The 72089-nt window shown below is 41.9% G+C and overlaps 2 protein-coding genes across 2 annotated transcripts; one reads left to right on the plus strand and one right to left on the minus strand.

Moving 5' to 3' along the window:
- Positions 1-25544: 25544 nt before the first annotated feature.
- Positions 25545-32879, plus strand: LOC308220906 (nutritionally-regulated adipose and cardiac-enriched protein; the record flags this gene model as incomplete). Its single annotated transcript, XM_080617502.1, has 4 exons — positions 25545-25598; positions 27848-27974; positions 29781-29807; positions 32241-32879. 4 exons carry the CDS (start codon positions 25545-25547, stop codon positions 32441-32443), a joined length of 411 nt encoding a protein of 136 aa, XP_080473628.1. The 3' UTR covers positions 32444-32879.
- Positions 32880-43491: 10612 nt separating this feature from the next.
- TMEM179 (transmembrane protein 179) lies at positions 43492-52521 on the minus strand (the record flags this gene model as incomplete). Its single annotated transcript, XM_080617928.1, has 4 exons — positions 43492-44007; positions 46773-46851; positions 48398-48535; positions 52220-52521. 4 exons carry the CDS (start codon positions 52519-52521, stop codon positions 43828-43830), a joined length of 699 nt encoding a protein of 232 aa, XP_080474054.1. The 3' UTR covers positions 43492-43827.
- Positions 52522-72089: the final 19568 nt, after the last annotated feature.

The following is a 72089-nucleotide window of genomic DNA, read 5'->3' on the forward strand; positions in this document are numbered from 1 at the left end:
TGGAAAACAGGGTTAGCAGGATGCTCCAGTGTGAAGGGGAGGAGAGTGGGTATGGGACTTGCTATACTTTCGGTGACACTCAGGGCTAGAGCAGCATGAATTTTGTCAGTGATTTTAGTTGAAGACTGTCAATCTCTTTTTGCCCAGCTGGCATTCCCACTTGTGTGAAATCTTGGGGTAACAGAGGCAATTTCAGTATTGTCAGCAATCGTCACCATTATGTTAAAAAGGCTCTTCTCGTTCTCCTGGGAGCCATACAGTGCCATGCTGTGCTTGCAGTGTTGTCACCTTGCTGCCTCACTCGTCTGAGACCATTTGGTTTCAGATGTGAAGCAATTATCCAGACTGAGCATCAGGGCACTAGGGCATGAGAGACAGAAAGCAGGTTCAGCAAGTCAGACCTGAAACAGGAGTACAGCTCCTCATTCCTATAAATGAAAGGCAGCAGAGCACCCAGACACCGGAGATGCCTTAACCCCCATCTAAGCACTGTTGTCATGGTTTGCATAAAGTGGCATGGTGGAGTAGCCCAGTGTTCTGGCTCAATTATCTCTATGGCATCCATTGTAATAGTAACTGAGAAGCCTTATGATATTTCATGTATTTTTCCATATAGCAGCCAGGTAAAGAGGTTTTGTTATACCCTCCTTTTATAGAAAGGAGTACTGAGTACAAAGTATGGCCCCAGTAAGAGATTCAATACACATATTTTTTTAATCAGACCCTTATAATAAGGCATGATGTGTTTTACTTAATGAAAACCTATCCTGTTCTCTAGGTGGAAAATACATTAAGATTTATGCTTGGATGTAATGCTAGTAATGTGAGAAGCATGGAAATACCTTAGTTGGATAGATGTTGGAAGAGTCTCCTTTCCAGCTATGCTATTTCCAGGAATGCTATTAGTAGAGTCCATACTAAAACCATCAAAACCAGATTAAATCTATTTACTCAACCCTAATCAACCTCTGGTTGAATGAAGACAGTAGCTTGCCTAGGACAGAAGTAAAATTTTCAATAAATTGGATAATTGTTCAAGAAACATCCAACATACCCAAACTCGTACTGCATCTCAGCAGATCCAGACAACCTCCCATCCATTTGCAGTTGGAGATAAAAAGTCCAAAAGGGTAGCATCAGGCATTTTGAATTCTCCTTGTTGAATGAAGGCAGATTCTTAGTTATGAAATATTTATTAGATATCTAGTCCAGATCACACATCTGGCCTGAACATTTCCCTTAAAGCTGACCTTGAATATTGTAAAAATGCTTAGGTCCTTTGATTGAGCTATATTGTTTAAGGTGATAAAATGTGGGCAAAAGATGTAATTAATGGGCTGGTTGGTTACACGAATATTACTCCCTGAAGTATTATGATGACATTTCTTCTCTTAATGCCTGAGTGCTTTTGTTGAAGTAGTTGACTATTGTCTTACACATTAATTTGAGGCTTGAGGGGTAAAATAAATGTTAAAAAATGAAATCAATTTCTCATTCAGGACCCAAAAGCTTTCTGCAGCAATCTTATCTACTCTCTGAGGACTCTAAAATATGCTGAGAAAAAAACATGTTGTGGGAGTCTCTGGTTTAAATACAGGCAGCACTCCACTGAGTTTTTGAGATCTTACAAAGAACAAAACAGATTATAAATAGGGACAGAAAAGTTCTGGATGATTATTCCAGGACTATCGCTAATCAATTCCACACACATAAGATATAAGCAGCACACCAAGCTGGTTCATGTATATAGTATAACCCTAATTAACTGTATGTGTGAATTTTAGATTACTGAAAAATTATGTGTTGTTAATTTAATAAATCTTCATTAATGTTGCAGGTAGTAGCAACCACCACAGGAACCATTACAAATTGACCCTTTTCAAATCCTCATAATCCTGCACTGGAGACCCTAATTGGGCTCATTAAAAGTAAACATTGATTGACAGGACCACTGGGATTCTTAAAAGGCCACTCACTTTAAAAGTAGCCAGTTGTTTGTTGCTTCTGATGTGGTCCACAAAACCAGCAGGAAAAGCTGACAGCAAGTAGTGCATAAGGTAGCCAGGAAGGGTGTGGAGTTACATTTGTAGGTAAAAGCCCTTAAATATGGAACACATTCAGGTCACATTCACTTCCATGTGGATGGTGGGGAATGTACACTGAAAATAAAGATGGAGATAAGGAAATTAAGGACCTTTGAACAGTGATTTATTCTTATTAAGACTGGAGCTGTTTCTCCACTGTTCTATGTTTTGTAAGTCATTAGCAACTGCAAAATGAGCATAGGGAAACACGGGTCGATCAATAATGTATTACATAGGCATCAGTAATTACATAGCAGTGGGATTTGGGCCTTGGGACTTTACAATTATTTGGTTTAGACATCATTTGGGAAATCATGTTTTGGTCAAACACTACATATTTTGCCCAGTGTGACCCAGTGTTATGGAGGGAATCAAACAATACGGCTCTTTCTGAGCTTAAAAAAAAAAATCTATCAATCTCTAAATCTCCATTTTGACTCCAAGCCAAAAGAATTTTTATTGTTTTATTCCATAGCTTGAACATCATCTGGCTGGAACACTCGTGTCATTGTGAATTCTCAAACGTTGCCCTGGACATCTAATTCTATGCACACTTGTCAGTGTGTAATCTGCCTGCTTTAAAGTCAGTCTCCATTATTTTTTTCCATAGAAAGTGTAAACTTCTTTAATCTTTCTGTCTTCCAGAACTACACAGACATGTGCACTTTAATAACACCTAAAAACCCTACTGCACATCAGGGGAGTTCTGTTATCAGTCTACATAAGTGTTCCTAATATGTGAAAAAATGGACAAAAGTGTGACCTAGTGAAGATCTTTCAGTACAACGTCAGATAAGTTGAATTATCTTGCAGTTGCCATGATCAGTGAGAGCATACATGAATGTTTATGCTAGACCTGCAGTCACTTGCTCAGCTGCCAGTGTTGCATAGCTTGTCTGAGCCCTTTGCTTCATCTATTGCCTTTATTCCTCCTGCTGCAAAAATCTCTTGGTTGTCTAGGAGTCACAGGATGTTGTCACAGTTTGTCCCCTCACTGTCTCCTCTGGTTTCTCACGGATGCATGAAGCCCAGATGCAGAGACATTCCCATGTGGGGATATAGCAGCTCTGCCTTCTCCAGGACAGAGGGCAAACACTTCTGAACAGTCTAGGGTGGAAGCCTCAGAGGCATTTTATGTTTTATTGCAGCTTGACTGTGGTAAAGAAGTGGAAGTGTCAGAAATTATTAGTGTGTCACTGGTTAAAATGATTGTGGCACAAAGGGACTGAGGCTGCCAAAACCAAACTAACAAGAAAGTGTCTCTGAAGGCACTTCTAGTGCATTGCTTTGACAGATGTGCAGCTCCTCATTAACTGTAAGTAGCAGGGAAAAGCAGTCTCCCCTGCAACAACCTCCCTGGCCTGGGACCGTGAGCAGATTTGGGACAGACTGATCACTGTATTCAAAACCAGCTGTCTTGGTCAGATCAGAGATATTTTTGGCAGTCTGGCACTGCACCATTGCAAGCAGAAGGGATGGTGCTGAGCATGCAAATAACACATTTTTTGCAATGTTAGACCTTAGCAGAACCAAGGCAAAGTGGACACCAGTGACCCTGTGGCCCTCAGCATGAGAATCCAGACTATTCTACTGCCAGAAGGTCTGCATCCTCGCTGGAAAATATCTGGACACTCACAGATTGCTAGCTCAGACAGTCTTGCCAGGAGCTAACAGAGACCCACCGCAGGCACCTGTTAGAGGCCAGTATTCCTTGGCTCGCTTTGCTGACAGTGGAGAAGAAGATATTTTTTCTGTAGACAGTTCAATTCACTTTCTGAATTCAACCCTTTCCTCCCATCCTTGCATGGGAAGCACCAGGAGAAGAAATTTCCACCTTGAGCATGCAGAAGTGTTCCTCCATTCCTGCTTTCTCCCAGGGATCACTGCTCTCCCAGGGATCCTGTTCCCAGTCATCATATACTTTGACTTACTTCTTTTTACCACTTAGTCTAAGAGCTTTGGGACTGTGAGCTGTGTTTGACAAGGGCACCTCTGTATTTCTGCTGTCCATCCTTGTGCTGTTTTCCATACCTTTGGTTTCTTTGTTTCTGATGCCCATGTTAAATGGAAAGTACCTTAGATGACTGCTCCAGCAGATTGCAATCCTCCCCACTAGCTGTCAGAGGTCAGTTAGTCATCCTATTCAAGTTCATATTTTAGCTGTGTATTTAAAAGTCGGTTTTCCTCCTAGTCTTTTTGAGATCATATTTATTCTAGTCTGGATTAGAAACAGAAATTTTTCATAAGCCACTTTAAGAATATGTTAGTGTTATCCTCTAACAGACAATGCCTTCTTTAACTACAAAAAGGAAAACTAGCTTTTCCATTAACTTTTTAAGTCGTGCCATTATTCTGCTTTATGATCATGCTCAAGGTAATGTTTAGATAAGTTGGTCTGAATTAGCACCTTTCATTGCATTTGACAGAGAAACTTTCATTTGTAGCTGAGGCCAGATGAGGATCTACTGATTTGCTTCTCAGAAGTCCACCTCTTACTTTAAGCATACGAACTACCCCTCATTTTCCATATAGCTTTTTGTTAGAGGAAAGGCTGCCTTATAAACATAGCCCCTCATTACAGTCTGTGTGGTACAACAGATGGTATTTGCAAAGTTAAGGGGACAATATGAGCACCAAATGCTTAGGACAAGGCACAATCAATACATGAGAAATGCATACAGTTTAGCTCCAAATTTAGTGGTGAGAAGAATCTGTTGCATATCAAAGATAAAAAGAAATCACAAAAATAATGACACAAATTGCATAATACTGGACTTTTAAATATTCTTACAGTATCAGTAACCCGAAGTAAATAATATTAAAAGTTGACTATATGTGTCTTTCTGTAAATGAAAAGCATATGGTTTAAAGGAAACCATAGTCACTTACAGTTATGAAGTTTATGTAAATAAAGAAAACAGATCCAGAGAGTCTTCAGAGCAAATTTCTCCAAGAATAAAGCGGGCCACAAATGGTTCAGTAATTCCCAAGGGACTGGTTGGGGCTGGTTGTGCTATTTAAGCGGTGTGTCTCGTAGGTTACTAATGTGAGCAACAGCCTGCCTGCTGCATTTTAAATTACCAGCCACTGCCAGCCCATTGTTTTATGTGATTCCCCCTATGAATAGATATGTTTATTCATAAATATCTGGCTGTTCAGTGAGTCTCCCTCTGCTTTGTGGAACTAACTAAATAGTATATTTCTTTAGTCAATTGCACCATATGTGTCCCGCACATGCTTCTGTGAGCTTCATTCAGACATGCCAGCAGTGGGTCACTATTGAACCATGAAGTCTGAAAGAGGATCAAAAAACAGTTGCTCACCAGACCTCTGTCAAGTGTAGAAATGCTGCAGGGGTGTTTGAAGAAGGAAGAGGGAGAGCATTCCATCATGAGACATGCTCCTCTCCAGATTGAGGGCTCTGGTTAAAAATTGCTGCAGGGGCATGGCTTGGTTTGCCATAGGCTAGTGTCACAGTGATGGCACCAGTACAGTCTAAAGCCAACTGTATACTGTAAAATGCTGTTATCTGAGGTAATTTCCTGCACCACAGGACTTGCTGACCTCCTTAAAAAAAAAAAAAAAAAAAAGAGAGATCTTCAACAAATGAGCATTCCCAGTGAAGGAACAGATGTGCTGCAGAGATGACCTGGTGGCTCATCACAACCACCACCATAACTGAGCATGTTTAAGCCAGCAACAAGTGACCTGCATGGTGTTAATGCTGTAGGCAGCAGTGGTGTCAATGAAGTAGGGACGCTGTGGTAGGGGATTTAACCATGGTCAATCTCTGTGCAAGGGCAGTGAACACCATATAGAGACCAAGGACCAGGAGCAACGCCAGGGTGTCAAAGAGTGAGAGGCCACCTCTCCATTACATAACCCACCAGGCAAGGGGATAAAGGCAAGAAGGAAAAGCCATCCTTCTTTTAGTGTCAAGTTTTATAACTACTGGGAGGACTGGAAGGTGACAAAGGAGTCATAGTAGTGACAGGGCACTGCCAGCTGATGTTTGCAATGCTGTGACACTGCCACCAAATATGAAAATTTCATCATGCAACACCATCCTCAGCCATGAGATCATAGCAGGAGAAGTTCAGATGAATAACCTCACAGCCTGTGCTGAAAAAAGCCAGGGATATCACAGGGCAAGTAAGATTAAGGATTAATTCTTATTTTTATTCTCTCTCACTTGCATCCTGCATTTGAACAACAGTTGAAGGTTTTGTAAGATGAAGACTTCAGCATACAGTGAATTTCTGAATTCACTTTATGCTGAGCATACTGTGCTGAGCAGAGTTATTACCTCTGGTGCCTGCAGCAAAAGAGCCCCTTGGGATGTTTGACAGGATATAATGTCCGACTTGATGATGAAAACAAAAGAAGTCCTTTCCATGGCAGATTTAGTCTCTTGAATTTACTGATAATGCACTCTCCTCCTATATATCAAAATTCCACTTCACCCACTCGATGTCTGTTCTGTATACTGCTGACATACATGGAAATGCAAACCTCCCATAAAAGCAGAAGAAAATGTAAGTGATGTTCTGATAAACAAATAGAGACTTCAAAAGAGGGGGAAAAGCCTTGGTTTGCATTTAAAATGAAGTCTCTGAGCACGCAGTTACAGAAAGAAAGAGATCTGTACAGATGTGCCAATGCAGGGCACATGCAGCTCACCTGGATAGCTCTGCACCAAGACTTAAATACACGGGTTAGTTTGCACTTTGGTAAATCCTCCTTGCCCTTCGCCTTGAAGCTCAACAAACTTACGGAAGTGAACTTGCATTAAGTGAAAGGTCTCACTGAAGAGAACTTCCATTCCCATGCCTCCCAGCAATACATGTTAAAATGTCATTCTGGACTTCAGGAAAATAATATTTCTCTGCTTGAGTGTAGGGTTAGTGTGATCCAACTGGCTGAGTGAAGGCATCTGCACCAGAACTAGTTCTTCATGCTATGTAGAGAGGAACAGGCATCTACAGAGGTAGGACTCATCTGCTGCTGATGAAGACATTTTAATTAGGGTGGATGAATTGTCCCTCAAAGTACTTGTTTGTCTCCCTTGGTTGTAGTGGGAGCATGGGGTGAGGTATTGAGGTGGGTATCTGCAGGGCAGCAAATATCAGAGAAGCTGAATCCTGACTTTTCAGTTAGTGAGAGAAACTTTTTTTCTGCGGTAGAGGAAATCTTACACAGAGTGAAAGTGACCATGCTTTTACTCCATCTGGATGAGCATGGATTTGCTGTTGATTATTGCCAGGCAGCTGACATAAAGAGGAGATTAAATGAAGCTGAACTTTTTGCAGTTTTACCAGTTTAGGCTGGTGAGCATGGGAAGGAGCAGGAAAGGGAGGAAGGGGATGCTGCATTGGCAGCATGATAGCCCATGTGTGCTAAGGATAGTAGGGAATAAGACTCAAGTCCTGATCCATGCCCAGTTCCCTATGCGGCAGAGCACTTGAGCCCCACAGCCTACAGTTCCCAAGGCAGCTGAATCCGATGTGCACCCAGCACCACAGGCAGCAGCGTCTTACGTCAGCCTAGTCCCACTCAGAAGGGGACCCAGCTGCAGTGTCTTCTCAGCCACACAAAACAGATATCTGAGCTATGGTAGCCACCCTGGCTCCCTGGAGAAAGCCTGTCAGGGAGCTATTAGTTTGTCTGTTTTGTAACTCTCAGGATAGGATTACTGCTCTCTGTGACTGCCTACAGATTTCCTGGCTTATTCACTCCATTTACTAAGGAGGATAAATTCCATTTACTAAGGAGGATAAATTCCTCTAAATGAAATTCAGCAAAACACTGAAAGCACTTTAAGTGTACCTAGCTGTTCAAAGCAGATAGAGGGCAAATTTAGCCCATCAGCCTACAATGTGACAGTTCTTGCTTGTCAGGCTCCTCCATCTCATCCCAGCCCTTACAGGGCCTCAGGGAGCTGACAGGGCTCCACAGTGCTCAGTGAGGGGATTCTGGAGCTGGAAGCCCAGGCAAACAGCATGAATTGAAGGAAACCAGACTGTGTTAATTTATCCAGGTCTTCGGCTCTCCCTAAATCAGCAGTCTGTTACAGTCAGCCACAGCCTGTCTGCTTGTTCATGTATATCAAATCCAAATGAAATGTTGACAGAAGAGCCAAGTTTCATGCACTACACTAATTCAAGACATAGCCTGGATGAAGCAATGTCAAATTAAAGTATCTCTTTTCTGTAGCTCCCCATTTCACCTGGGTCTCCCATTCCAGAGGCAAATGAGAGCACAGCCCGCCTCCTATAACACAGGACAAAAATACGGGGGCCAGAGCGATATGTGGACCCAGGCTGCAGGCCAGGCACAGCAAATACAAACCCACCCATCCTCTCCATGCACTTGTTTTGCGTGGGCAGAGAGCTAACGTGTGTGACAGATGTGAGCTGCAAAGGCAGGGCAGTGCTGTGGTGAGGGTCAGTGCTATTTTGATGACTGCATGATGCTCTAATTATAGTGTTGGGAAGGCTGGAAGCTGCCAGATTTGATATGGGAATAATGTGACATGGGACCTGCAAAATAAAGACACTTGTTTTGTTCTTGGTTGCTTAACTCAAGGACAAATCCTCTGAGGAAGGAAAAGCAACTTTAAGGTTATAATTGACTCCCAGGAATTCTGAACACATATATAATTAGACAGAGAAAAATATCAAGGTATCCTTGTGTTTATTTCACTGGCTCCATCTCCAGCACTTTTGGCACTGTGGCTCTTCAGCTGAGCTTCAGACAGTTGACTGAGCTGTTAAATATTCTTCACCAGGAAAAACAGCTGAGGAAGCCCCACAGCTCATTCAAGAACAGTGCCTCTGGTGGGTGTTGCTCTTTGAGGGTGTTCAGGCAAGTACATGTCTTTATATATATATTGTAATACTCCTCTCTGCTATCTGCTCCATAAACTTGTCTGCCTTGTTGCAAAACTTTTACAGGGTTGTTCTACAGTGTTAAAGGTTTTATATCATATTACAGAATCCTATAGAATGGTTTTGGTTGAAAGGGACCTTGATGATCATCTAGTTCCAACACCCCTGCCATGGACAGGGACATCTTCCACTATACCAGGTTGTTCAAAGCCCCATCCAACCTGGCCTTGAACACTGTCAGGGATGGGAGCATTCACATCCACAGTCACATCTCTCGGGCAACAAAGAACTTCTTCCTAATATCTAATCTGAATCTACCCTCTTTCAGTGTAAAGTCATTCCCTCACTACATGCTCTTGCAAAAGGCCCCTCTCCAAGTTTCTGGTAAGCCCCCTAAAGTACTGGAAGATTGCCATAAGGTCTCTTCAGAGCCTTCTCTTCTCCTGGCTGGACAACCCCGTATCTCTCAGCCTGTCTGCATAGGAGAGGTGCTCCAGTCCTCTGAACATCTTTGTGGTCTCCTCTGGACTTGCTCCAACGATTCATGACCCTCTCTTGTTTAGGGCCCCAGAGCTGGATGCAGTACTGCAGGGAGGGTTCTCATGAGAGCAGAGCAGAGGGGCAGAATTACCTCCTTCACTTGTTGGTCACGCTCCTTTTGATGCAGCTCAGGGCACGGCTGGCTTTCTGGGTTGTGAGTGCACACTTGTGGGTCATATTGAGTCATATTGAACTGCTCATCGACCAGCACCCCCAAGTTCTTCTCAGGGCTGCTCTCAATCCAGTCTCCACCCAGCCTGTGTTTGTGCTTGGGATTGCCCCAGCCCAGGTGCAGGACCTTGCACTTGGCCCTGTTAAGCTTCATGAGGTTCACACAGGCCCAGCTCTCAAGCCTGTCAAGATGCCACTGGCAAACTTGCAGTATTTCCCAGTTTCTGTGGTCTGATTATTCTTTTTGTGTTCTCCCTCAATAGTTGTGAGCTTCACAGCCTGCAGAAGCCTTTGGTTGTAGCAACTCAGAGCAGTCACTTGCCCCTGGTAGAGGGTATTTTGTGGGAGGTCGGATGAGGAATCACTTGACCAAATTAATAAATGGTTAAAAGGATGGTGCCATAGTCAGGGGTTTGGGTGTTCTGAATACGGGACCCAAGTTAGTAGGCCAGGTCTACTGGGGCCTGGTGGAGCTGCTCTGACAAAGAAGAGGAAGAGTGGTTTTGGTAGGAGGCTTGCCAGACTGGTCAAGGTTGCTTTAAACTAGATGTGTTGGGGGAGGGTGGCATCATTCCATCCCAACACACCCAGTCAGTTGCCAGCAACTACAATAAATGCTCGGAGCAATGCAGAGATATTCCAGCTGCTCCAGCCAATGAGCCAGCTTCATTTGGAGCTCGGCTCGGATGCCTCTATACAAACGCCCGTAGCATGGGAAACAAACAAGAGGAATTAGAGATGTGTGCACGACTACAGGAGTATGATATAGCAGGCATCACAGAAACATGGTGGGATGGCTCCTATGACTGGAGTGTTGGAATGGAAGGTTACAGGCTCTTTAGAAAAGACAGGCCTGGCAGGCGGGGAGGGGGAGTTGCTATTTATGTTAGGGATAGGCTGGAGAGTATGGAACTCTGTCTGGGGATGAGTGAGCAGTCAATAGAGGGTTTGTGGGTCAGGATTAAAGGGAGAACAGCGATGGGAGACATTACTGTGGGGATCTGTTACAGACCGCCTGATCAAGAGGAATCTGCAGATGAAGCACTCTACAGACAGACAAGTACAGCCTCACGCTCACAGGCCCTTGTTCTCATGGGAGACTTCAACCACCCTGACATCTGTTGGAGTGAAGGTACGGCCCGGCACAAGGAATCCAGGAGGTTCCTCGATTGTGTGGAAGACAACTTCCTGTCGTGGTTTAAGCCCAGGCCATAAATTAGAACCACGCAGTCTACTTCCCCCCCCACCCCCCCAGAGGGATGGGGAGGAGAATCGAAAGAATGTAACTCCCACGGGTTGAGATAAAAAGAGTCCAGTAACTAAGGTATAACACAAACCACTGCTGCTGCCACCAATAATAATAATGATAAAGGAAATAACAAGGGAAGAGAATACGATACCGCCCGCCGGAAATGAGCCCGACTGAGAACAGAACGTGCCCTTCCAGGTAACTCCCAGTTACATCCCCCAGCATGACATGCTGTGGTATGGAATACCTCTTTGGCTAGTTTGGGTCAGGTGTCCTGTCCCTGCTTCCTCCCGGCTTCTCCTCCTCCCTGGCAGAGCATGAGACTCACAAAGTCCTTGCTCAGGGTAAACATTCTGACCAGCAACTGAAAACATCGGCTTTATCAGTATTATTCCCAGGCTGAAAGTCAAAACCACAGCACTGCCCCAGCTACTAAGAAGGAGAAAAACTGACTGCTGCTGCTGAACCCAGGACACTTCCTTCTGCAAGTAACAGAGGAGCTGACAAGGAGAGGTGCCATGCTTGACCTCGTGCTCACCAACAGGGAAGGGCTGGTTGGAAATGTGATGCTCCAGGGCAGCCTTGGTTGCAGTGACCACGAGATGGTCAAATTCGAGATCCTAGGGATAGTGAGAAAAGCATGCAGCAAGCTCACTGCCCTGGACTTCAAGAGAGCAGACTTTGGCCTCTTCAGGAACCTGCTTAGTAAGGTTCCATGGGATACAGCCCTAGAGGGCAGCGGGGCCCAAGGCTCTTGGTTGTTATTCAAGGATCACCTGCTTCAAGCTCAGGAGTGTTGCATCCCAACTAGAAGGAAGTGCAGCAAGAGGGCCAGGAGACCTCCTTGGATGGATAAGGAGCTGCTGAGGAAAATTCAAAGGGATAAAGAGGCTTATAGAAGGTGGAAGCAGGGACAGGCAGCCCGGGAAGAATACAGGGATGCTGTCTGGGAAGCCATGGACCAGGTTAGGAAAGCTAAGGCCCAGTTAGAATTAAACTTGGCTAGGGATGTGAAGGATAACAGGAAGGGATTCTATAGGTATGTAGAGAGTAAAAGACAGACTAGGGACAACGTAGGCCCCCTTCGGAAGATAGCGGGAGAACTGGCTACCCTGGATTTGGAGAAGGCTGAGGTTCTTAATGACTTCTTTGCCTCGGTCTTCACTGGCAAAGTCTCTGATCGCACCACCCAAGTCTTGGAAGGCGGATAAAGGGACTGTGAGAATGCGGACCCTAGGCCCACTGTAGGAGAGGATCTGGTTCGAGACCATCTTAAAAACATAAACGTACACAAGTCCATGGGACCTGACGAAACCCATCCGTGGGTCCTGAAGGAGCTGGCAAATGAAGTTGCTAAGCCACTGGCCATCATATTTGAAAAATCATGGCAGTCAGGTGAAGTTCCCGATGACTGGAAGAAAAGAAATATAACCCCCATTTTCAAGAAGGGGAAAATGGATGACCCGGGGAATTACAGACCAGTCAGTCTCACCTCTGTGCCTGGCAAACTCTTGGAGCAGATTCTCCTGGAAAGCATGCGAAGGCACATGAAAAACAAGGAGGTGGTTGGTGACAGACAGCATGGCTTCACTAAGGGCAAATCCTGCCTGACCAATTTGGTGGCCTTCTATGATGGGGCTACGAAACCGATGGACAGGGGCAGAGCAGTTGATGTCATCTATCTGGACTTGTGCAAAGCGTTTTGACACTGTCCCACACGACATCCTTGTCTCTAAATTGGAGAGACATCAATTTGATGGATGGACCACTCGGTGGATAAAGAACTGGCTGGATGGCCGCACACAGAGAGTTGTGGTCAATGGCTCGATGTCCAGCAGGAGACCGGTAATGAGTGGTGTCCCTCAGGGATCGGTGTTGGGACCGGTCTTGTTCAACATCTTTGTCGGTGACATGGACAGTGGGATTGAGTGTGCCCTCAGCAAGTTTGCCGCTGACACCAAGCTGTGTGGTTCGGTTGATATGCTGGAGGGAAGGGATGCCATCCAGAGGGACCTCGACACGCTTGTGAGGTGGGCTGATGCCAACCTGATGAAGTTTAACCATGCCAACTGCAAGGTCCTACACCTGGGTCGGAGCAATCCCAGGCACAGCTACAGGTTGGGCAGAGAAGAGATTCAGAGCAGCCCTGCAGAGAAGGACTTGGGGGTGTCGGTCGAAAGAAAAATAAACATGAGCCGGCAGTGTGCGCTCACAGCCCAGAAAGCCAACCGTAGCCTGGGCTGCATCAGGAGGAGCGTGACCAGCAGGTCGAAGGAGGTGATCCTGCCCCTCTACTCTGCTCTGGTGAGACCTCACTTGGAGTATTGTGTGCGGTTCTGGTGTCCTCAACATCAAAAGGACATGGAACTGTTGGAACAAGTCCAGAGGAGGGCCACGAGGATGATCAGGGCACTGGAGCACCTCCTGTATGAAGACAGGCTGAGAAAGTTGGGGCTGTTCAGCGTGGAGAAGAGAGGGATGCGTGGAGACCTCATAGCAGCCTTCCAGTATCTGAAGGGGGCCTACAGGGATGGTGGGGAGGGCCTATTCACCAGGGACTGTAGTGACAGGACAAGGGGTAACGGGCTCAAACTTAAACAGGGGAAGTTTAGATTGGATATAAGGAAGAAATTTTTTACTGTGAGGGTGGTGAGGCACTGGAATGGGTTGCCCAGGGAGGTTGTGAATGCTCCATCCTTGGCGGTGTTGAAGACCAGGTTGGATGAGGCCTTGGGTTGCATGGTTTAGTGTGGGGTGTCCCTGCCCATGGCAGGGGCATTGGAACTAGATGATCTCAAGGTCCTTTCCAACCCTAACTATTCTATGATTCTATGATCTTAGGACTCAGCTCTGCTGCTGGCTTTGGATGAGTCACTTTGCAACCTGATGCCTCAGTTTCCCCTTGTGATAGATGGTAAAAGCAGCACAGAGCTAGTCGGGGGAAACACTCTTAGAGACTTTGATGAACACAGTGATCAGAAATGGGAAATGGATTCCTCAGTATCACTAATGATCCACCTCCTGGAACTGCTGTCCACTCCTTGCTTTCCCCAGCTTTCCCCATGTCTTAATGCTTCAGGGTCTACCTAACTGCTTTAGAGATCCCCCTTCCCTAATGGCACACTTCCACCTCTCCTGTGCTTCAGCAGCCTCTCCTCCATCTTTCTTCAGAAGCTCAGTGGAGAATATTACCTTAATTTTCTATCTTTCCTCCCCTGTAGATTCCTCCCCCTAAATACTCTCTGCTGTCCTCAGTTTAGGCATCCTGGCATGCTCTCCCCTCCTCTTGCCTGTGCCCACCACAGTGATCAAGGCCCTGCCTGCTCCTCCTGGGCAGCTGTAAGCCCAGTGGCACCAAACGGCTGTCTACACCTTTAGTGCATCAAGTGTCAGATCAATCAGCGATTTTCCCCAGCTATTCCCACCTAGGAGGCAGGTTGTTTAATTCTCATTTCTTCTGCAGTTATGCAAAGATAAGACATGCACCATGCACTGTGGTGGTAGGAAAGATTTTGGAAACAGTATCTTGTGTAATGCCAGAGCATTGCAGAAATATTAAAGACACATTTTGATCTATTTACTCTAATACTATTCCTCAATCAAGGATCGATCACCTACAATCAGAGACACTGCAAACAATATGCTGTAAACACAGCTAAAATCAAATGCACTAATACCCTTTAATTTTATCCAAGATTGGATTTAGTCAAATCCAGGCCAAACTTCTCCCAGATGTAACTGCGGGAACAGCAGTAAACATTGCATCAAAGGGTAACTCAGACCATTTTCTCTTTCTTACGGACAAACAATCTATGGAAATTGTGAAACTGCTGATGCAAGCACAAATATGAGAGGTGGTGCAAATGCACAGGAATGCCCTCTCAGTGGTCACAATGGCTATTGTGCTTTGTTCCACTCTTTTTACAAATTATTAAACATATTGACCATAGTTGCATGTTTTGAAATCAAGAAGACAAAGAATCCATTTTTATTACTTTATTAACCTTTTTCACTTAATCTGGTAACAAAACTACTCAACTGTGTGGTGAAATCTCTATTAAAATTTGCCTTAGTTCCTGAAGCCGCACAGGCAAATGCTCTAATAGTTATCTTAAGTTGGTTTCCTAGTGAAAGCTTTACTCTGTTATCAGATTCTGTTATGCATTACATAGATCCCTGCTTTACAGCCGGCATTGTTTCAGGAGGTAGTTTGAAAGCTTTCAGGCTCTTTCAATGATTGCTTCGCTTTTCTTTCACAGCAATTACAGTCCCTTCATTTAATTTCAATGGAAACTTTAGTGTTTTAGGCCTTACCCATGTAGCTTAATGCTCATCTCTGGATCTTATTTCCAGACCTCAGGAGGACCGGTTTTGATGACCTAGTCTGATTACAGCATCTTTGACAGCTTTAAAGGAATTTGCTCAGTGGAAGGAGACAGCTGCTGCTCTGATGAAGGATTTTTCTGAACAAGCCTCCCAAGATAGACATGTCAGTATGAGATGCTGCCAATGTTTTTCATCATGACCAACAGGTACGTCAAAAAAAAGGCTTGTGTTCTTGCCTTCATAGCCCAGTGTTGAGACAGCCTCTATCATAAAGCTGCTTAACCTGCTTCTGTCAAAATGCTATGGCTTCTTGGCTTTTTCTCCTTTATGTTGTATATTCAGCCTCTCTGGAAACTGTGGACCGAATCTTAAGTGTAAACAGGCATTGCTCCTTCAGTTCATATAGACTTCAAGGCAGGAACAGTCTCTTTACCAGTATCTGTAGCTCTTCTACAGCCCTCTTCTTAAACAAGACTTATGAAAATGAGCATGTTATTTATGATCAATAATAACCGTTATTAGAAGCTGCATTAAAATCTATTAGCAGACATTTTAGAATTGTCTAAAAGCAGTATAAAGGTAATACGACAACCTCTTCCTCTACAGCCTGTTTTGCCATCAATGTTGAAAACAAGGTAGGCAACATTTCAAATCCTAAACAACCCATTTTGCCTCCAGAAAGGAGGTCTCACCTGCTTAATGTTGTTGTTTATCAGGAAAACTCTATGTTCCCTTCCCAATGCCGTTCCCAAACCCAGGAATTAACCTCCATTTTGCTCATATAAAGCACCTAGAGTGAATGAGTCCTTATTCAGACAGGAATGTTTTGCAATAAAAGGTTTTGATGTATCTGAATTTGCAAGGTTCTATATGTACATTCTGGAGCAGCTATTTTGCTTTTTTGGGAGCAAATAAAGCCAAGTTTTCAGATAGCAAAGGTTTGGTTGCATGCTGCTATGGTCAGAGCTACTACTGCATGAACTGTTCGGCAGAACCAAGATTTGGGGGAATTCATTTCCAAGACATCTCCAGCCTTAGTTTTGTAAAAAAGACTCCTCTGTAAGCGGATGGTTGGAAGGAATGAGAGCTGCTTGGTACACTGGAGCTCTAGCATCTCCTGTCCAGGGCCAGGCCATATCCACCACTACACACTGCCCCAAAATTCAGCTCTGAACTGACAAGTAAAGGTGACAACTATCAGTGCCACTTCATCCAGATTCTCCAAATTCTCTTTCTTTTTCCCCCTCTGTATTGCTTAATTGTGCTGCACATTCCCAGAAAAAAGGGAAGCAGTGCTATTTTACTGCCTTGCACGTGTTTGATTTCTATCTGGTAAAGGCAAAGGAGCTGAAGGTGTCTTTTCTGAAATAGCGATGGCAAGCACAGAACAGGTAGTGTATCATGGCCATGCAAACCCACAAGCCTTGATTAGCCTGGCACTTCCTTGTCTCCTCCAACACTGATGCTGATTCATATCAAATCCTCCTGAAAAACATGACAGAGTGGTGGCTCCAGAAGCCTATGTGTTAGTTTGAAGAAATCCACTCCTCTTACAGTCTTAGATATGCTTTTTGTATGTGCTTGAACTGACGGATATGCTTTGCATCCAAGGAAAATTAGCAGGCTTCAAGAAAGCATGTCTTTCTCGATATACCCACCTATCTGAAACAGGAGAGGTACCCAACACCTGGATCACCCATCACTCTCTGGTAGCAACATTTGCTGCCACCATGCCAGGTAAAGTCACCCAGCACATTCCAAAGAAATCAAGGCAGGAGGAGCATGTGAGAAGCAGACATGGCTACTGGGCTTAGAAATGGGAATCAGGTGTTGTTGTGGAGAGATGGGTAGATGTGACAAAATTTCATTTAAAAAGGAGTAACAAAGCAGGCAGATACTTTCTTCTCTCATGTGCTGCAAGCAGTGTACATTGTTCAGAAGATTACATTCTGTGTCAGTGTGTAGGGAATGACAAAATCCTGCTAATTCACCAGTTGTAATAAGCTAGTGATAGCAAACCAAGTAGTGGGAATGTGAGAAATGAAATTATTCGGCCTTTTGACAGAAGCCAGTAGAGCTATAACTCAATAGAGCAGTGTGCCAGCCTTACAGTCAGACTGTGACCCTCACAGTAACATTACTTTAACTAGAGGAAAATAGAAATTATTACTCTGGTCAGAAAAGAAATCTGATATCTGTGTTTTGGGATCAACAGTGCCCTGCCCAAGTCTTTGTATTTCATATTATTTTACTTAACTAAAAAGCAAATGCCTTACACATGCACTAACAAATTTCCATTCACTGCAGTATTCTTTCAAGGATATAGGTAGAAAGGCAGCTTGACTCAAATTTCCCCCACAGAGATAAGCTTTGCTTATTTAATGGAAATCTATCAGTCCATAGATGTGAGTCGCAGAGGTGAAATCCTGCCTGGGTTCCACACGCAGAACTCCTCATTGGAGTCGGTAGCATCCCTTGTTATAGAGTGGGTAACAACAGGTGTCCTTTTACTTTCTTTTAGAAATGTTGCACAGAAAAAGATTTAGAACAAAAACATGTCAGTCAAACAGAAGGCAAATTTTCAGTGAAGAAGTCTTATGGTATCTCTTGCCAATAACTTTTCTATTTGGACTATCAAATATGTCCATCAAAGAAGCTGACACTATATCCCAGCTCTGGCACTATATGTGTAGCAAGTGATAAAGCATCCCAAAAGCATGCCGAAAGTCAGGAAAAGGTTTTTCAGTTCTACAGCCTCAGGGGAGTCACAAAAGCAGGAGGTCTTCCTCCAGGAAGGAGGAGTGCTGGTGTCACTTTTCCATCATTTTAGAGCTTTTAGAAGTGGAAAGAGCCTTTTGGCCCAGTATGCTCCAAAAGGGTTCTAATTTTTCCAGTTCTCCAATACACAGGAAGAAATGCTAGCACAAGTTAGAGAGCATAAGATTATGCCAGTCTCAATGCCTCTCTTAGAAATGCCTGTTAGAGCAGGTATAATGCATGAAAGAGAGAATGCAAGATGCTAAACCAGCTCTCTGCACCCAGTTTTGCCTTTCTCAGGGATCAGACACATAGCCAGAATCATATGATAGACCAAGAGCTCAGGTTCAGTTCTCCTTCCATTAGACACTATTAATTCACCATCTCAATAGCTGTTCTGTGAAGCTTATTCTTTCCTTTGCATTTGTCTAGCTTTAAAAGAAAAGGCAATGTAATTTCCGTTGTTTCATTGAGAAGACCGATTGAAAGGCTCATAAATTTGAGATGATGAAAAATATGCTGATGTAAATGCTCCAGATCAGAAAAAGTACATTTGTTCAAGCAGAGATGATTCTGACCAACATATTAAAGTTGAGAGGATTCCAGGTCCAGGACCAAATTTCTAGTAAGAATGAAGGAGAGAGAGATGGTGAGAAATGAGAGGCATGTAACTGTTACAGGGCAGTTAACAAGCTGCATACTAGGGGCACTACATTTTAAGGATCTTATCCAAACCTGCCAGGGGTCAGAGCTGGCTGGACCCCAGTTCCACACTCTCCAATAAAAGCCCCTCCTGCTCTCAGCTACTCCCACTGTAAGATACATTTTCTTGGCATGAGCAGGACTTTCCGACACTCCTGCAGGCATGCCAAAAGATGCTCTGCTTTGGAACAAAACCACAAATCTTCAGCTTGTCTGTGCAAAACATAACTGGCTTTCAACCTGACATTTGTATATCCTGGTGTCCACAAGTGTTCTTTGATGTGCTGCCTGCCTTTTCCCTTGTTTAGTTTCCTTGCCTCAGCTTAAAGGAAGATGCAATTAACTATAAGCTCCAGAAGCACTTGGCCAGTTTTGGAAATTGTACTAACTACTCTTTCTTAAACCTATTTGTTTTACTGTGAAAACACCAGCCTCTAGGGCTTGGAGAGGTGGAAGAGAGAGACTTTAATACTAATTACAGTAAATTAAATCTAGAACAAATATCAGCATTAATAAACTTAACATTATGTAAAGTGGCTGCCAATGACAGACAGATTTGCCACATGCTTTTTATATTCTTCATCGTCCACTATCACCATCCAAATTTTCCAATTCATGCATATTTTACTCACTTGGTCTTTTCTTTTGCTTCAATCTCCTATTTTCTCCATTTTTCTGTTCTTCTTTCATGTCATTAATCTAATCTAGCACACCTCCAAGGTGACACTGCAAATGGAGCTCAAGAGCATTTGCATCAGTGCATTCAAAACATCATATATAGTGATGCCTGCATCTATGTGCTTTACGATTCCCTCGGCTTACTCTCTTCTTATTGCTGTTAGTCCCACTTGCTGCCCTTTCTAGGTCCAGCTTGGCACTGATGCCAACCAGGTTTCTAAAATTCACTAAGGACAGACAGAGTCTCACAGAAGTCAACTGGAGCCTTTTGATATCTGTGATTTAGACAAAACCGCTAACCCCCTTTTTAGGCTATACACTGCAGTCATCCTAGCCTGAATTCTCCTCAGGCTAAAACTCAACTGGGAAAATGGGGAATTGTTACAGAAAGCCCCAGTCAACACAACAGAGAGCACAAAGTGATTACTGCTAAAATGGAACTCCTGAAGAGAATTCTGCTTTCATTCTTTCTAAGGGATTTCCTTTTCATGCCTTTTTTGCCTCCCTTTCTGTTTGATGCCAGCTCAGCTGTCCTCCTGCTGGCAGTGGGTTCGTCCTTTTCATTCATCTCATGGCTGGTGGCAGCCCTGCCATCAACAGCAGCCCAGATGCTTTAAGCAGAGGTACCAGTTTCACTCTTTTTTGTTTCTAAAATATGATGAGCATGTCATAAAAGCTGACTCAGAATGACCTCACTCACTCAAGTCCTGTCCATCTCCCACATTCCACTGGCTGATGTGGAATCAGTGAGCCAACAGCAGATATTAGCATTTGGTTACTTGGTAACTCTTATTCGATCAATACATGCTTTACATTTAAGATCCCAGTGGCAGGATGATCAGAGTGAATTAGAAAACCTCAGTTAGAATAAACCTAATGGATCATGGAACATTTCCAAACTAGAAATGCATGTTGAATCAAAAATAATATTATGGTTGTAGTCTCAGGAGTCTAATTATGAAATAGATGTGGAATCATTCTATAATTATTTAGAAAGTTCACTTCAGCAGCCAGAAATTCCCTCTATGTTTACTATATATCATCACAAGTACTTTGTGGTTATTTGTAACACCTACCTGGAAAGACACATGAATAAGAGAGGCAATTTAAAGAAATGAAGACAGATACACGCCTTTTATAAGTCAAGGATTCATGCCAGGGATGAATTGAGACCAGTTTTCTCAACAGAGTTAAATCATTTCTAGCCAGTCCCAACACAGCAGAAATCTCTGTGCCTTGCCAAGGCTCTGCCTTCAGAAATGAATTCTGTTGTGCTGGATCAGGTGGCTGCATGTGATGTTATCATGCCTAATCTAATTTTTGCGAAAAGTAGCAATCAAGACCTGCAGTTCATGGATGAATGGCCCCAGGTCTGCCTAGAGGGGAGCTTATAGATTTGTGTGATCATGAAAACTTCCAGCACAGGGTAGTAATATCTAAAGGGCAAAGAGAAAGTCTCACTGGGAGGATAACCTTGTGGGTCCTTCATGTAGCATCACAGGGACCTTTGATGTTGCTCTTTGCGCTGACCATGCTGTCCTTCCTTCAGGACAAAAGCATCTGGATACACAGATCTCTGGGTGTCACAGGAATTAACAAAGTCACAGAAAATAAAATTAATTGCTTTCAGCCTAGCTGGCTGCACATATCAAGTGTTATCAGACCATCTTCCTATTCATTAGTCTGTCTCCATTATGCTTTGTTGTAGGCTTTTTTTTTCCCCAACTCCACAAAAATGCCTCATTTTGGGGTGACCATCCAACAAGAGATTAATCATGACCCTTTCAGTCATGGAATACACACTGAAAAGCACGGTTCAAAGGTATGATTTTTGTCTTGAGGTTGGGATTTATGCAGTGCTTTCCTTCATGGAAGGCTTGAAGAGCAGAAACGGTGCTGTATGGCACCTTATGGGTGCCCCACACTTTTCAGTAGTAAATCTGTTCTCCAGAGGCAGAGAAAGGACAAAGGAACACATCTAATTATACTTTGTGTGGCAATTTGCCCTTTTATTTCCTGATGTATTCCCTGACTGATGGAAAATCACTCTTGGCAAACACAAAACTTAACCTTGTTGCCAAAGGTGCATCTATACGTTACTAATCAAGAGCACACAGAACTGCAAAAGGTGGAATATTGAACAAAGGCTCAATTGACACTCTAGAAGTTGAAGCAGATATGGAAGACTCCCTCCTAATTTATTTATTCCTTTTCTGTTCTGTTATCCTGATATGCTGCTTCCAGTTACCACTGCAGCCCACACTGTATGGTATTACATGATTTTGTTTTCAGATTGTTGGAGATAAAGTTACTTCATTATTAATATATATGCACTGTGCATGTCCATAAATATTGAATATATACGTGTGTGTAAACCTACTGGAAATGTTAATAGTTAAGATAAACGAAGTCCATTATTGCAATGAGTGACTATTTCTATGACCCTATTTGCAATAAAACCAGATTCAATGATAGGAGAAAATTGCTAGGTTTCAGAATAATTGGACCAGGCCAGACAAATCCCCACAAAGGCATCATTTACAAAGTACTTTGCTTGTCTAAAATATTTATTCCCACAGAAGGAAATGGAAAAAGAGTTCATATGGTTACACAGCTATTCTCTGAGTGTAAATTTGTTTTATCATGTTATGTTTATTTCCTAGACATCTTCCATTTTGTACTTCAGGAAAATACTGGCTATGCAGTTAGTTTCTTTGTGTAGACTGTTGTCGTGGTTTAAGCCAGTCGGCAAGTCAGCCACGCAGTTTCTACTCCCCTCCCCCCCAGCCCCCCAGAGGGATGGGGAGGGGAATCGAAAGAATGTAACTCCCACGGGTTGAGATAAGAACAGTCCAGTAACTAAGGTATAACACAAATCACTGCTGCTGCCACCAATAATAATAATGATAAAGGAAATAACAAGGGAAGAGAATACGATACCGCCCGCCGGAAATGAGCCCGACTGAGAACAGAACGTGCCCTTCCAGGTAACTCCCAGTTACATCCCCCGGCATGACGTGCTGTGGTATGGAATACCTCTTTGGCTAGTTTGGGTCAGGTGTCCTGTCCCTGCTTCCTCCCGGCTTCTCCTCCTCCCTGGCAGAGCATGAGACTCACAAAGTCCTTGGTCAGGGTAAACATTCTGACCAGCAACTGAAAACATCGGCTTTATCAGTATTATTCCCAGGCTGAAAGTCAAAACCACAGCGCTGCACCAGCTACTAAGAAGGAGAAAAACTGACTGCTGCTGCTGAACCCAGAACAACTGTTTATATATATTTACTGGGAAGTCAATCATGTTTTGTTCAGGTTTATTTTGTTTTTCTGCTGAGCAACCACTTAAGCAACCATTTTCTTGTAAAAATTTATTTGCATATATGATGTACGCTATTTAAAGTCAGCACAATGAAGGCAGGTGAAATGCTGCTTTCCCTCCTATGTACCATTGGAAGCAGTGGACTTCTTCCTGAAAATGCTGGCATTGCTCATTAAGACTGCAGGATACTGTTTGTGTTTAAGAACTCCACCAGTAGTTACAGATATTTTTAGTTTGTCTTATATTGAAAGCCTGGATAGATTTTTACTATTCACAGTGAAATGCTTTCAAGCAATCTACAGGCAAAGAATTACTCCTAGCAATTATCTACTGAATAAAACTGAATAATGAATACATTCACAAAAGTCAATTTGTGAACGATTAACTGAAAGAAATAAAAGTGACGCTCATCAGCTAAATTATTTATTTATTAATTCATTGTCTAGCTTTGATCTTTCACTGCATGCATTAAACTGTGTTTTATTCCTAATGTATATCCAATTTTAGGTTGTTAAACTGCAATCAAAAGCACTTAGTAGGAATGGATCTTTCCCTGTTATGAGGTTTGAACTCCTGACACCCTTATTCACTGGAACTTGACTGCCCAGGTAACTACTAATTACTCAAGCATTTACAACCATTACTATCAACATGATTAACATGTTGTGGGATAAAAGTGAAACTGGCACTGTGAAATGACCATTCCTAGCATTTGGATAGTAATCTTCCATTAAAACTTTTATAAGCTGCCCAATTATTTTTCAATCAAATTAACAGAAAAAAATATTTATATTTAAGGGGAATCTAGAACTGAAAAGAAATGGTTTCTGGCATTGAAAATGATGAATGTTCTCTCCATATGTCCATTTCTTGAAAACAATCAACCCTTTTGACTTTTCTGCAGATTTTTTTTAAAGAAAATACCAAAAAGTTTCTGAGCAATTGTGTAGAAAAGCATAAGACCTTTCTTTCAATAAAACCAGATTCTGTGAAAAAGACAGGAACAAGGTTTTTCATTCAGGTCTGAAGGCTCACGAGCTCGATGCTGCTCTCTGCAAGAATAAGAGCTTGCACAAGACCTTCTTATATGCCTTGCTGGATGTCACTGGTAAAAATAAATGAGATAGTTCACATGGAGGAAGTCAAAGCTAGATGAAGGCTAGAGTCTGACTTTCGTCTTCTTACCTTTATCAGTTTTGCTGGCCAAAGTAGGCAGGTATATTTTCTTATATGAATTAGTAGCAAGTGATTTCCACAACAGGAGGAAGAAAGAGCCAGAGAAGTGAGGGACCACAGTTTGGAAGGCTTTGTCAACCATCTGTCTAGAATCTACTATTAACACTTCCCCCACCAAAAGCTTAGCTTAGATATCCCAAAATAACTGCTGTGAAACACTTGCAGGACGCAGCAGAGAGGGGATTTTGAGAGCATGTTTCACACGCCCTGCAGCTGTGATCCGGTTGCAGCATGAGGAAAAGCCCTCCATCACTTCAATGTACAGGAAAGAGAAGGTAAGGTGACTCTCTCCAGGTGGCTTTTATATATGATACATTCAGTGAAGACCCCCAGCCTAGTGAAATCTGTTCTTCACCATGCTGACACTGCTTTCACAGCTGGAAGGGAAGGGCTTGAGGACAGTAGCCCCTACAAGCACTGCAGATCTGTGCAGAGGCTGATCTGCCAGAGGGCATCAAGTCTCAAGGTAGCTGCTGAGCCTACATCAGCCACATCAAGGGGTCTCCACTGCTGTGCTTGTCCGGTTTTCTCTGAGGCAGGATCCCAGCCCTTCACATCTACTCACCCACTTCCCGAATCTCTGAAAGGAAGATTTAAACAGTGAAGCCCACAGAGCTGTTGTGCTCTGTGGTTCCTACTGCAATGTAAGCATTTTGCAACCCTCGCTGTACTGGGTAGGTGCAAACCAAGGGCCAGTCTGAGCACGCCATGGGAGAATCCATGCAACCACCTGGAAAATAACACAAAACTGAGTACTTTAGGTATGTCACAGCAAATACATAGTTCCAAAAAAAGTTCATGGTTCTGCTTCTAGAGATAGTAAACCACCATATTTCAGCAGTCATGCCACGTATTTCTGGCTGGAAATTGTGTATTTGATGATGAAGAGCCTTCAGCATTTGACAAGGGGCTATTAAAGCCTCTTGAGCAGTAAATCACCTCTTTTCTTATCAATAATCTTATTATAATATCTGTAGAAATGTCTAATGTTAAAATCCCACTTTATTACTATAATAATGGATCCAATTTGTAAAACATATAAAGTGAGGCCATAACTGTAGTGGAGAGAGATATATGTAATCCCACTACATCTGTATCATTTCCTGATGGCTTTACTCACATATTTTGAATGGGAGAAGGATTATAAGCAATCCCACTTGCAAGATTTTTGAGATTGGGAATGGCTTCTGGAAAGGAGATCAACATGATCACAGAAATGCATCAATCATTATAAAAAAAAGGAACAACTTCAACTTCACAATTATGCCCATAAATGTGTAAGTGTTTATCTGTGATTTGCTCCATTGAAGAACTTTGCATTTGCCAGGGAAGCCCTGCTTTATCCAGTATTATCACTATGTGCTATTTTTGGCTACTGAGTACATTTCAAGTAACGTCATCCTTCCCAAGCCAAGATGGGTATGAAGGGCGGAAACTCTTCTTTCCACTCCCTTGTCATTTGCTGCTGCTCCCATCTGCTCAGTCTTCACTGCACAGGGATTTCCAGACGCTTTTCTCTGATCCTTCTCATTTTCTTGAGTGAGTGGTTTTCTAACTGAAGCTTCGTGTGGGAGGCTTCATGTTGGCATCCAGAGTACATGTCCCAAATATGTCCAGCCCCACCTTCTGATCCTAGTGCAGAGGAGCTGCTGGTAAGTAATCTCTTGATGGGCAATAGAGTCCTTATGTCCAATACCCGAGCTTTTCAGAAATGGCTTGTTTTTAAGGGCATGTAATTTACTGACTAGCACTTTGGTTTGTTTTGAGCTCTTGTCACAGTATGTTAACACCAGGTTTCTGTCTGAAGGCAAAATGCATCACTGCTTCTGACAGCTTTGATTTCTGTAAGTTATTAAAGTTTAGTAAATATTGTGAATAGTACTTCCTCTTTAAGGTCTTCCTTTGCTAGGTGCTACCCAACCAGCTAGCTGTTTAATGCTTTTCTCTCCTGATGTGATGTTGCTGCTAAGTGTTTGGAAAAGCTCATATGGACAAAAGCAACACTTGGAGTTTTAAATCTCTTCAAATATAGAGTTCAGTTTCCTTGGCTGTGTGACAGAAGGAGCCCTCCTAGCTAAAGCTATAACCACTGCTAGCCTGAGCTGGACTGTGTCTCCCTAAACCCGTTTCATTTTACACAGAATAATTAAATATTTATTATGCCAGAAAGTGCATGTGCGGCTATAGCAGAGTGATTAGGGTACTTACCTGGTAGATGAGAGACCCTGTTCCCACTGACTGCTCCAATGAATATTTAAGTATTTCATATTAAGTATTCATTGGGGCAAGGATAGTAGCAGACTTCTTCCACCCCCAGGGGAGCACCCAAACACCAGGCTGTAAAGTCATTCTTTCATTCCTTCTTTCTTTAGCTCAATGAATATTTAATTATTCAAGGCCAAACAAGACAGCTTCAGTGGCAGCAACTGAGATTCCCTGCTGCCATATGTGCACCATAGCTCTGATAATGAGGGCATGTATTTAAGAGATGTTGGTTCGTATTCCTTTGGACTTACAAAGCTGAATCCAGTTTTTCCATAACCTGGATGGGTGTTCCAGCTTCTGAGCTCCTGAATAAAAACCACATAGCTCCAACAAACACTGTCCCCAGTCTTGAGACAGAGGTGGTATGTATGCTTATATGACCCCAAGATCAGAAAAAACATCTTTAACAGTGGTAAATTGAGCCAAAATCTGTTTTTCCTCAGTAGAAGGTATCAAAGCTGAAGACTTTCCTTACTCTATGGCAGTTCCTGCTGGTTATGTTATGTCCTTTTCTGAGATTATCCAGTGTTATGCATAGGGAAACCCACTTATCCTCTGTATTGTGAAGTCTGACCCCCCCAGACTGTAGTTAATTGGACTTAATTCTGCTTCTGCAGCACAATGAATAGGTATGAGAAATGGTGAGTGCGGAGAAAACTTCCAAAGAGAAAATGCATAGGGTGAAGGTGTTTGAGTCTAAAAATGGGCAAAAGTCACAGGCATTGAAGAATATAAATATTAAACCAGGAAGAAAAACATGGAGGAAGGAGAATGCAATCACTGAGTGAGGAAATGGGAAAACAAGAAGCAGGGACAGTGACCAGAAGGAGCAAACAAATTGTCTGAAAATAATACACTTTACCTAGCAGAGGAACAGAGGGAAGGGAGGAAAAGGGGTAGAAAAGATTACTTCAATCTTTAAGTAAGTAAAATGTGGAGAATCTCTGGTTTTCTAAGATTCACTTTGGGGAGCTGACTGTGGGAGTATGACTATGCAGAAGAGGGACTTACTACTATTACTGCAGCCCTGTTTCTTGTCATCTGGCAGAATCCACAGCAATCTGATTCTGTTACCAAGGACTGAGTGTGACTTCCAAGCAAAAAGCAGAACAACAACAGAATTGTGATATTGAAGTGCAAACAAATTACATTCTCATACCCACCAGGGTAGTGTCCAAACCTGAGACTGCTGCATAATCTCAGTTGTTGAAATGGCAACACTGCACTAAGAACCAAGATGCTTAGCTCAGAAGAACATTTCAAAGGTGCTATCTATATTATGGCTCATATTTTTGTATCACATATATGTCCTTCTACCTCAGGGCTGTTGAGCAGCCATCTTCAGTAACTGTTCACTCCAAATCAGAGAAATCCTTTCTGAACACTTTGCCGTTACTTTAACCAGCCTTAAAAGGGAGCTTTAGAATAGAGTACTGAAGATCAATGACAGTGAAGGAATATCCATATTATCTTGCTATAAATATTACAATAATCTGACTATAAATGTCCAAACAGATGTGTTTAATATCATGTCCTTTGAGGGACATAGTAACAGCAACAAAAGCTCAAAGCTTCACCCAGATCCATTATTCCATTTGAAATGTCCATGTTCTTTGTGTTTTAATCAACTCTTTAGACAGATGACAGTAGCTATCCTCCTTCAATACTGAGGAAAAGGCCACCTGTGGATCAAGCTGTGGGGGAAAAGCGGAAACCAGAGAGAAGAGTTCGATTTCGTGAGCCAGAAGAAGTCACTGAATATGGTATGCTCATGCTGTTACGCCTTTTGGCATGAACTTTCTAGCTTAGAACATGTCTGTTCACATGAGCTTCCCCTTCTGATAAAGTTATTTGTGATTTTGAGCTCAGCCCAGATCAGAGGACAGACAGAATTGCATTTGGTCCATTTACTTGCCTCCTCTGGGAACACACAGGCTCCTGCAACACATTAGAGAAGCCTCAGGGCTGTTCTCTGGGTGAACTCATGAGTGAACTCATGAGTCATCCACTCCAGGGATCGTTGTAGACGGTGGGTTTGGCTGAGCCTCAGGTCTACCCCAGAACGATGCTTCCAGTCATACAAAAGGATCTCAGACCAAATGTGAATACACTAATGTCATTCTGGGTAACTAAGATGTAATGGTGGGGAGGGAATCAGCCCTTTTGTGTTTCTAAGCAGCATGCATGCCATGGGATACAATAGTAAAGATTTGAGCCTAGCTGGCCCGCTGGGGTTAAAAGCAGCCAAGATATAACAGTTTCTGCCAATGAGAGCACTCAACAAATGATATAGCTAACATAATCTCCGGTCTTTCATTCATGAGCCAAAGTAACAGTCTGCAGGTAGGTCAGCTGGGAGTGACTTCAGGCAGGTCTAGCACAAGGACCCAGTTTATACTTCTACAAGTGATACAATCCATAACCAATTAAGAACTGTTGTTTCATTCTGACTTTCACAAGCTGACCCAACTAAGAAAAATGGTATGTATAGTTAGGGGGCTAAAATTGTATAGTTAGGGGGCTAAAATTGTATAGTTTTGGTACACTGGTCAGGAAAAACACAGGTGAGAGAATGATAAAATTTCTATGTCAGCCCCCTATTTGGACTGCTACCCTGCTTTTGAAAACAAGCCTTTGCGTCTGCTGATGTGTTTGTAAACAAACCTCTCACTGGTTTTGCAATATGTCGTTTGTGGTGCCTCCTAATGCAGGAGGGAAAAGCTGTTACTTGACAAGGTTGTTGACATGACCTGGGCTTTCCCATCAAAACTGAACTCCAGTTCTGAACTCAGTCAGCTATAAATACTTTGAAGCTCATCTGACTGCTCTAGAGCAGGATTTCGATGAGAGCTAGTACGTCCTTCAGCTCCCTGCCAGAGCCTATGCCCCCCCTTAAGCACTGCTGAAGCCAGTCCAACCAGGGGGAACCAGGTGCATCTCCCACTGGCTCTGACTTCAGCACAGCCATGCATCATGCCCAGGGAGCTGCAAGGACGGAGAAGACACTGGCTCTATTCCATAAAGACATTAGAAATGTCCCAGTCCATAATCAGTATTTTGTGTTGCAAACAGCCTGGATTTAGATGATTTGCTGATTGTCCACACAACATTATTAACATATAGGCCAGTAAGATGAAGGTTGCCGGCACGACTGAAATTTTTCCATTCTCGGGACTTTTCATCCTGGATTGTGTCTGGGCCCCAGCTGCCAAGCAGAGGCAGTTCCAGGATACTGTCAGATGAAAGCTGTACCTGACAGTGGGCTTTGCTTTCCTAGCTTTCATTCTTTTCCCAGCCTGCTGGTCTACCTTCTTTCCTTTCTAGAAATGGTGTAAAATGGGAGGTCTTCTTCTATAAGAGCTGACTCCTGACCTCCCTGAAATAGCAGCGAATTGTTTCTGAACCCCCCATACAATAATTCTTTTCACTTTCCTGAAGTGCACCTACATCTGCATGTTTGCATGAAGTGGGTAGATCTTCATTTGACATAAATCTGTAGAGTCAAAAGTGGTGTAAGATTCAGCCCAGCATCTGTAATCATGTAAGAACATTTTCGTTCTGTTTTCTAGTTATTTCCTGCTGTGACTACATAGTGGGTAAGTTGAAGTTTCACATTATGACTGTGAGCCATCCATGGCACTAACCTGAGTTTGCTTTGTGGCTGCTGTGATGCACTGTGCAAATATATCCTCTGTATACAAAGCCTTTCATACTCCCAGTGGTTGTTGCTTTTTCTTCTCAGCATATGAAGCACAAGGTGTTGATGAGGTCGGGTGTAGTATTTTAAACAAGACATCTAATGTCACAAATAGTGGAAACAAAAATTAAATCCCTGAAGCTATTTTTAATTTAAATATAATTAATATATTTTATGGCAATAGAATAGGCACAGGTTTTTCACTAAGATATGCAGAGAAAACTCCCCAAGTGAAACAATAGTTCTCCCTGCTGACTTTCATGCATGGGAAAGAGACAATTCATTTATATGCTGGCAGCAAGGTAGAAATAATAAAAATAATCTGTTTTTTCTTTTTGTTTGCAAGGGCGTTTGAGGCCAGCCAGCCTCACAAACCCTCAAGCAAATGTGTATGGATGTTCTTACGATGGTGACCATTCTAGAGGCCCTGGCCAAAGTCTAGCACCTGCTGTATACGGTGCAGATGACTTGCTTTTTTCTTAAGCTAGGCACATGGCTATTGCTGAGTGTGCTGTTCCAACAAGCAAGTTAACTAACAAACTAAGCATTAATTTTATATTTGTAATCTAGAAAAGAGAAAACTTGCATTTAAGCACATAATTATAGTGATGTGCTGAAGCAGTTCTGAGCATAGCTCATCACTGTTTTGTGGGCGGGATAATTCTTCTGTATTACTGTTTTTCTGTTCTTGGACTGAACATACTCCCTAATTGAGGTGATATAAGGAAAAGGCAAGTTTGCACCTGAGATCACTCAGAAATTTCATACGGAAACAAACTTTCACAAGATTGGAAAAGGTTATATGCTCTTCATAGAACAGAGCTGATATGAAAAAATGTTTAGCTTTCACAAGACAGCTTCCTTGTTACCACGTATGCTCATCAGCCAGGCCCCATGCTTTGAAAAGCAAGAGGTCACCCAGTTGAGAACTGTATTATGTGGTGTGGGAGATCACAAAAAGGAAATGCCGACTTCCAAATCCCAAATCTCTGCAAAGCAGAATGTGGTGAACAATTCACTGGCAAAATACCTTCATATAAATTGTTCAAAAATAATGCCAAATAAACAAATTTATAAAAATTGAAGTCTGCTCATGGATAATTTGCAAACATAAAGAAGGGCTAAATTAAATTGAATAAATTATTTTCTGCAAATAATTCACTCAGATCTATTATGGGACATTGATTTGGTTTCTGGTTAGCTATAAAATGACTGCCTATTAACATTTTACATTTTCCCCATACACTTTTTGATACATTATTTTATGTTACTTGCTTGGTTTTATGACTTTCACCTTCTTCTCTGTACATCTGTATGACAGTTTAATTGACTGGTATGTATTCCAGGGCTCGTGGTAGCAGCTAATTTAAATACGTTACAACTAATGTTGGCCCCTTTACCCATAATAATGCACAACACATTTTTATCTCCTTATTGATTGTGTGCATATGGCAGGAAAATAGCTGCACACTACAAGTCTTTATTCAGGCATGAATTTGGCTTTATACTGCATGTTTAATACTCAATGTGCTTTATAAAATAATACTGATTGTGCAGTGGCCATGCAGTTAAACAGAGCAGCCAGATCTAAATCAAACAAGGCCCATGGATGGATACACTTGTGCAAGGGCTGAGTCATGGATGTTGGTGAGCTAAATGTTGATTTCTACACACATACTGTGACTGACCTATGGCACTTTAAACATACTTGAACTACATTTTAAATGCAAGAAAAATGTTTACAGTGTCCTCCTGCTTAAGAGCAAGTGCAGAGGATGTGTCAGTGTAATTAACACACCTAGCACTTAGAGAGAGGTTAAACCTGCCAGAGTGTTCTAAATATGGCTCTAGGTTAATGGAGCCACATTTCGGTTCTTAGTGTAATTAGTAGGAGCCCCAAACAAGCTGAGTGAAAAAGACAGAAATCTAGATCTTCTCTCTTATGGAACATTTGTAAGCATTAAATAATTAGATGAGGTAGCTTAATATTCTCCTAGTATTTAACTTAACAGTATAAAGATATTAAAAAATTCTGGCTGGAGGGAAACTTGAGATCACACATTAGCTATGGTAATCCTGTTCTTATTGTATATAATTAAACTCTTTAAATGCTCCATTAGATGAGATCTCTTATACTCATCATCCTTTATCAGGAGGTGTGACTCCCTGTCACTTAACTGATGCCTGTTGAATTAGGCATCAACTAGAGGCTTGTGTACCCTGCTGTTCCCAGAGAAGTGGGACAAAAGCATCAGCAGGAGGTCAAATTTGGGAAGTGTTTAAGATGACACTAAAATAATGCTGCTTTCTTTTTCTCTTCATCACTGTTCAGTAGATGACAGGTCATCATCTGGATTGCCTGTGCTCCTGTGGCTCTCATTTTGTGCAGTGTTGATCCTTGCTGTGAGTGTCTACTACACCAGCATGAAGCAAGATGTCAAAGTCCTGGAAGAATTTCAATCCCGACTTGTTATCTTCTTTCTTCAGATAAGACATGTTGTTCAGAAATGCTGTACTTGGTTTATGAGGCAGTAGCAGTGTCCTCCAGTCTGAGAAACATTTCAGAGCACTGCTAAGAAGGATTCAGCTGTGCAAAGCTTCCAGTGTACTCTAGCCACGTGCAAGGAACACCTGAGCATCCACCTTGAAAAGCAAGAAAGCCACCTCTGTTGTACCCTGTCCAGCAGCCACTTGTTCTTTTTTCTTCTTTCTTTTTTTTTTTTTTTTTTTCAAATTAGTGGGTGGTCATACTAGAGCCCTGAGGTTCCACCAAAATCGTGCTCCATCATCCCAAACAGCAAACAAGCATCTGAATTTGTATGTCCCAAAGAGCTTATAACTGCTGATATGAGGAGCAGAAGTAGAGAGAGAACTACATTGATCTGTGCAGGCAGCAACAAGCTGAATAAAAGTCTCCTGAGTCTCAGGTCAAGGCTTTAAATACCAAGCCACCTTTCTCCTCAGGTCTCCTAAGAGCTGTTCTGTGAAAATTAGAATAAAGCTGGGCTATTGCACAAACACTGCTCTGATGGCCAAAGGCTTAGCAAGCTGCTATATTTATACACCTGAAATGATTATTAGCAAAATCCTGGCAAATGGCTTTCTTGTTTCCCTTCTTGTATTTTTTTTCCTCCATGGGTTAAAGCTGTTTCCTAATATTTCATTTGACTCCAGGTGTGAAAAAGAACATTAAAACTCATTTACACCGTAAATAGTTTATTTGCCTAACATAATAAATAGCAGCATTGAATGCCAGGCTAATTATCATATTAGTAGTTTAATCCTCTGGGTTCGATTCAGTCCATAAACCCCATGAGCTTACAAGATTTATGATAGTGTTTCTATTCAGTCAGAGGCTATGCTTTAATGCTTGGGTGTGCAAGGCCTTATATAATAGTAATATGGACCATTTATGAAGGCATGGGAGGCAAAGCCGCTTTATCTCTCTATTGTCCTACCGTAGTACGCACCTCTCTGAAAGGAATCCTTTTAATAGGGTTTATGCAATAAATGTAGAATGATGCTTTGAATATCTGAGGAGAACAAGCAAGTGCAAGCTTTTGAGCTTCAGCTATGCTTTCTTCCTAGACAAAACAAGCACAACCAGATTTTTAGGCCTTAGATTCTTGTCAAGTAAGCCCTAATGTGTTTTTCAGTTTATTTGGCATGATAAGTTTGACATCAGAACCTGTGCTAAGTGAGGAAGACGAAAAAGAAAAAATAGAGAAAGAAAACACTGCAGATAAGATGGAAGAGATGCCTGCAGTACCTTGCCTAGAATTCTCCTGCTCTTGCAACCCACAAAAATGAAAAAATTGTGCTTTATTTTTAATTGATTTTTTTTTTAAGAGGGCCATACCACTCTGCCCCAAAAACTTTCTTCCAAGCAGCCCAAGGACTCTAACCAGGCAGAGGATAAACAGAAGCACAATATGCAGCCTTCTCTCAAGAGGAGAGTGAGCAGCAATTTAATTGAGAATGAGTCAAAAAATTGCAGTCCAAGAAAGAAAAAAGTGACTTCATTGGCTATTTTTATGCTCCTCCTAAGATGTCAAAGGCCACAGCAATTTCATTTGACACAATGCCAGTTTGGGAAGCAGAGGAGTGTTTAGTAAGAGGTTCTTTATGCAAATCACTCAGGTACCCCAGCACAGAGGGTAAGTTTCACAGCTGCTTCCCTTCCCTCTCCCACATCTCAGCCCTGCTGTTTAGGTAATAAAGAACAAAGGTTTTAAACTTGTGTGCTGATGAATCTCTGATGGAAAGGTTTGGATCTGTACCTGCGTGGGTCAAAGGGGTCACTGCAACTTAATTTTTACATTTTTTCATTATGATCTTTTTAATGTTCATGATGAAACTTTCTGGCAAATCAGTGATGCTCCTTTTTTTGGCTCTAGACTGACATGTCCTCCCAGCACACATAGCAATCAGCCCCTTCAAAACAGGTGCCTTTTTTGAAGAGACAATTCCCTCGCTGCAAGTCATGGCATAATGCAACAAGAAAGCAAAGCTTGAGCTGACAAGAACCAAGCAATCTCAAGAGCAAGAGCAGTGGAGTGAACCCTTCCAGTATGTTAGGAACCTGGTTTCAGCAACTTTAAAACAAGCCAAAGAGATAACATAAAATAGGAAGTCCTGTTAGGACTGTAAGGGAAAATGCAGAAGCAGTGTGAAGTCCATACGTGTGCTCACCTCCCTGCACAGGTCCTCAGGAGATGGGTATGGGACCACTTTCCACCAGGTCTGCTTTAAATGGAAAATGACCATGTTCCCCTTCTTGGGGCCCAACTTTATCAGGGAGAGTGAGAATGGCTGTCGCATCTGTGCTGTCAAGGAAACTAAGCAGATGAACAGCTATTCTTGGCTTCTGCTTAGGCTCTGGTTGGAACAGTTTTGGACATGAGTAAAGGCAACACTTGAGTTGTCTGCTGAGGTCTCATCACGGCCTTGCAAGGCCTCTTGGGTCAGGATTGTTTAGTCTGGTCAATCAATCAGATATATGGCAGGCTGCAGAAAGCCAAAATAAATTCATTACAAAGCCAGAATGTTTGAAATAAATAAAAGAAAAACCCCATTCCTAGGAGAGTTGTGGCATTTTGCAGGTGAAGAAATTGAAGCTGAGAAAGCCACTGTATTTGTGTATGTGCATGAAGCAGGTCAATATCAAAGCTGGAAATAGAAGAAAAAATCCCTATGCCTGGGTCTGCATTCATCTGTTTCTACACGGCTTCACTGTGGACTTACCTGTTTCATTTCCTTCTGACACTGAAGCTCTTTCCCCATTAATTCATCCTACTAACACACTCACACACACACACTTTTCACACTCTGCTCCTTCTTTCTGTTCTTTATCCATCCCAGATCTATCCCCACTGCTGTGAGCCATATGGGATTTCTCCTTATTCATGTTCAATGATGTTTTTCTAGGTATGACACCTTTGTGAGTTTGAAAGAGCTAATAGGAGCTCTGAAGTTACACAAAATCAGCCATGTTAGGTAATAATTCCTTTGCCAGCCATGCTGAGTAGTATTTCCTTCTAGTAAAACTCCTGAGAATTGCTCATAAAAAGGTAAAAAAGGAGAGGGAGTACATAAGTTATTACACATGGTCAACCTGAATTCACTCTGGTGCCAGCCTAGTGAATTGCTTTGTAAGTCAAGAATCCTGCAGCCAACCAGCTCTGAGCAATATTTTAATCCAGCTTGGAAACTGTCATGTTTTAACTTTAAAGGTATGAAAGAGGGAGTGGTGGAGGGCAGCAATTTTTGAAGCAGAGAGCAAGTAGGTGAACTTTCCAGGAGCAGCGTTTAGGGTGGCAGGAGTCACAGGGCCAGAAGAGAGTAGACAGAAGTCTGCTCATGAAAATGGGCTAATGGCAGGGACTAAGGGTAGAAGTGCTGCCTAATATCCCTTATGCAATGAGTATGAAATTAATGCACAACAGAAATCAGCAGACCACAATAGTACAGGCTAAGTGTTGTTTTTACAGTGTTCAGTACATTCCTGCAGCACAAATGGAGGGCAGCTGCCAACACCCTCTTTAGGCAGGCTCACCACATCAACAGCACCTGATTGCACTAGCAGGCGTATCCATACCCATATGATTAGAGGAGATAGAAAAGGACACAGTGAGATGACACTAGATTTTTTTGCATTAACCTTTCAAAGCACTCAGCATCAGCACTGTTAAAAGACAGCCCCAAAGACTGCTTCTACTCCCACTCCCTCCCTTCATCTCTCCAATGCTGCTAGTCTGGAAACAACTTAATGGAGCAGAAGAATCCCATAGCAGCAATTTTAATTGTAATTTCTGCTTTTTGCCACTTCAAATCAAGCAGAAGGCATGGGAGAATGTGACTAGAAAAAAAGGTATTACCGGGTGCCCTCAAGGAATAACACAGGAAACTAATATAATAGTGTGAACTTAGTTCTTACTAATTTTTTGCTCCATGATAGCTACTGGGAACCTTTAGGCCCCTTCTGAAGAAAAATGCTGATGCTACATGAAGAAAATTAACCAGTTGTCATTTAAAATATGAGCCTGTCCATGAAGACTCTGGTCCCTCTTTATATTGGATAACAAGTTGCTTTCCAGCTGCATGTTGATATGGGAGCATCTTCTCCCTGCTTTCTATGGAATTATGGTTCACTGCTGGAAGATGGTACTAAAAGGGCTCAGGCAGCTTAGGATGGTTGGCCATATCCTTGACTATACAAGCTGTAGCATAGAGATGTTGGGGAATGAATACACGAACTAAGACACTACCTCTGACTTTGAGAACAATTTTTATCTCACATTGTAATAATTTAAAGTCATCTTCAAAAAAAGGCACAGAAATATTGACTTTTCAAATAATTTATTTGTATATCACCAAATCATAAAAAGCCAATGTACTGCCCAGCAAAAAGCATCCATATATAAACCACGCTGACTCAGTAACACAAGAGTGTATCACTTATATTGAACTCACTCCAGCTCCTAGTAAAGCCAAAGGAAACTTTTTCAGTGACTCCATTAGCAGAAGGGTTGGACTCAGAATTTTTATTTGCCAAGTGTTTACAAAGGGCTATATTAAAATGCTAGTAAAAAGCTTCCCTTTTGAGACTATATCAAAACAATAGCAAACCTCACTCCAGTTCTGATTTTGTCAAATGCATGCAATTAAAGCTCCAAATCAGCAGTCATTACACTGCAAAAGACCATACAAATCAAGAGAGATAATATTCAAAACAGACCAGGCTATACCCTCAGCTTGTGTGGACTGGTGTGGCTTCAGCACGGCTCACAAAGCTAAGCTATGTAAATCAGCAGAGGATCTGCCCCTTTACTGTTTTCAATAGTTAAAAAAAAGTCATGAAAAGTCATTAGTTTGTCCCCAAATACCCATTACACAAGGACCTCTTTATATAAAGCTTTTCCCACATGGATATAAGAAGAGGCAGTAGCTCATGAATGCATAAATCACAGGACATACATTTCAGAGAGGCTGCACTGACATAAGCAAAAAAGATCTGCTTCAGATCTTTGCAGGTGGTATCACACAAAACTCCCAAACCTTTTAAAACAATGGATTTCAATGAGCTACTTTCAAAAGCAGCAAGTCTAGGAGATTTGGCAACAGCCTTTCCTTTCCCACACAAGCCACAAGCTACACAGGGCAAATGGCCAGCCATAGGGTATCTGGATCTCTCAACACGGAAAGAAGAGGTTTAAAAAGCAGTCCCTCCAAAACTGGTGGCAATGCCAGCACCTTTGCAATAGGTATCTGCACAGCTAACGCAGGTACCCCTCTCTGGAGGCAGAGTTTAAGCCAACACATGCTTCAAGTAGGTGCTCTGCAGTTTGTGAACCCATATGAGCAGGTAGTAAGCAATAGGCAGTGCCATCCTGGGTCCCTCACATCACAGCCTGAAAGCCAAAATCCCTCACAGGATATGTGCTGACAGTTCTCCTCACTACCTGTTTCTGTTCTGATTTATAGCACTCTCCAGTCCCCTCAGCAATCCTTGTCCTCAGAAGAAAGAAATGGGAGAAATAAGGCTTGATCAGCCTGATGGTGATAAAACCCTCTGTGAAAGCTACAGGAATGGTTTTGGCAATTGAAGGAACCAGGGGGAGGAGGTGTCAGTGGAACTGTTGGAGTTTATTGTTGTTTTGCTTTGCTTACAAATCTTCAAAAAACATCCTAGGGCTGTACTTCAGACCACAATTGTGCAACTTGGGCTGAAAAACAGCAATAGTTTTATTCAGAGGGTATTTGACCAGAATTGCTTTGATACCATCAGTCTGCACTGGCTGTGGACCCCAATGTCATAGTCCTTCCCCTGGAAGGATGCTGTTCAGCACAGAGGTGTCATTTAGCAAAAGGACTGCTTTCAAATCCAGCAAACTGTGTTTTAATAAGGAGATACCTTTTAAAGTCAAATGTAGAACACTCTTTTAACAATGATGGTTAAAGCTGTTGCAGCAGCCTAGAAAGTGGAACAGGTTAACTGGTGCAATCAAGATCCTCTGTGTTACAGTAAGATATGCTGCATCTCAGAGACAAACTATTGGACTTCACAGTGTTAATAGGGAAAATAATGATTCCCTATGCTGCAGGAGTGAGAGGGTAAAGAACTCTGGAATGTATTATGTGGGATATCATGAGAGATGATTATCAAGTATTTCCGTGCCTTAACATAGTGCTCATCTAACTCTATCATGTTCCTTGAGGGTCTCCTGTCACCAGCCTTGGGAGCCTCCTAGAGCAACATGTTGTCTGAATCGGGCCTGGCTTATGTAAAGGGAAGGGCTTAACGTCATACTCCAGAGAGCCCAACTGAGAACAGGGAAAATCTGCAACACTTGTTATTTTTTTTGCATAGGAGCTGCAATTTTTCTTACATTCATAAACACTCTTCAGCACACAAACTGGGGTCATATTGCCCAAATCTTGGTGGAAACAAGGGGAAAACAAGAAGTAAATAGAGAGTAATTTTGTCACAGGACTGCTCACCCACCTGTGTGAGAAATCACCTGAGAAAGTAACAAAGAATCTTAGTAACAAAGAATCTTCACTCCCACCTCCTGATAGATTCTCTCAACCCTCACTTTACAATGCTGTCAAATGGAAAGGGAGAATAAAACTTCTCAAATTGGGTTTTCACCATATACAAATAATTCAAACTATTTCAGTGTGCAGCTCTGAATGCCAAGTACTTTATCTCCTTGATAAATGCTGGCTACACCAGGGTAAAACAGTGCTATTCAGGAATTTCAAGCCAAGTGGAATAGCTTTAATAGGAGATTTTGAGGAGGATTCAGGACAACAACATGGTAGCAGCATTCGCAGTGCAGACAGAGGCTTGTGTCTCCCAAGGCAGAGGGGGAGATTAAATCTCTGCCTCACAGTTATTTGCAGTGGCAGGGGGTGGGGATGGACAGTTACAGGCATTTTAACAAGCAGCTCATCACTTTCTGTCACCTCTATGAAATGCAACATTTCAGGTAACATACAACCTTCAACATCTAACAAATCACAGTTGCTGGCTTGTTGTTTTGGTGAGAAAAAAGAATTTAAAAAGAATCATTCTATGACACATCAAAGTGCTATTCACCCTTCCTGGGTACATTCGCCCATTTTTAGGAACAAGGATCTGGCAGGAAACTAATAAGTGTTTAATCCCAATTCCTTTACCTATCTGAGAAAATAGGATTTAAACTCTCACAGGGATTCAGTTCTTTTGACTATGGTCAGTTTTGACAGTATTGACAGTTCAAGAAGTTAGAGTAGCTACGAGAGGTAGAAAAGTTGAAGCACTCGGGTGAATACATTCACATTAATCTCTGTTTGCAATAGCAGTTCAGTTGTACTCTTTGGCATGGAAAAAAGAAACTGAAGAGAAAGCATTGCTATGTAAATACTCTTCCCAACAACAGAATGGAAAGAGACTATAAGTAACATGACTGCACTGAAATAAGCAACACTTGCTATATATGAAGTAAATTGCTGTCTAACTTCTAGAAACAAATGTTTTCTGAGACTGCAGTTGTGTTCTTCCCTTCTATGTCAGGAGTACATCAAAGTGCCATTTTCTATGTAGTTGTTAGTTTCATAAATTATTGTCATTTTGTCATTTCAAAAAAAATTTAAAGAACTTTTAGATACATATCTATGTATACTAAAGTACAGCTCAGGTTAGTTTTCCTCATTCTCATAGAGGACAAAAATAGAAACATGCAATTTAAGGCGTTAGGACCATAAACAGAAGTATTTCTAAAGCCATTTCCGTGCTCATGAAGCTATATGAGCATTTTCTCACCATGTCAGGTGTGGAAACTAGCCAGGCAAAACCTGCCTCTCTTCTCAGATTGCTTAAGCATAAAAAAAGAACATTTGTGGTCTCCAAAGCAAACATTCCAATGAGATAAAAATGGGTTATTTCCATCAGCAAAGGAAGTTGTCTGAGGCACAAATTTAGGATCTGGATACAGACAGGATTCCTGTTAGCTCAACAATGATCAAATCCAAAGTTTTTTTCCCTTCTAGCATGTAACAATAAACAAACACAAGTATAAATACTACACAGTGTTCTAATTCTTTAAATACACTTCTTGCTAGAGTGTTCCCAGAGGTCTGCTTTGGGAGATGGAAAATTAAAAACAACCCTGAAATATCACAGAAATGCAACATCTGACTCAGAGAAACTGCTACTGCAGCCACACACTGTGCTGGCTGGCAATGGATGACTAACAGCAATGACCATAGATATCTATGTATGCATGTGTTTATAAATAATACTCCTATTGTAACACATTTTCAGCCTGGTATCACCATGTTGGCCTGAGTGTCCAAGCTTTAGGAGAAGAGGTTGCAGAAAGCTAAACACAATCAAAAAAGCCCAAGCTGATCCGATAACTGGACACTGCACAATATCCTTCCTCCCTTTGAGTCAGCCAGAGAGCTTCTCAATACACCCTTTGCCTTCTCACAGGCACACCCCTGCACAGGGTCTTCCCTCCAAAATAACCTTACTTTTAAGCATCACTCATCCTTGCAAGCTGGGTGCTAGCCTCACCCCACCTTGTCAAGTGAGGGAAGCTGCAAAAAATAAATCAAGCTGCACGAGAGATTCAAAGAAGAGCTTCAGGCTCTTTTCAGTTTACATGCCAACTTCAACTGCCAAGTTTATTGCATTCATGGGCACTGAATGGGTTAGAAGAATTCACCCATGTAAATGAATTAGGCTAAGCTTTGATGCCAAGGTTAACAGGTGAGTCTCTACACATGCTTATGTTTGACTGGATTTTCCAAATGCTGAAGTATTTCATTCCTATTGACCTTTACTTCAAGGTGGGATTCTGGCTGCCCCAGGTGCTTTGAAGATCCCACTTTTGTCTTTTGAGCTGCATAACAATGACGATAGTGTCAGTGAGATAGAGTCATGGTGACAAACATTAGTGAAAATGGCAACCACAAAAGTCAGCAAGATAGAAACCCCAAGATCAATGTTTGCTGTTTCTCATGGAAGTGGAAAAGAAGAAAAGAACCTGAGACAGGAGAAAAGAGAGGTAGAAGAAACCATGAGCTCCAGACAACCTCATTAAGGAGCAGCATCTTCTTCTTCTTCCTCAGAACCAGAGACAAGGCTTGAGCCCTGGTATCTCAGAGCAAGGATGAGGAAGAGACGCTTGCTATCTTCTGCCTCTTGGCTCTTCAAATCTCCAGGAAAGACCAGGAATGATGGTCCCAACCCACATGTTACTTAGCTTAAGCCTGACTTGACACATACATAAAATATAGTACACAAAGCAGCAGCATGGTTCCATGTGAGGAGCAAGGTATGTGCTGAAGTAATTTGTGGGAAGAAACATCACTGGTTAATCTTAAATTCAAAGTGAGACTGGAAGGAGAAGTAGTGTTTTTTACAGTTGGAGAAACAACTTTTGAGCTATGCAAATGTTTTGAGTTATGTTTGATGAAACACAGAAAACAGGCTGACTTTCAGGACCCAAGCTCTTCTGCAGCTTATGAAGGGGAAGGTCATGCCTTATCAAAGGGCTTAGGTACCTGCAGGAGTCTATCACTTATTTGACCAAAAGAATGAATAAAGGCACTACAGCAGTCCTGATCTCTGAATTTTAAATTGGTGTTAACTAACTTGATCTCTGACTCCCTGTTCAGGAACTCCTCCTCTGATGACAATTCACAGCTACACAAAGCTGTAAAGCTTTCAAAGGAATTTCATACCCACGTGGGCAGAAACCATGCTGAAAAACAGTATCTCTCTACAGATAGCCATGCCCAGTTAGGGCTTTAAGTGATGTTTACAGAGCTGGCTTCTGCTTTGAGTCTATGGAGATTTTTTTCCCTAAATCTATAAGAAAATTTGGCTGTTAAATATAATGTTAGATGGCAGGGGGGTTGGAACTAGATGATCTTAAGGTCCTTTCCAACCCTAACTATTCTATGATTCTATGATTTTATGCCCTAAAATGCTTACTAATTCAGAGATTTGCTATGACTTCAAATTCTGTTTCAACCAAATGTTTAAGCCAGTACTTGATTCCTTCTTACTTTAAGAGGTAATATAGTTGTGCATGGTTTGTACCTGTGTTGCAATAAATTCAGTTTCAACTCAAATACAGTTTCCACAGGCAGTATCAGTGTACTTCAAAAAAATCTTCTTCAGCTTAACTGCTGAATCTGGGTCTTCAGTGTGATGTATACCAGGGGATAACTGTCTAGTTCTAGTGCAACTTTACTTCCCTGCCAAGAAAATCCCACACTCATCTGAGTCACTTTTAATTACCAGATCTACTTCTCATCTCAACCATTCACCCTATTTGATGAAGTGCTAGCCAAGCAAAACTGAAAGCAACAACAAAGCCATTAGTGAGCTTTGTATAAGTAATGGCTCTTTTTCACAACAAAATTCATCAGCCTTGGAACTCCTGCCCATGAGTGGAGCAAATGGAACCATTCAACACTGAACTATGTATAAAATAACTCAGCTGTTCAAGCTGTTTGCTATATTTATAGATATATAGAGATACCTACAATGCAAATGTTCATAGTGATTTTGCATACCCCATATGAAATAAATATCACAAGCAAATTCTAGTATTCAAAACTGAATAGCATACAATGTTAGGGACCAAGTTACGTTTATAAATGCACAAGCATTAATACTACCTGTTCAGCCTAATTTCTTAGAATGCAAGCTTCAGCAATTGCTAGCTACGTTATACTTCAGGAGTGATAATAAAAGTTGGTCATGCCAAAATCTAAGAAAAAAACCCACAAAAATTCTCCACCATCCATCCTACTAATACAGTTTTTGACAGATACTGTAATAAGATAGTGGTTTCATGAAATTCATTAACATTGTCCCACATTAAATAACAAGTCTGGAACACAGGTCTCTATGTTCTAAATGAACTCAAAATCAGAGCAGGAGCAATAGGTTTGTCAGCACTGCATCCACATATATAGCAAAAGCAGAGACAGTGAGAGTCTGTACCTGGACCAGAGCTGCAATTATGCAAAATAAAGTGAGAGTAGGGGTGGCTTTACTGGCAAAGGGAAGGAGAGGGAGAGAAGAGGGACTGGACACAGCCACAGTGACAACTGCTGTTGCAGAATAGTTTGAAGAAATAGCCCGGACTCTGTAGCCTGGTATTGCCAGCTCAGTCCACAAAAATGGCCCCCACCCCAAAAGGCAGTAGGAGCTCTGCTGGCAAGAGCAGGTTACAGTATCTGTATTATAATATGAATATTTCTGCCAAGAGTTTCTCATGGAGGAAGTGGGTGATTCTCAAGTACATCTCTTTTCAGGAAAGAAAAGTTCTCCCACACTTAATACCCTGATTCAACTTCAGCTTACACTACTAAATATTAAAATCTAGATCCTGCCCTGGAAATTTGCTTACACTTTAGATCATGCCGCTTTTCTCATCTTGCAAAGAGGATCGTGAAGAAGATCTTCCTAGCAACAGCTCCTTCTCATGAATCAGGCTATCTAGCAGGTCCTCCTGTCTGTAGTTGTGATAAACCTTCAGGAAAGCCAGAATGGTAATTCCCAACCAAGTCAGCCAGGCAGCCCAGAGGCCAAACTAGAGAAAAAAAGAAATTATAAAGAGGTCAGTGCTGTATTGTAAAAACAAAGTCAAAGGTACAGGTGAATATCAAAATCTCAGCTGGACCAAACTCCATAGAGTCACACCAAGTCACACCCAGTGAAGTCCTGACCCTACTGTTCCTCCACACAAATTATTCCTAGCTTAAAAGGAAAAAAAAATTCTTATGTACTAGAAAAACTGAAGCAAAAAAGAACTAAGTACAATAAAGAAAAAAAGAAATATGTATAAATGAGGTGCATCCTCTGAACTTCCCATGTCCAACATTCTGGCCAGCCCAAAATTCTTGGGATTATTTCATTTTTGTTACTTTAGAATTGCAATATGATTTGAGGTATTTTCCAAAACTGTCTTCCCAAGTCCCTCAGGCCTTCCACTACCCCTGCAGAAGTGTTAATGTTAAGGTATTTATATTCAAAATATTGTTGAGAAAATTTTACAAATAAAACCTTCACATTCTGGGGTAATTGGTTCAGTGTGAACTCTGAGAGTAAGAGTAACCCACTACAGTGAATCCAAATGCCTGGTGGCTCACTTATGTCTGGCATTAGAGACCTGGGCTTAAAGTCTCAGATCTGCAGTAAGTTCCATCACTAACTTAGTCTCTCTTGCTTAACTTCATAGAAATAATTGCAATTTCATTGGTTCAGGCACATAAATGTTGGCACCCCTGAATCAGAGGAAGCTCATCTGTAGTAAGGCTTTCTGGAAGAAATTCCATTTTAATTCTATGATGCCTTTAGCAAAGAAACATTAATTGAATCACAGTATTTCAGTTTTGATATACTGAATTTTTAATTAAAAGGATACGAATATTTAAACATTTCCAGACAGTACAATAGTCAATTTAAATAAGCAAGGGATACTATTTTTTACAGGGAGCTTATGTTCCTATATATCTTACACACTTTGGAAATTCTCTTATTTCTGCCCATACTTACAATTATCTCAGTTCACCAGCAAAAAATACTTTCTAAGTTATTCTACAAACTCTGGAAATAAGAATATAATAATTTGGCTTTATATGACTGTATCTAGAGTATTGGAAGCTTTACATTCATATCTTAAGCACCACTTCATTCATGAAATATTATCTTATAGGCATTCAGATATCTGCTACTGCTGTGGTCTTCTCAGCATCTTTGATATGAAAGAGCTTACTTGGATTTAACCAAATTCAGTAAAAATCCGAGAGCCATTCTGATGTGCCGGAAGCATCCAAATAGAGGAAACATGGCAGATACAGGGACAGACACTGCTTTTAAGTAAAGCCTGCAGTAGGAAATTATTGCACTTATAAGGAAATGTTTGCTTTAGCCCATAAGTCTAGTCTATTTTTGAGTTTTTATTTCTACCTTTTCAAAGAATCTTATTTGCCCTGCAGAAGCAAACCCATTCTTGTCTTTTCATCCAACTCTGATTACCATACCCTAGATATCAGAAAACTGATATAGAATTTGACTTATGCCTTTCTTCAGTCACAATCAAGATTCACTTTGATATAACCAGGTTCAGCTTTTAAAGGCAAATGGTGTTTTTCTGGAGCTGTTATGCTTCCAGATTCTTCACATTTGGTTGTTTGTGGAGTTTAGTGACTGCATCTGGGTGGAGTTAGCCTGCTGTACCCAGCAACACCTTGGAGGGATGGGGATTGATGTAGGGAACCACATTCAGTGGCTTGTGCTTATCCATCTACACTGTGATATGCTAACTCTCCTTCAGCTGCATGGACCTTTAATTTTTAGGCATGGCTTCTTGTTAGAGAAATTACTTTTCTTGTATATAGATTACCAACCATCCACCCAGAGATCATAAGGTGGACACGGACATTCAGTTCTCATGAACTCAAATCTGTAGAACCATAACAGGTTGACTTCTGCTCCTTCCCACTAGCTGGTACATTAGGATCTAACAGCAAAATCTGCTACAAAATACAGCTTGGCCTTGGGCTAGCATCATATAAAGAGGTCATTTTGACAGTATATTTCTGTCCATGCAGATACATCTGAGCTGGGTATCCACATAGCAGTGCTGACAATGAAGACACAAAACTAGCCTGTGTCCAAAAGGCATGGTTACCTTTGAGGAGTGTCCCAAGCAACCTAATGCTTCTTCCCATGAGGGACAACGTAAGAAGCATGTGTATGGGTCCAGCCCTACATGCATGAGGCTATCCTCTTTGCGGATCTAGTGTGTGCTCACATGCACAAATGCTCAAGTTCCAGTATTCACTGACTTCGACTATTACCTTAGAACTAGCCTATTCAACAGAAAGGTCTTAGTGGTCTAATTCTCAAAGATTCGTTGGAAAACAGCCTATCTAAACGACAGTAATATTTATTTTCAAAGGTCTGATATTTATATAGCTCAGACTATCTCAGAAAAACTCATAGAAGGCAAAGCTAATATCCTCAGACATTATTCTGAACAGCAGTGAAGAGCTCCAGGACACCAGTGTTGCAAGTTTTGCAGAGCTCATCTTTGGAGAAACAATAATTTTTCCATCATAAGTAATAACATCAGTGGCAGAATCAGGCTTTGACACATTAGCATGCAAAAATATCTATTTTGAATTTAGAATGCAAATGTGCTCATCACTATCATCCTGATTCAGCACTTACTGAACTCAGTGGAAACATTCTCATTGATTTCAGACAAATGGTAGGTCAGCTCCAGCGATCCCAGATCAATGAGAAAGTGGCAAATGAACTGGAAAAAAACTATGACCTAGTCTGACCTACCTGTGCAATAGCAAACTGGTCATAGAAAGCAGAGTTTTCTAAGTTCAGTTCAAGATCTATATCCTGTAATTCTTCACAGCTACCCAAGGAAGGCATTTGGAGGGGAAAAAAAAAGAAAATTATTTCAGAGATTCCAAGCAGGCAAAACAAATGGAAAAGAAAGCAACATCTTAAATCTGTTTCTGTCACAACAGCAATATTCCATCAAAAGATATTTAAGTTATCACAGTAACCAGTTTGCTTGCCAGTCTTCTCTAAAACTAGGCTAAAAGAGGCATGTAATTACTTTCTTTATAAAAAACTAATGTATAATTATGTAAGCGATAACATCAATTTTCCATAAGTGGAATTGTAATAATTATTATGAAAACAGTACTCTTAAAACCCTCTTCGCCCACTATCCCCAAGCCTCCCACATATACACATATGGCATCACCCCACATTGATTGCTTCACCCCTCAATGAAACAAAGCATATGAGCCTCCATTACCTTTTGACTTCATCAGGAAAAGCCTCAGAAGAAAGGATTGTGTGGGTGTTTTTGTTTCGGATGCTCCAGCAAGGAGACGATACTCTGATGGTAAGATAGAGGCTGCCTACAGATTTTAAAGATAACTTGGACTTTTACTGGTGTGAAAAATTTCCCAGGATTTTGAGGTTGTCTTTCTAGCTCTTGGTTGATTTCTGCAGCCTCTTCTCTCTCCTTTTCAGTGCTGTCGGTCATCTTGGGTTCTTATCCGAATATTTGATTAGACATTTTTGTAATTGAATTTTTAACCGAATATTCGAATAATTCGATTAATCGTTGCAGCCCTAAACAGAACATTTACTATGGCATTTTACAACATATGACAATGTGCAACATAAATGTATGCTTTAAGTAATATGTTGATTTAATATCGTATGACATAAAATGTCACTTTTTCCTCTCTCTTCATTGTTATTTGTTTGATAGGAAAAAACCTACCTCAACTTATCTTGTTTCCTACAAGGAGCATAAGCATCATTGGATACAGCAGACCATTTTAGGAGCTGCACATTTTGTGCACTGTAAGGAAGTATCAACAATCTGTTGACACTTACAAAGTACTTTCAGCTCTGTGGCTCTCAGGGCATTCACAGCACCTTTATGAGGCCAGCAACTTCACATAAAATTTTGGATGACAGTGCAATGGGGCACAAGCAGGATGAGTGACTTGACTGCTGTCACACAGTGGGTTGCTGGTAGAGCCAAGACAGCAAGCCAGGAGCCCTGACTCCAAGTCCCCTGCCCTGCTTACAGGATCACACTCCGCCTACTCTTAGAGCATTTCCAAATCTAGCTCTCCTTTGGAAACAAAACATTTTGAGCTAATGGATTTCTTTTGCATAAAATAATGAATCTAAAAGACACCATGAAACTCCATGGAAACATACTTTTCTTTGTGGGGTACTAAAAGCAATATATAAATAAATATATTCAGGGGGGTTGTTTCAGATGAAAGAAATCTGGATTTGCACATTACAGATGCCTTCTTACCCTCGCTCAGCTTGCGTGCAGTAAGTACAGTTTGTAACACCACTGTTCATTTGTGCACATATGAAAAAAAAAAGAAAAATGAGAAAATGTATTCTTCAATACTAACCTATTTGGCATGCTTCCTTTTTCGGTAATTGCATCACACCACATGTTAAATCCTACACTCACTATAGTGCTAGCAATAAATGTGATAAACACCACAAAGGCGCTGATCAGCAGATTCAGGAAGGCATAAAAGAAAGAGCTGCAATAAAAAGGAAGAAAAATGTAACTCATAAACAGCTGAAACACAACATCAGCAGTCTCTCTAAGCAGCCTACCCTGAGCACAAAGATATCAGTTTCCATTTGAAACGCATCTGCTTTAATTAAGAACACCTAATACATTGAAAAACTACAGATTATTATTTTGAGTCACATTATCTTTATATATAAGTGCTTTTGATTTTGATAATTTTTTTCATCTTAAGAGGATGGTGCTTTAAATATATAAAATAAGTGGTGATTGTTCATACACAGCATGGCTTTTGTTAGCTGTAATGATGAAAATCACCATTTTTAAAATAAATGTCATTAAATTATATAGTAAGTGGAGCTAAAATTATTTCATGACTAATTATGTCCCTATGATAACTGGGACAAAAATTGCCTAGGAGAAGGAAACTAAAAGTAAAAAAAAAACCAGTAGTGATATAGCTATAATCATTTTAAACAACATAACACAAGGTACTGTCACCATAGGAGAAGAATCTCAGTTTTATGGGCAATTTGCAGAGCAGAGCAGCTTCTCTTGGAACTTCTCTGGCTTTGGTGTTATTTCTGGCAGCTGAATATCAGTTTACCTCAGCCCTGTTAAATCTGCCCAAACAGGGCTAGTTCTAGGTACATGCTGTGTTTGAAGTGGTATGTGGTAGGATGCTTACAGTGGTCCCATAAGGCCAGCGAATTCCAACCTCACTGTTTAACTTCCCCCTACTTAATCCTAGCTAGTGAAAACTTTCTAATCCTTTCTTTCATCCATCTGACCAAGCCCTTCTCTACTTGAAACTGCCCCACGTGGCACTTGTCCTGTTACCTAAATAGTGGACATCTACTATAGGTTGGAGAAAGACTGGTATCTCCAGGAGGCAGGTCATCCTGTCCAGGTTAGGTGGTAAGGATGAATATGATGAATTTCCCACCAGTGCCACTTTCATTATGCTGGGGATAGGAGGAGTCTGCTCACCACAGAGAAAAACAAAACAAAATAAAACAAACAGCAATTTCTTTTCCATGGTGGCTCATTAAATGAAAAGCTAAGATGCTTTTTGAGTCACTGTTTGAATCCTAGGAATGTTCTGGGCTAGACAATCCTAATTTCTACAGGTTGTACATGGTGAGGCATATAAGGAGAATTTCTTTAAAATGAAACGGTTACCAGTGGGGCAATTTTCCTGGTTTGACATGGCTTTAGAGGGGTAGCCTAGCCTGGGTTTCATCCTGAGTGTTGCTAAGACCATATCCACTGTGTGCACCTCAGCATGGTATGCTGGCCTGGGAGTCAGAAAAGACTTAATCTGTTCACTGAATAAAAACAGAGTTGACATCAGAATTAGTAAGAGCTCCAGAAAAAGAACAGTTACTAGGATTATTCAGTGGATCATCACCAGCCCAGGACCTCTAGTCCTCCCTCTGCTTCCTACTCTTCAGCAGAAGAGATGCCAGGGTCTGGAATCTGACCTTCCACTGCCAAAGCAGGGCTTGATTTGTGCTTGGCAAGCAGTAAATATCACTGTGTGCTGAAATTCATAAGGCCAGGGCATCCTGGTATAGAACTGTGCTAAACTGGCTCTCTTCCTCACCTGTTTTTCTTCTTAGATCAGAATTTCAAGCTACGCATTCCAGATTGAATGAATGCCCTGTAGTAATAAATGCTTAGAGTCAAAGTAGAAGTTGCTTTGCATTCCTGGTAATGAAGTATCTGAGTTGTACTTCTACCTTTCAGCTGAGCTAAATAGTCCCAGGCCCAGAGCATGACTGGCAGCTAGCGCTTGCTTTTTCTACTCCTGCAAGGAACTTGAGCTCCATCTGTCCTGGAGGCAAGGGGTGCTGAGACCTTTTCAAGAAGGATTTTTAGCAGCAATCATTCACAAGAAAATTGGCCACCTTGCTAGGATGCATAGGGTGCCAACCCTGACTGCCTCTGCACAGCTCACCCTGGGGCTGGCCCAGCAGGAGTGGTCCTGCTCAACAGGATGAGCAGTGATGTCATTGTGATTCATCCTCAACTAATCAAAAATGGCAATTTTCATTTGTGGTGAGCAGCTCACATTTATCTCTACATCCAAACAGACCTGGTTTTGTGCCCATTTGAAGCATTAAGAAATGGCTATCTAAAATCAGAACAGTGTGTGTCCTGCTTGACAGACAGCAGCAGGTCTGGTACAAGACAGACCTTCTTTCTTGATAGGAAAATGCTGTTTTCAAGCAGCTTCTCTCTCATCTTGTTTTACCATTCTGTGATGCCTATGGTTATCTCATGCCAACTTGCTTTGTCTTTGGGACAATTTTCAGGGGCCTTCTGAACAGTTTTGAAATAAATAGCCACGTCTAGAAGGAGGCCAAATATCTGATCAAATTTTCACTATTACAAGATTTTTACTGCTGGTTTCTTCCAAATACAAACTAGTTCTGAACTACTAAACTGAAAAAAAGTATCTGGATTTAACTAATCCTCTATAGATATCTGGTCACCTGAGGAAGAAGAATTCAAATGTATTAAGAAGTACATGAACTTTTTTTTTTTGAACTTGTCAGGTAATTTTTAATATGGAAATAAGTTTCTAGTCTATACTTACAGCATATTTTGTCATTAGGCAGCTTGAGGGTGGTCAGAAAGAGCCAGAGAGACAACACTGCTACACAGTTCCCGATATTACCAACATCAGGGTGTTGTACAAGCCCAGATGTGAGTAACAGCCACAGACTCAGGAAACCTCTAGGACAAATAGATCTGGACACAAGTGATTTACCTTTGGCATTTTCCTTAAACCGTGGGTGAATAACTTTCCCAGTCCAGCCAGCCACCAGTGTTTGCTCCTGCCTTCCTATTTTTGTGCAGCTGGATGCTTGAAGGGCCCTGGACCCATAGCACCCAGAGGGTGGGTTACCTGTGTCAGGGGCTCTACCCAAGGTGGCAAGATAGGCCACCAGAGAGGCAAGCACAGAGCACAGAGCTCCCAAGCTGCTTCCTGGACCATCAAGTCTCTCACTGTTCCTGCTGGGATCTGATGCCCCTTGGTTTGCCTGAGCACAGTACCCAGCTGCCAGTGCAGCCCTGCGGCTGCTGCAGAGAGTGCTCAACGTTGCTCTCGTGTCGTAACCAAGCAATGGCTGTTCTCTGCAATAGTTGCCATGTCCACCACAAAAGCAGGGAAAAAATAGAGGGGAACCACCAACTTCTCCCTTCTGCCCTCCCCCCCACCATGTAAAACCATGCTGTTTCAAGGTTTTTCACACACCTGATACACATCTTGTGAAGGTCCCCTTTTACAGGGACATGTAGTGGGACCACAGTCAGGAGACACCTGCTAGCCCCAGCCTCCAGCATCACCCCAAGACCCCAGACACCCTCCATGCCCAGCACAGCTTTGCTGGCCAGATGCTGCCCCCAGACTGCTAAAGGGCAGCGGGTGCAAAGCGATGAATCTGTCCCCCTATCTGAAACCCATGTAGCTGAACATCGTCCAGAGAGGGCCCTGGACACAGGTGGGGGTGTACGTGGTGTGTGTGTGCAGACAGACACAGGCAATACACTGCCTCACCCCAAGCCCCTAGGGAGCAGGATGATCCGGATGGTGCAAAGCCCAATGCTTCACACCCAGGATGCTCCCACTTGCCCCAGCCTGCAGGAGGGATGAACGCACCCTGCCTTCCCCAGGGATACTTACTCCTCATGCCCTTTGCAGAGGAAGAAGAGGGTTCTCCAGGCCTGCACTGTGGCCAGCAGGAGGGAGAGGAGCCCGGTGAAGATGCTGAAGCGGCAGGCAGCCTCAGGCCCCCACTCTTGTACAGTGAAACGCTGCCTCTCCACCGTCAGGTTAGCGTTGAGCCACATGCCCTCGGTGAAGAGCAGGCATCGGCCGTGGAAGTCGTTGCCATTCTCGGAGAGGGGCACCACCACGATGAAGCTGAAGAGGAAGGCCAGGAAGTAGCAGATGCACTGAGCGAAGAGGAAATTGCTGAGCGCCATGTCCGCGGCTCTGCGCAGGCAGACGGAGGGAGGAAAGGAAGGAGGGAGGGATGCAGGAGGGAAGGATGCAGGAGGCAGGGATGCAGGAGGAAGGGATGCAGGGGAGGGGGCGGATAGTGGGATGAAGGGAGTAAGCCTGCAGCAGCAGGGGGTGGGGAGGGAGGATGCGCAGTGCAGTGCACTGCCTCCTCCGAATATAGGTGCTGCCTCTCCCACTGCCCGAGCTGCCCCTACTGACGGCTTTAGGGTTGCTCGGGGAGCAGAAAGGAAGGAATGTTGTGGGGAATCCCGCGTTCTTAGGGAAAATCTGGCCGCTGATACACCCCGGCGCTCAGGGGGTTAAATCAGTCTGCGCTTCCCCAGCAGGGCTGGGTACCACAGTGGGGTATCCCCCTAATGACATAGGACACTGATGTCACCAGTGCTGGTGACATGCAGCCCTCCACTGCAGTGGTTAAAAAAAAAAAAGGCAGGAAAAAAAGGGGGAAAAAAGATTAAAAAAAGGGGGGGGGGGAAGATAACTCCTCCCCTCCCCCCAAAAAAAAACAAACAAACAAACAAACAAACAAAAAAAAAACCCCAAAAACACAACTTCATCCTAGCTGCTGGATCCCAGCAAGTTTTGGCCCCAGTTTCTAAAACTCTGGTCACCAACCTCAAGTGGTGGCAGTAAGAGACAGGGTGTACAGCCACCCCAGGACCTGCAGGCTGAGTGGATTTGGTCCTAACCCACCTAGTCATCCTCCCGACAAGGTATTGCAAGTGGCAGCAAGAGCAGAAGTAGAATAACTTTCTAGCTTTTGTTGATCTTTGGTGTCGGTTAGGGGCTGCCCAGGGTTGGGATCTCCTGCATTGTTTCCTGGCTAGCAGATGTAGTATGGGTGAAAGAAAATAACTCTGAGCTCCAGCTGGACTTCAAACCGAGAACAGACCAGCACAGCAATGGTATGTGCATGGCAGAGACAGTTGCCACTTACTTGATTCCCCGAGATAAGCATCCACCTCTCTCTGCACTGTTAAAGACCAGCACCCTACCCCACACCACTCTTAGAAAGACATCAGAGCATCCCCTCACATGTAGGGCTCAAACTGCATGGCTGGGATATAAGAAAGCAAAAGGTGAGAGGAATGTGACTTGTGCTGGGTTACCCACCTCCCAGCACAAAAATCCAAATTGACATTGATGTCAATTTCGAGTTTCCTTTCAATCACAATTTCATTTTTCCATCTAAACCTGAATCCTCTTTTCAATGCAAGACACCACAATTCATGTCCAGTTCTAGGTAAAGTCATTTCCTAATCCAATTTCCTAGCCATATCCAATCTGAGATCACCTGCATGTCTGAGATCCCTTCTTAATCCCAGAGCTGTTTATGATCATTTTAGGCACTGTACTACTTCATAGGTAGCATTTAAAGGAGCAGATGAGAGACTGGGACCCTGGATATACCACACATGGGTTTTCAGGTTTGGGTTTCCATTGGGCAACAAAACAATTATTTTTCTATTCCCCTAAGAGGTTTCAGATACAGTCCTGAGGCAGGCACTGGGGGGATTCCCAGAAAATACATTAATTTATCTGCATTCTAAACCTTATGTAGTGAATATTATCTTTAAATCTTGCTGTATTCGTACAGGGAAAGTAGGTTTTTTGCAGAACCTGCTTCTTGAATAAAATCTTGTGTCAGTATATATGTATGTGATATATCAGACCATTCTTCTGACCCTTACCCAACGCTGATAATCAAAAATTGTATTTCAATTTTGCAAGATGAGTTATAGAGCATTGACCTGACCCTGGCTGGATAGACGTGAGCTTCTAATGGAAAAGATTTCACTGATGTTTCAGTCTGGAAAGAACGAAAGTTTATTGTTCTTAACCTTGCCTCCACAAAGTGCTGGGTTCCCAAAGGGTTTTGTCCTTTATCCGGAAGGAAATCAGACCTGGATGGATCTGGAAATCTATTTTCTTTGAAACCTGACACATCAGATTTGCCAGATAATGTTCTCTGAAGTTAACTTGAGAGGTCAACATCACATAAAAGCTCAGTTGTTGCTTACGTTGGAGCCCACAAAAAGGGCTAGCAGATGCCAAGGGTGCTTTGCCTCAGGCAAGCCCCATGCTCAGATCTTACCACCAGCTACCACAAGGCTATGTTTCAGGAGGGTTATTGCAGAGGTGAAACATGAAGGTCACTTTTACAGCATGTAAAGTTGTCTTCGCTGATGAACAAACTCAAGGGAGCATTTATCAGAGAGATTCAGAAAATGCAGTTAGATGTTTGCAGATGTTAACAGACATATAAAGCAGCTGCATTTAGCAGGCTGACAGCTACTAAAGTGCAGTACTTGGTCAGATGGAGTGACCACACACTGGAGTGAGCAAAGAGGTAGAAATCAAACCTGTCAGGCATCACTTTTTTGACAGCTGCCTGGATTTCTCATACTCTTCTCTCATGTAAATCCTAGACTGGAACTTAGCCTCTAAAATACACAGCTGCTTTAGTGGAGTAAATTTGATGGTGTTTTACAAAGAAGGCTTAAATAGGCTGAGTTTCCTTAACATGGGGAAACTGGGGTAGATAGGCAAGGTGAATATTTATTTTTTCTCATATCACAGGGAATGGAGGATATCAAATATACAGGCTGCACAGAAATTCTAAAACGCAGGAAAAGATGCCCCACAGCACAATAATTACTTTGTGGCACTCATCACAGGACACTGCAGAGGCCAAAAATAAATGCCAGTTCAAAAAGAGATTAGAGAAACTAATGGGGAGAAAGACCATCAAGGACTCTTAAACACAGAGCTGGGAAGTAACCTTCATGTCAGGAAGTCCCTGAAGAGCAGATTGTGGAGAAGGTACAGTCGCAAAACGATCACTGTGCACTTGCCAGAATCCTGCATTCTTTTTTAAACCAAGCATCAGCTACTGGCTGTCCTTGGAGCACAGTTCAGATGTCTTCTTACTGCAGCCCCACCATGACCAACCACATCTTGAGCACAACATCCCAGAACTCCTGCCTGCAGCTCAGATGGGGCTTGCCCAGGCTTTCTGCACAGGAACTTCTGTTCCCATCTCCCACAGGGAAGAAACCCCATGGAGACCCATGTGCTGACATGGGATTGAAGGAGGCTTGCTCAGCGTCAGGGAGGGTGAAGTTCCAAGTTTGTAAATTTTTTTTCTCTGGAAAAAAAACCAAAACAACAAAAACCAAACACCAAAATAAAACAAGCTACACGATCAACTGCCGTTGCCCCTCAGTGATAAGCATAAAACCAACCTGGATAAATCAAGATCAGATGTACTGTATTTGCCCATATTCCCTTCAGCCCCATATCTCTATCTAGCTGCCTGGATAATACTCTGTAGATCAAGTAACACTGTATGAGTTGGACTGATGTGGAATGACTGATGGGGACTGCGGTTTTGGCTTTGTTGCTCCACACTCCCTCTCAAGTCACTAATTATGCCATCTGACACGAACAGTGCTCTCAAGTTGATATTTGTGAGGTAAGTGATGAATTTCCTCTCCTCCTGATAGCTCATTAGGACATGTTTTATTATGGGAAATCTTGCTGATGAATTAATTATTCAGGAAAAACATTTTTGTGAACAACTTCATTTGCTTACATATTTGTTTTACCTTGGACATACCATTTCTGTGGTCTGACAAAAATAATGGTTGCATGTCTAGAAGGTGGCTACCATCTTGATACAAGTAATGTGCTGTTTATCTCTTGAGAGGGGGCAGTCACAGCAGTATCTCTGAAGAAAGACACACAGGGAGCAATATGTTTGTATTCTGGGTGGAGAAAACCAGTCGAAATGGCTGCTTTTGAGCTAGCCCTTCAGTCACTCAAAGGCAACTTCTCCCTGATTTACTTGAGCTCAAACAGCTGCTTCAGCCCATTTTACCAAACAGTTTAGAAAACTCAGTTTGCCCCAGGCTCTGGAGTCTATTTTATTTAGACTCTCCAGTCTGTTTTATTATTATATTAATCCATAATTATTATTCCACAAGTCTTGACCTGTGTCATTTGTCCTCTGAAAATAACAGAAGGGATACAGGCATCCCACGTACCATTTTAAAATAGTTACTGCAGATACTACTTTCTGGGAGAGGTTTCTCGTGGTAATCACTATCTTTAAGAAGGTGCCTGCCAGTAGTTCAGAGGAATTATAGACAAAGTACCTGTCAGCCACCTGTCATATCTGCATTTCTTCACAGATACCATTGTGTCACGAATGTCTCAGGGCATCTCATCCAGCAACATCTTGATGTTTTGTGGGGCTGTTTTTTAAGTATCTCCATTCTGCTAGGAAAGCTGTCTTGTCTGTGAGAAGGTTATGAGTGGAGAAGGTGCCATGCTGACAGACTTCAATGGAGCAGTTACCGGGAAGCAACTGAATGGCATTAATGTGTCCAGTTAGAATAACCTCTGTATTTTGATACCCAAAGAAAAACAAAAAATTCAAACCTATTCCCATCCTGAACTGAAGAAGGCCAGGCCTTGGTGAAAATATAAATTAACAGGAAAAAAAAAAGATGCATGATCTTTTCAGAGCATCATTAACCCTAAGCTCTGAGTGACTAGTGCATGTCAGACTCCACACAGCACCTTGCAGCCTGTGAGAGCTATAACAGCTGGCAGTGACATAGTTCCAAAAGGCACATTATCTGCTCAGCTGGCTCTCCTGTTCTCTTTTAAGGAGGACAGATGTAATGACAAGGGTAGGACAAACTCTAGCAAGGCTCTGATCCCAGGTTCTGCACAGGTGAAGAGTGCATCAAAAAAACAAGCTTCAGGAGTGAATGAATATTTTCTTCTGGCACCAAAAAGATGTCAGAAAAGCATGGGAGGGCTGGAGACCGCTTAAAAGAATAAGAGGAATGAAACATAGGAAAAAAGATGACAGACGAGGGATCAGCAAATTAAGAACCCACGGAGTCCGAGCAATCAAGTTCCAGCCTGAGGACAAATGTAACTCTGCCTCTCTTTAGATTAAATGGGGTCATTACATATTACATCAATCACAGTATCACAGTATCACAGTATGTTAGAGATTGGAAGGGACCTCAAAAGATCATCTAGTCCAATCCCCCTGCCAGAGCAGGAACACCTAAATAAGGTTACACAGGAATGTGTCCAGGCGGGTTTTGAATGTCTCCAGAGAAGGAGACTCCACAACCCCCCTGGGCAGCCTGTTCCAGTGTTCTGTCACCCTCACTGAGAAGAAGTTTCTTCTCAAGTTTAAGTGGAACCTCTTGTGTTCCAGTTTATACCCATTACCCCTTGTCTTATCATTGTTTGCCATTGAGAAGAGCCTGGCTCCATCCTCATGACACTTCCCCTTTATATATTTATATACACTAATAAGGTCCCCCCGCAGTCTCCTCTTCTCCAAACTATAGAGACCCAGCTCCCTCAGCCTTTCCTCATAAGGGAGATGCTCCACTCCCTTAATCATCTTAGTTGCCCTGCGCTGGACTCTCTCCAGCAGGTCCCTGTCCTTCTTGAACTGAGGGGCCCAGAACTGGACACAATATTCCAGATGCGGTCTCACCAGGGCAGAGTAGAGGGGAAGGAGGACCTCTCTCGACCTCCTGACCACCCCCCTTCTAATACACCCCAGGATGCCATTGGCCTTCTTGGCCACAAGGGCACAGTGTTGGCTCATGGTCATCCTGCCATCCACTAGGACCCCCAGGTCCCTCTCCCCTACACTACTCTCTAACAGGTCGTTCCCCAACCTATACTGGAACCTGGGGTTGTTCCTGCCCAGATGCAGGACTCTACACTTTCCCTTGTTATATTTCATCAAGTTACTCCCTGCCCAACTCTCTAGCCTGTCCAGGTCTCGCTGGATGGCAGCACAGCCTTCTGGCGTGTCAGCCACTCCTCTCAGCTTAGTGTCATCAGCAAACTTGCTGACAGTACACTCAATTCCCTCATCTAAATCGTTGATGAATATATTAAATAATACTGGTCCCAGTACTGACCCTTGAGGCACTCCACTAGATACAGGCCTCCAACTAGACTCCACCCCATAGACTACAACTCTCTGGCTTCTGTCCTTCAGCCAGTTCGCGGTCCATCTCACTACCTGATCATCCAGACCACACTTCCTCAATTTAGCTATGAGGATGCTGTGGGAGACTATGTCAAATGCTTTGCTGAAGTCAATTTCTTACATCTGCGGTTTAACCTGTGACAGTCAAAGACTGCAATATCTCCAGATCCAGAAGTCAAGCAATCACTGAGGTCTTGTGCATCTGAACAGCACTGGATCTGTTCAAAACTATGCACTTTACAGTTTGTGCTTTCTGTACTTACAGACATTCAGCATCTGGCATGAATGTAACGAACTTCTTTGCAGTGTTCTGCTCTATTTCAACTGTTTTTTTCTGTCTGAGTAATTACTGGGAGGCTCTATTTCCCTTGATAATAAGGCTATCCTGCGTGTCTTTCTGATGCCCTGTCTGCTCTGTAGCATGAGAGGCATGCAGCAGAACCAGCAGGCAAGGCTGTAGCTCCATCAGCCACACAGCAGCAAAGTCCAGTGTGTCATCCACATCCCTTTCTCTGTTTCTACCTCTTGCAGGAAGGTGTGTTCAACAGGGGTAATTCTTATGACATGCAGAAATCTAGCAGAAATTTGGGAGAAGATCTCTGCACTGTTTTATCCTCAGGCCTTTATTGGTAATTGACTCTTTTCAGTCTGATGCCCAGAGCCTGGCGTACGGGGTGCCCAGCACTCTCAACAATGCTGCTCCAACTCTGAGCCTTCTGAAATAGATGTTCTGGTTTTTTTTCTTGAATATCCCTCAAACATTTCCCAGGCCTAATATGACCTTGAAAAAGAACTTCAGCCTTTGCTGGTATTGGTTTTCTTTGTAAAACCATTTTATGTGTATTCACTAACTAAATTGTACCATAAGATCAAATCATTTCCCTGGGAAATTCTTAAGGTCAGCAATCAAGGATCCACCACAAAGAGAGATGAAAAGCAAGGGGGGGGAAAAAATCCCCCTGTAAACCACAGCATGTTTTTAAATGAGTTACTGTAGTTTTAAAGTTTTTAGGTTGCAGAGGGAGACATATCACAGAGTACCTCTGCTCTTCATTCTAATTAAATGGATGTTGAATAACATTTAAAAAAAAACAGAATAGCATCTCAAGCTCCTGTCCAAGTAACTGCGTGCTACAAGTCAGCATATCTCAACTAGTTCCAATGACACTGCGCTACTTTACACCAAAGGAGGTTTCGACTTACCTGTCTTTACCAGTTTCTTTTCCACTCACACAGACATATACTAAAAGCAGCTAATGGGTAGCATGCCAATTAATAACATGGAGTTGCTTTATGTGTGACATATTGTACCATGCATTGATTTTTAATCTGCTCAAACTAGCATTTGTCATACAGGGTGAAAGTCTGATGTGAGAAATAGCCTCTTCATTTTCTCTGACAACTATTAACACTGAGCTAGTCTTCAATGCTCATGCCGCAGGCAACTGCTCCTGCCAAAAATAAATGCAAAGACTGAGGAGAAAGACAGTTTGTAAAATTAAACTATGTCTCAAAAGTGAATAAATCAGAACGGAGAGGCACATCCTTAATTCCTGGAAACAGGAGGAACGTCATGGTGACTGTTTACCTCTGATGAGCAAAAAAGAACCCAAAACATTAAGAAGTGGCTTTTCTACTCCCAGTGGGATAATGCAGCTATAATGGGGGCAAATGGACTTAAACTGATCCTGGAGCCATAGATTAAGGATAACGTACAACAGTCTTGTAGTAGTGCACAATCACGTCAGCCTGTACTTAGCACCATAAAGACCATTAACCTGAGTAAAGTCCCACCACTAAAATGCATATTGGGCAAGTAGCTGTGAAAGCAGACAACCAGCCCCAATAAAATACAAGATACAAAGACTTAGAGAGAAATGAGATTACTATGGCCCCCAAATAGCTCCAGAGTGTATTGTGGCCTCATTAGTCACATTGCTCATATGTGAAATAGAGACAAATGTTCTTCAGCTCAGCTCCTCAGCTGAAGGCACTGGTACTAACCTAATCACAGCCAGTGGGAGGTCTGACCTGGTACTCGAGGCTACTGAGAAAGAAATGGAAATAGATAAAAAAGAAGAGCCCCAGATCATCATCATATTCCTGGCTTGGTGCAGTTTTCAACTCAGCAGATGAAATTGTATGAGCCAGGTGGTTTTGCAGAGCTCCACTTTCATATTTCAGTCCAAGCCAAAAGCACCTGGAAGCTAACCCACACTGACTGGCCGCAGTTTATCCTGTGAATGGATGTCAGGTATGCATCAAGTGCTGTCACTGGCATTAGTTATTGGTAATCAACAGAAAATCAAATAGATCTATCTGGTTTTGAAAACAATAAACCCTTTGGCTTTCTGAAGGTCAGAAGACTCCCAAATGTCTCATGTTGTTATTGCTTTCTTATTAGCATCTCTTGTAATGCAAAATGTAGTCCTGCTGAGGCTTCAGAAACATTAAACATTCAACTATTTATCCGCCTTCTTATTATAGGGTATAATTTTTTTGCAATGTACAAGGATCAGTTATAAAATGATGTGGTGGACTTTGTATTTAAAGGTCTGTACAGGGAGGATAACACCCACTGCTTGAGTAAATCCTGAGGTGCCCAGAAGTTACTGCATAGCTGACACGCAGCTGTATTATGCATCATTATTGCTAAGGGCATCAAAGGTTCTGCAGGATGTTGGGGAGAGAAAAGTAAAAAGGATAAATAAAAATAGAGTAATATAATGATTAGCAAATTAGACATTCACATGTGAGCTCAAAATTAACTGCTTTGTAGATTCAGTCAAAGGTCTTACCTTGTGTCAGGAGCACATGCATTTTACATTGATCAAAGCAGAGCTTTGAATACTTGACAAAGGAGATGAAATATAGATGTGTGATTTGCAAAGTAAAAAGACAACAACAGCAATAATGAGATATCAAAATAGATCTGGATGTCACACTCCTGGGTGCAACAATAGTGATACCTTATCTTGTGGCAGAGATGAAAAGGCAGGGAATATGAGCTCATTACTGTAACAATTACTTTAATAAGCATGTAAAACGGGTATTTTGTGGAGGGTTTGCTGTTCCTTGTCATATTTGGTGTTCATTTTCCTTCTGATTGATCAACAACATTGATAAATAATGCCTTTTACTAAAATGCACAGTATGAGCAAGATTTTTAGAAGTAACTTGTGATGTTTGGATGTCACAATAGCACCATCTCTAAGCAGAAAGCAACAGACCCATTTGACTCTATCTGCACTCTGAGCTTGCCATAGGACAAGGACAAATTTAGCTAATACCTTTATCTGTGAATCTGCTCCTAAGAGATGCCGAACCTACTAGACAGGACATGTTGCTTCATGGCTTGCAGAGCAGAAGTGGACTGTGTCCAGCTTGCTTGGCAGGGGAATTCCTGTCTGTCTGCATCCTCCTCTGCTGCTAAATCCTAATGCCTATCCCTCTTTAGAATGGGCAACTCAACAGTCTCCAAAAATAACCCTTTCTAGGGAACTTGGACTGAGAATGGAAAAATGCAACACTACAAATGTCAATAATCTGCTCAAAAGATTTCTCTCCACTCCTTCAATAGCTACCAACCGCAGTGCAACCCAACTTCCGTGGGATCTCTGATCCTGAGCTTTCCCCCAATGCACATCTCATGACAGAAATGACAAAATTGTGAAGGAAACACAACAAACAGAACAATTGTTAGTGCTGAAGGAGATCTAAAAAAATACACTTAACATCAATTTCTCTTGCTGTAAAGTTCAGAAATGTCCATTGACAATAGCTGGCTGAACTCACGGGGCTATTCTTCTGCTGACCAATTCCTATGTAAATTCTGTTGTTTAAAAAAATACTCTATACCCCCAATAAGTATAAAATTTGACTCTTAATTAGGAAGTTTATGCATTCAGAAAAAAATGCTATGTAAATGTGAAGTATTTTTATTAGCATTTAATGGAGAATTGAATGCTATATTAACACTAGAAAATGGACTGTATTATTTTTATATTGCAATATGCAAATGTACTCATTGTTATTGCAGAATAGGAGACTGAATTTGCTAATGTTTTTTAATAACGTTTATTATATTTCTCCAACAAAAACACCCATTAAAATACCACTCAAAGAACACAAAGGCTGCAGACGTCTGAAATTAATTTTGATTTTTTTTTTAAAGCAAGTTTTAAAAATTCAAACCTGCATTTTTCTGCTTTTACAAATAGCCCACCAAATCAATATTTCAGGAGAGTGAATCAATATTTCAGTCCACTGCGATATAAAGTAAAAAAAAATTGGTCTATTAACATCTTTTTATTAGCGTGTCAATTGCAGTGCACAGAATTTGCACATATGGGTGAAGAAATTGTTTCCTGAAAATGTGCAAATTGCTACTTCACTGAATGTAAATGAAGTGCTAATTGCTCTTTGCAAACAATATTTATGCAAATTATGCCCTACTATTACATGGCAGTATGGAGTTTACATTTATATTTGTAGCATTTTTTTCTCCATCCATTTGACAGTGCCTGGACATCAGGACTTTGGTTATTACTCGCTTTCTTTCCAAGGCATTTTACGGAGACATGAAAGGCTGAAGAATGGGAAATGACCTGCAGACAGTAATATATCATGACCTAGAGGGGCAGAAAATCTAAATCTGTTCTGTTATTCTAATGTAAAGTATTTGCAATAAATGATTTATATAAAATTTGTCTTTTATTCTGTTTTCCTGTTGACCTACAATATGTTGGGAAATTCTCTAGAAAAGTAATTTTAAACAACCTTCTGTTCTCAAAAATACACAGAAAATAATTTAAAGTAGCAGAGAGCATCAGGCAAAACATTGATATATTTGAACTTCAGAGGTTTTTTCTACTGATGTTAACCTGGTTTTAAAAGTTTGCTTCTTTCTTTTTTTTCCCCATTAATATGTCATTAATTTGGAGAAGTCAGCATACCTTGTCTAGAATTTCCCAGTCATAAGTAACAAGAGCCTTTAACCACTTAAAGAATGTCTGTTTGGTAATATTCATGAGCGTAAACTGGTAAGTGTCATTTTGATACCTCAAAAATCCCTTGTACATTTATCAATATTGTATTTTCTGAGATGCAATCCTTCTATACTTGATATTATTAGCTATCCCACCCACTTCATCAGTGTTCAGATTAGCCTTTTGTAGTTTATTTTACTAACATTTATTCTATGATATAATTTTTTTTCTTTTTATGGTGTTTTTTGTTGGGGGGCAGAACTTCAAAATTTGAAGGCTTCTGGCAACTTCCCCCCAAAAACATAAGGCAAAAAATTCGGTGAAAGGTGTTGGGTTTACATTTTTTCAGATTGAATGGATGAGACACATCACCATCACACTGGGGAGTCAGAAAGGATGCAATTTTAAAATAAATAATGTTGGAGAAAGGGAACAGATATGCCTGGGTGAGCTGGCCAGGACTCTAACAAATGATGGCAAATAGCTTTTATTACTCTCCGGAACTGGGAGAGGGAGTCTGTGAAGTACAGCTCTTGTAAGAGGCACATAAAACCTCTTCCTCCAGCCTTAGAGATTGCTCCTCTGTCTTCAGGACTATCCAGTTCTCAGATATTTTCCAGGTAAATTCTCAAACATCCCTGATATTTAGCTCTAGTTCAGCAATTGGTGTTTCTTAAGGGCTCGGATATATAACTGAGTTCCCCTGGCTCCGTGAGTTACCTCACTCCAGCTGAGCTGCAGCAGCTGCTTCTGTCCATACCATAAAATATCTTAATTTAAACACCTCAAAATGTTTTAATTAAAACTCCCCTGAGAGTGCTTTAGGCTAACGTGGTTTACACAAACCAAATCTCCTTTTGTCTTCTCAGTCCCCTCCTTCTCGATGCTGAACACAAACTGCTGCACTTTTACCTGCATTTGGGACCACAGAGGTAGATGCCTCTTTAGGGCTGGTTTCACTTCAATTTTCAGTAGCTGCCTCCAGCAAAGCCAATCTGCACAGGTTCTTCATAGTGACAATGTATAAACAGATTTCCTTGCATCTCATCAAATCTAACTTGCATAAATATGCAAAAAAGAGTTAAAATGCTGCAATCTAACTCTCACTTGGAATGGGCTTGCAAATCCCTAAGGAGTTTTCTAATTCCCATTCTTTAATTTTCTTGAAAGATAGTGTCCTGCTGCTGGAGGTGGGTCCTCTGGTAACACATTCTACTTTCAGTGAGTCAGACTATGTTTATGATCACATTTTTAATTACTTCAGAAAACATATGTCAATGCTCATTCATCTTCAGATCAAGGAACGTTGTGAGAGTTGGGAGCCATATGGCTCTCATCTACAGAGAGGAAAAAGGTGTGTTAAATTCCTCACTCCATTAGCTCCCAACAAGATTAAATTTACATCCAAGGCTGGGCACAGCTTTGATGCCAGCAAGATGAGGGCTGAGACCCACAGCCAGCGCAGCATGTGCATCCTTTCAAGCCGCATGGCTCTCCAAGCACATATCAGAGCTGCAGGGCATCATGGTCTGCAACCCCTGCTGTAGCAAGCACAGCCCTGTCTGCCCACTGGACCTGTTTCAATGAATGCTTACATTTGAGCAGGTCGTGTCAAACACTTGTAAGCTGCTTCAGCACTCTGTATAATTTGGGTGTTTTAGACTGTTTTCTGAGTGGGTATATTTTGGACCAAGAAAGCCATGTCAGAAGCAGAGAATGAGTTGCAGCCTGAGAGATTGTCACTGGAGTTTAAAGTCATGGTTTAAAGCCATGGCTCAGAGCCTTCACAGTTAGTTTCCACTGTTCTGCATACCTAAAAGAAACTTGTCAGGCTTTGACATTTGTCAGTCCAGGTGCATTGAAGTACACACCTTTTCTGCAAAGGCAAAATCAACACCTCAACAGATGAATAACACCAATGCAGTATTACATCTAGTAACAGTAAGGTTACATGTAATCACATCCCAATCCCATCCTTTTTGAAAGTAATTGTTCCCTCTTGCTTTTCTTCTCTGTCAGGGAAGACACAACACAGAGTAATCTGGGTTCAACCCTTTCTCAAGCATCCAGGACACAATGCTGGCAGGACTTCACCATACAGAGGGAAGATAAAGTGGTTGTAGAGGTGTCACGAAGGGCACACTTTGATCTTCAGAGTTTTATTATTAGTGATGATATGTGAGAAGGCAAGGGTGTAGTTTGCTCTCAGACCTGAGATTGAATTTCTAGTGCTGGCAGTTAGGGAGGAAAAAACTCAAACATATACTTGGGAACACACAGCATCTCATATGGCAACCAGAGGAATACAAAGACATATTGCTATTATTAAAGCCGATTTTCTCAGTACAGCTGCAGTTTAAGATAGAGCCCACTAAAGCCAGTCTTCTCCTGAGCCAACAGCTTCCAAATAGTTTTGATAGAAGATGTCACCTTCTCTAATACCTCTCACACTGGTGTATAAACAGTCTCCCATACACATACACAGACATGCCTCAATGTCAAAGCAGGTATTTGGGATTTGCACTGCAGTCACTGAGAACAAGCTCTGACCCACAGTGCCCAAGTGCAAGGGAAATAAGTTTTTTCCCAAACACATGAATAGTTTATTATCCCATGACAAGACCTCCACTCTCATCATCATGGAGCAGGGAGGATGCTGCCAGTTCCGCTAACAAACCTGGATGTCAGTCTTCCAGCATATGCCAGCTCTCAGAACCATCATCCCACTGCTGCAAACACCCAATGTGGAGACAGGAGAGGTCTCAGAGATAGGAAAGCATAAAACAGGTCCACCCCCGGGGATATTTTATGGTGTTTCATAATTAGGATTGCCTAATTCACTCTCTTTTTGCTTTCTGTGGGCTACCTTGCAAGGGTGCTCTCCCTCACATGAATTGCCACCTGCTACTTCCAGTGCACCGGAAGAGCAACTTCAAACTCAAGCAGCTTCACATTCTTTCTTGTTTTACTGAAGTGTTTTAGGCTTTCAGGTTATCAATATACTTTTAAAAATTAATCAAGGGAAGGAATTAGTTATAAAGAAGCAGTCCCCTAGTGACCCAGGCATTGCAAGGGAGGGAGTGGTTAGACGCCCAGACAGTAGTGGGATTACCTACTCCCCAGAAGAACCCCTGCTCAGTGCCAGGGGATAATTAAGCAGGCAGGAATGGGATTCCTGAAATCTAAAGAGCTTTGAGTGAGAAGCCATCTGAATGAATGAAAAGAAAACGCCCTGCATTTTGTTGCTGTGATGTTAATTCCTGACCACTGGGAGAAGATTGGGTTTGTGCTTAATGGATAGCCTGTGTACTGCAGAGGCTGTTTGCATTGCTTTTCTTTCCCCTGTCAGGCTGCAACTGTATTGCTTTGTTTGACTTAGCAACAGAGGTTGTTAACAAAAATGTGTTGCAAGCAGTGCTGCTTTGCTGATGTAACTCAGGGTCTTCAATCTAGTGATAACTCCTTCAGTGTAGGATATAATTTGGAGGCCAAAACTGTCAAAACCAAGCATGCAAAATTCCAAAACATTGGTTAATTGATATAATTCATTCAAATTACAAATTGGACTTCAGGGGTTTATTTATTCGAGTAAAGCCTGCCTTTTTTCTCCACTGCTATTTCTAAGCTGTAATCCTGGAAATGTTCTAAAACAAGTATATAACCTATTCATCACTGTTGGCAAACATCCACCAAAAGCCAAAGTTAGCCTTGGTTTTAGTTCTAGAGCAAAAGTACAAATAACCCATTTCCAAAGGGAGGTGTAACTAATTAGCCTCAACTTCTAACATTTTACAGGACATAATTTTCCAAAAGCCCCTGTCTCCCTTATAACTTTTGAATTTCCAGCCAATGATTATAGGCTAAGCCATTTGCCTAAGTTCATAAACTTTGTCTTTTCCCCAGTGTATTTAGTGAAGCTTGGACAGGGTCCTTTAGAGGGGAGTTTTTTCTTCCCTTCCAACCACCCCAGCAGAGATTCATTGTGACTGGAAAGGGCCAGAAACCCCAGTAAAACATCTCTTCACAGTGCTTCCTTGGTCATTAAATCTACTCCACCACAGGGCTGTCTCCCATCATCCCATGTGCTGTCTCCGTAACCAAACTTCTCAGAGTTTTTTGGTTTTTCTCTTCCATAAAAGGAGAAGAAAGGGGAAGGATGGAAAAAGATATAAGCTAAAAGGGCTCTCAATGGCTAAGGGCCAACTTGTGGAGATGTGCAATAGATAATTTGTCTCATAAAATCATATTGGCCATAGACACAAACTTTAAAAATTACTGGGCTTCCCTTTCTCTTATCATCCTGCCTAACTGTGTGTTTCTATTCTCCCCATAACAGTGCATAGCTGGACTTCATCTCCACATATGGAACATTTAAAACAATTTCAGCATTAATTTTTCTTGGCTGAGCTTTATGTTGAATAAGTTTTTTAATCTCTTTAGTCAACTGTCTGTGGAACGGACCACGTTACTCAAGCCACAATGATGTATTCAATGAAAAATATCTCCCAGTTGACATAACTGGGGGTTTTGTTTGTTTTATATAGAGTAACCCAGGTAGGTAGACATCAGTCAGTCATCTGTTTTCCATGCTGAAGAGTTCCAGTCTATTTTATTGTTGCTCTATTTTCCATTTTTTATATTTCTTTTCCTATTTATATAGGATGCAAAGCACAAATACAAAAAGCTTTCACGCAAAGGAAGAGCATCAAAGCTTGTTTCTACCCAGATTCCCCATCAGTGTGGCAGTAAATCCTCCCATCCAGGAGACAGAGGAAGATATATGAACAAGAGCTTTGCATTTCCGGAATCTCCCTCATCTTCCCTGTTTTCAATGCAAACTTCAGAGACTTTGGTTACACACTGTTTCAGAATAAAATGAGAGTGAGTACGCTTTCCCAACCTGCTCTAATAAGCAGCTGTGAGGTAACTACATTTCCCCGTGTGGGACTGACTTACTAAAGTCCCTTCTTACACCCATAGAAAAGCAGCAGCTTTGCTTTCATTGTTCCTGCAGTACAGTTCATATGGAGAATGCTCAGCAAGCTGCCTCTGGGTGAGTTTGATTTTGTACTTTCTATGGCGCTGAGTGCCTCTGTTTCAAATAAAAAACATTTCAAACTGAAAACATGTAACTGTTCTTTGTGTCCAGAAAACAATGCTACAGCGTTTGCAAGATGCAAAAGCCTTTGGCTCTAAATGTGTACCTATAAATATCTTAACCAAGCATTCAGCAACACACTATTGTTTCTCCTGCAGCAGCAGAAACTGCCTTGCATTTGAACCTTGGAAGCAAGGGAAATGTGAAGTGGATACAGGGGGAGAACATATTCCCCTCCAGCTGACAACTCAAGGTTACCTCTGAAGTAAATAAAGTGTTGCTAAAAAGATTTCTCTCTCTTTTCTAATAATAAAGTTGCAACATGCTGAATTTGACTGCTTTTCATTATAGAAGAGCTGAACAGGTCAGAGGGTGAGCAGGTTCAATTTGTTGCTTCAGTGTACGAGTGCCAGTTTTCTGTTATGCTGAGGGAATTAAACTAACCTTCTATCTCCACAAGTGCAGACCACATGGGATAAGGCAGAAGGCAGGCAAATTCTCCAGGCTTCCCTTTCGGCTAAGTATCTCTCTAGTTTCATGGGCTATATTGGTTCGAGAAAGGACCAAGTCACAAAATTTCAAATATCTAACACTGCCTCTTTAAAGGATGAATAAAAAGCAGTCAGAGATAGTTACCTCTGCTACAGCACGACAGCTTCAACAGACTGTTCAAGTGTACCTGAGAGCAGCTGAAGACCCCAGGTCCTGTTTCAAGTAGCTGGGCAGCATCTGACTGACCAACACATATCATTTACTGGTGTCCATATCTATAGATCTATTCTTCCTTTTGCATCTTACAGGTTTTTCCTGAAAAACAAGTATATAACTCTTTAGGTTGTGGTGTCATACCACCCTCTCCAAAGCAAAGAGTGCCAGGAAGGAACTAAAGGTGCATATTTATCTGTGAGATCATTCAGTAGCTGCACAGTGAAGGAGAGCATTGCACATGCAGAAATGTCTCCTGTGAAGGAGCTTATATTGTCTCTATGTGTTGGTAGGGAATAAATACAAGAATCTTTCTTTCTCTGACATCTGTAACACTCAATAGGTGTCACTGCCACTTTTCTTCTTTCCAGCAGAATTTGTAGCTACTAATGAAAAAGAAAATTAAAATTACCCAAATTTATTGATTTTGCCCTCTAGGTCTAAATTCCAGCCTTCCAGGTACGTACTGAATTGCCCTTTACAGCAATAGCAAAATCTGTCTGCCCTCCTGCTGGTTCTCCCAGCTTCATGCTATGTTTCCCTGTGTCGTACCTGTATACTTAAATGACTGTTCAAAAGCACAGCTGTGCCCTTTTAATGGTTCACTGCCTTCTGAAGGGGTGGTCCTGCTCTCTCAAACCCATCACTTCTTTTCCCACCTTCTCCTTTCCGTTCTCCTGCTGTTTCCCTTCACTTGCTCTGGTCCTCAGAGGATCTCTTGCTGATCTTACATAACTGGCAAAAAATTAAGGAGGTTAAAAAGCCAGTTAATTTACGTATCTATGTATATATAAAATCTTTATATCTTTACAATTCGCTCTAGGTGAGCAAGTTGAATTGGCTCAATGAAGAGCCAGAGAAACACTAGATCTAGCACAAGGCAGGAGGCAAGGCCACAGCACTAAGCCTAGGAGTAGGGAAAGTGGAGTAGGACTGGCTCTGCCAGCAGCAGCAGCAGCAGCAAGCCAGTTCAGCCCTATTGACAATCCATACAGAAAAGGTCCTTCATTAGGTAGGCTAAAGGAGCCAGGAATGAAAGGCAAGGAAAATGGGCCCATAACGATCTAAGCCACTGTCTAGAAACTTATGCCACTCTCTTGGCAGTCAGCTGCCTTCTCTACCACAGGTCTTCAACAATCACATCCCAACAGCCTGGTCTTGCAATGTGATTCACTCAGCAAAGTCTGGGGCTATCCAGAGCCTGGAGGCCAAAGCCCTGAAAGAGGATAACTGCACCTAATATCCACACCAAAGAAACGGCAGAATTTCCACCTTCTGGGACAGCAGTGAGATTTTCTGTGTAATTCAGGGGTGATGTCTCATCTGGGAGTCACTATCTGGGAGAAGAGGGCCAGAGAATTTTGCAGCCACGAAGTGACCACATTCCACCTTGCAGATACAGCTACAGTCCTGATAATGCCAGAGTCACCAAGACAGACTTCTGTCCTCTGGGTTTCCATCCCTGCAAGTCCCAGTCCTTAACTCCAGCACTGGAGGGAGTGAAGGACTTACTTTGCCATTAGTAAAAGGTCAAAACAAGAATGACTATTAAATTTACAGATAACAGTGAAATGGGGAAAGGCAGGATCACTGGAGTCAAGTAACTGGAATGAGTAATCCTTGCTGAATTTTTTTAGAGCATTCCTAGGTTACATGGAAAAAACAATTAAGTGGTATGCTTGCTGTGCCTAATATTTTAAGTTTGCTTTAATAGTCCTTTACATCATTATGATCAGTGCTGTGAGTGCATAAATATCTCTATCTCTTCAACATTTTCTTCTTGACAGGCTAGTTTTCTACCCACAGAGATATTGATGAGATACTCTTGTGCTTCAGATATGTGCATTTTTCTGCATTTTCAAATAGGAACCACCATTATCTTTTTGCAAGCTGAATATTTTTTATACATCATTTACTAGTGACTAATGTGTGCTTCAGCCGTGGGCTCCAAGGACTGTCATTTATCTTCCATAATGACCACAAGTTCTTAAACAACGCTGGCTGCAAAAGATGATCACCAAAGACTCTTAGTTACAGCAAATGGAAACAGAGCAGAATGTATATTGACATTTGTCACTTTTGGAAACAAAAAAAACCCCTTCATTCTCTGGTGTGAAATGCAATATAAAGTAAAAGAAGGTTTTAAATAATGTAAAAATATACAGTTTTTTAATTTCTGTTTCTAAAGTCAGTTCATCATCTGGACAAAGCCAGTCGCTTCAGTTAAAATCAAAAAAAGTCTACAGCAATAAACCTTTTAGTGTGCTGGCTGTCTGTGATTCTTACTGCCACTGAGTATTTTCTATATAAAGATTATAAGCAACAACATTTGTACATATACTTAGGACAATGACACTGTGGTCATAGGATGCAAAATACTAACATTAAGCCAATGCTTCCATATGAAATCAAATTGCAGCAGTTTTCTGCAGAAAATATGTTATCTTTTTAAGAAGTCAGGTTAGCCATACAGCTTTTCAAAGCACTGCATTGCAGAAGCTTACCAAGGTTGTGTCAGAGCATGCAGCCATGTCTCCTGAACGGAAGTTAATGAGCAATGAAATCTTCTCTTGGGCTAAACATGAGGAAGAACGATGATATTACAGACTGTCGTGGTTTAAGCCCAGGCCGTAAATCAGAACCACGAAGTCCACTTCCCCCCCACCTTTCTTCCCTCCGCTCCTGGAGGGACGGGGAGGA

This window comes from Psittacula echo (genome assembly GCF_963264785.1).
Source record: "Psittacula echo genome assembly, chromosome: 5".
In the NCBI taxonomy this organism is placed as follows: Eukaryota; Metazoa; Chordata; class Aves; order Psittaciformes; family Psittacidae; genus Psittacula; species Psittacula echo.